The following is a 64,922-nucleotide window of genomic DNA, read 5'->3' as shown; positions in this document are numbered from 1 at the left end:
TTTCCATTCAATATGATTAATATTGAATAGGATGAGTCACGCACTGGAATGTGGCCATTTTCTGTTGAAACGCCAGCACATCAGCACCCCTGCTCGTGTCCATCTTCTCAGAGGTGCATGGTATATACACCGTATAAATCATGTACACAAGCTGTCACTCTGATGACATCATCTCGCCGCCCTTCCCAGAAACCGGCCGTGCAACAAATGGAAAAAGCGAATGGAAAAGACCAAGCCTGGACATTTGTTTCACAATACAAACAGTTTTAATGATTGTTACAAAACCAAACGCACTCGAGATCTTCTAAAAGTCACTTTACTCGGAGCACTTGTTAGTGTTTAAAAAGTGTCAGAGTCACATGGCTTCATGCCAGGTGGAATATTTTGCGAGACAGCGGAAAAATGAGCGCTGATGTTGAATTTGGTGAAGACGTGCTGTTGGATTCATGAGCAGAAAGACGATCGTTTGTATCCCAGCCGGCACGAGACATTGATATGACGTTTATTATACGTACATGTCCTTTAAAACACACTTTGAAACAACGTTGGGAATTAGTTGTGTTTGCAAATCGGGACAACGTTGATGTCCAATGTTGGATTCACATTGTTGGCTGGGAAATGACCACATTTCAATGATAAATCAACGTCACAACATCGAATGAACATTGTCAAAACGCATGTTGTTTCAAAGTTGTATTTGTGTTGTAGAATATTGGTTGGAATTTCAATGGTCAAATCAACGTCAGAATCCAATATTGATGTAATGTTGTCAAAAAGCATGTTGTTTCAACGTTGAATTTGTGTTGTAGAATATTGGTTGGAAAATGACTACATTTCAATTGCCAAATCAACGTCAGAACCCAACATTGATGTAACGTCGTCAAAAAGCATGTTTTTTCAACGTTGTATTTGTGTTGTAGAATATTGGTTGAAAAATTACTAAATTTCAATGGTCAAATCAACGTCAGAATCCAATATTGATGTAATGTTGTCAAAAAGGATGTTGTTTCAAAGTTGAATTTGTGTTGTAGAATATTGGTTGGAAAATGACTAAATTTCAATGGTCAAATCAACGTCAGAACCCAACATTGATTAAACGTCATCAAAAAGCATGTTGTTTCAACGTCGTATTTGTGTTGTAGAATATTGGTTAAAATTTCAATGGTCAAATCAACGTCAGATTCCAACATTGATGTAATGTTGTCAAAAAGCATGTTGTTTCAACGTTGAATTTGTGTTGTAGAATATTGGTTGGAAAAGGACTAAATTTCAATTGCCAAATCAACGTCAGAACCCAACATTGATTAAACGTCATCAAAAAGCATGTTGTTTCAACGTTGTATTTGTGTTGTAGAATATTGGTTGAAAAATGTCTAAATTTCAATGGTCAAATCAACGTCAGAATCCAACATTGATTAAACGTCCTCAAAAAGTATGTTGTTTCAACGTTGAATTTGTGTTGTAGAATATTGTTTGGAAAATGACTACATTTCAATGATCAAATCAACGTCAGAACCCAACATTGATGTAACGTCATCAAAAAGCATGTTGTTTCAACTTTGTATTTGTGTTGTAGAATATTGGTTGAAAAATGTCTAAATTTCAATGGTCAAATCAACGTCAGAATCCAATATTGATGTAATGTTGTCAAAAAGGATGTTGTTTAAACGTTGTATTTGTGTTGTAGAATATTGGTTGAAAAATGACTACATTTCAATGGTCAAATCAACGTCAGAATCCAACATTGATGTAATGTTGTCAAAAAGGATGTTGTTTCAAAGTTGTATTTGTGTTGTAGAATATTGGTTGAAATTTCAATGGTCAAATCAACATCAGAATCCAACATTGATGTAATGTTGTCAAAAAGGATGTTGTTTCAACGTTGAATTTGTGTTGTAGAATATTGGTTGGAAAAGGACTAAATTTCAATTGCCAAATCAACGTCAGAACCCAACATTGATGTATCGTCGTCAAAAAGCATGTTGTTTCAACGTTGTATTTGTGTTGTAGAATATTGGTTGAAAAATGTCTAAATTTCAATGGTCAAATCAACATCAGAACCCAACATTGATTATACGCCGTCAAAAAGCATGTTGTATTTGTGTTGTAGAATATTGGTTGGGAAATGACTACATTTCAATGGTCAAATCAACATCAGAATCCAATATTGATGTAATGTTGTCAAAAAGGATGTTGTTTCAACGTTGTATTTGTGTTGTAGAATATTGGTTGGGAAATGACTACATTTCAATTGCCAAATCAACGTCACAACCCAACATTGATTAAAAATCCTCAAAAAGCATGTTGTTTCAACGTTGTATTTGTGTTGTAGAATATTGGTTGGAAAATGACTAAATTTCAATGGTCAAATCAACGTCAGAATCCAATATTGATGTAATGTTGTCAAAAAGGATGTTGTTTCAACGTTGAATTTGTGTTGTAGAATATTGGTTGGAAAATGACTAAATTTCAATGATCAAATCAATGTCAGAACCCAACATTGATGTAACGTCGTCAAAAAGCATGTTGTTTCAACGTTGTATTTGTGTTGTAGAATATTGGTTGAAAAATGACTAAATTTCAATGGTCAAATCAACGTCAGAATCCAATATTGATGTAATGTTGTCAAAAAGGATGTTGTTTCAACGTTGAATTTGTGTTGTAGAATATTGGTTGGAAAATGACTAAATTTCAATGATCAAATCAATGTCAGAACCCAACATTGATGTAACGTCGTCAAAAAGCATGTTCTTTCAACGTCGTATTTGTGTTGTAGAATATTGGTTGGAAAATGACTAAATTTCAATGATCAAATCAATGTCAGAACCCAACATTGATGTAACGTCGTCAAAAAGCATGTTCTTTCAACGTCGTATTTGTGTTGTAGAATATTGGTTGGGAAATGACTACATTTCAATGGTCAAATCAACGTCAGAATCCAATATTGATGTAATGTTGTCAAAAAGCATGTTGTTTCAACATCGTATTTGTGTTGTAGAATATTGGTTGGGAAATGACCAAATCTCAATGGTCAAATCAACGTCAGAACCCAACATTGATTAAACGTCATCAAAAAGTATGTTGTTTCAATGTTGAATTTGTGTTGTAGAATATTGTTTGGAAAATGACTACATTTCAATGATCAAATCAACGTCAGAACCCAACATTGATGTAACGTCGTCAAAAAGCATGTTGTTTCAACGTTGTATTTGTGTTGTAGAATATTGGTTGAAAAATGACTAAATTTCAATGGTCAAATCAACGTCAGAATCCAATATTGATGTAATGTTGTCAAAAAGGATGTTGTTTCAACGTTGTATTTGTGTTGTAGAATATTGGTTGAAATTTCAATGGTCAAATCAACGTCAGAACCCAACATTGATGTAACGTCGTCAAAAAGCATGTTGTTTCAATGTTGTATTTGTGTTGTAGAATATTGGTTGGGAAATGACTACATTTCAATGGTCAAATCAACGTCAGAATCCAACATTGATGTAATGTTGTCAAAAAGGATGTTGTTTCAACGTTGAATTTGTGTTGTAGAATATTGGTTAGAAAATGACTAAATTTCAATGGTCAAATCAACGTCAGAATCCAATATTGATGTAATGTTGTCAAAAAGCATGTTGTTTCAACGTTGTATTTGTGTTGTAGAATATTGGTTGAAATTTCAATGGCCAAATCAACCTCACAACCCAACATTGATGTAAAGTCGTCAAAAAGCATGTTCTTTCAACGTTGTATTTGTGTTGTAGAATATTGGTTGGGAAAATTACCAAATTTCAATGGTGAAATCAACGTCAGAATCCAATATTGATGTAACGTTGTCAAAAAGGATGTTGTTTCAACGTCGTATTTGTGTTGTAGAATATTGGTTAACATTTCAATGGTCAAATCAACGTCAGAATCCAACATTGATGTAATGTTGTAAAAAAGGATGTTGTTTAAACGTTGAATTTGTGTTGTAGAATATTGGTTGGAAAATGACTACATTTCAATTGCCAAATCAACGTCACAACCCAACATTGATTAAAAATCCTCAAAAAGCATGTTGTTTCAACGTTGTATTTGTGTTGTAGAATATTGGTTGAAAAATTACAAAATTTCAATGGTCAAATCAACGTCAGAATCCAATATTGATGTAATGTTGTCAAAAAGCATGTTGTTTCAACGTTGTATTTGTGTTGTAGAATATTGGTTGAAATTTCAATGGCCAAATCAACGTCACAACCCAACATTGATGTAACGTCGTCAAAAAGCATGTTGTTTCAACGTTGTATTTGTGTTGTAGAATATTGGTTGAAAAATTACTAAATTTCAATGGTCAAATCAACGTCAGAATCCAATATTGATGTAATGTTGTCAAAAAGCATGTTGTTTCAACGTTGTATTTGTGTTGTAGAATATTGGTTGAAATTTCAATGGCCAAATCAACGTCACAACCCAACATTGATGTAACGTCGTCAAAAAGCATGTTGTTTCAACGTTGTATTTGTGTTGTAGAATATTGGTTGAAAAATTACTAAATTTCAATGGTCAAATCAACGTCAGACTCCAATATTGATGTAATGTTGTCAAAAAGCATGTTGTTTCAACGTTGTATTTGTGTTGTAGAATATTGGTTGGAAAATGACAAAATTTCAATGATCAAATCAACATTAGAACCCAACATTGATTAAACGTCCTCAAAAAGCATGTTGTTTCAACGTTGTATTTGTGTTGTAGAATATTGCTTGGGAAATGACCAAATTTCAATGGTCACATCAGCGTCACAACCTGACATTAAATAAACGTTGTCAAAAAGCATGTTGTTTCAACGTTGTATTTGTGTTATAGAATATTGGTTGGAAAATGACTAAATTTCAATGGTCAAATCAACGTCAGAATCCAATATTGATGTAATGTTGTCAAAAAGTATGTTGTTTCAACGTTGTATTTGTGTTCAATCAATCAATCAATCAATGTTTATTTATATAGCCCTAAATCACAAGTGTCTCAAAGGGCTGCACAAGCCACAACGACATCCTCGGTACAAAGGTGTTGTGTTGTAGAATATTGGTTGAAATTTTAATGGCCAAATCAACGTCACAACCCAACATTGATGTAACGTCGTCAAAAAGCATGTTCTTTCAACGTCGTATTTGTGTTGTAGAATATTGGTTGAGAAATGACTACATTTCAATGGTCAAATTAACGTCAGAATCCAATATTGATGTAATGTTGTCAAAAAGGATGTTGTTTCAACGTTGAATTTGTGTTGTAGAATATTGGTTAGAAAATGACTAAATTTCAATTGCCAAATCAACGTCAGAACCCAACATTGATGTAATGTCGTCAAAAAAGATGTTGTTTCAATGTTGTATTTGTGTTGTAGAATATTGGTTGAAAAATGACCAAATCTCAATGGTCAAATCAACGTCAGAATCCAACATTGATTAAACGTCCTCAAAAAGTATGTTGTTTCAACGTCGTATTTGTGTTGTAGAATATTGGTGAACATTTCAATGGTCAAATCAACGTCAGAATCCAACATTGATGTAATGTTGTCAAAAAGCAGGTTGTTTCAACGTTGAATTTGTGTTGTAGAATATTGGTTGGAAAATGACTACATTTCAATTGCCAAATCAACGTCACAACCCAACATTGATTAAAAATCCTCAAAAAGCATGTTATTTCAACGTTGTATTTGTGTTGTAGAATATTGGTTGAAAAATTACTAAATTTCAATGGTCAAATCAACGTCAGAACCCAACATTGATGTAACGTCGTCAAAAAGCATGTTTTTCAACGTTGTATTTGTGTTGTAGAATATTGGTTGAAAAATGACTAAATTCCAATGGTCAAATCAACGTCAGAATCCAATATTGATGTAAAGTTGACAAAAAGCATGTTGTTTCAACGTTGTATTTGTGTTGTAGAATATTGGTTGGGAAATGACCAAATCTCAATGGTCACATCAACGTCACAACCTGACATTAAATAAACATTGTCAAAAAGCATGTTGTTTCAACGTTGAATTTGTGTTGTAAATATTGGTTGGAAAAGGACTAAATTTCAATTGCCAAATCAACGTCAGAACCCAACATTGATGTTTCGTCGTCAAAAAGCATGTTGTTTCAACGTTGTATTTGTGTTGTAGAATATTGGTTGAAAAATGTCTAAATTTCAATGGTCAAATCAACATCAGAACCCAACATTGATTATACGACGTCAAAAAGCATGTTGTATTTGTGTTATAGAATAATGGTTGGGAAATGACCAAATTTCAATGGTCAAATCAACGTCAGAATCCAACATTGATTAAACGTCGTCATGTTTTTTTCTATGTCTTGTGCCTGCTGGGATGCTTTTACCTCCTCACAAACACATGAACAGTCCAAATTATACCTATTCATTTTAAACGGAGTCAACAAAACAATGAATATTATACAGGAATGTGGGGTTTGAGTCCAATCCGTACTTGATGCTCAAACAAAAGGATTGCTGGGTACCACAATCCTTTGCGGCAAGGTACGTTATTCTTGGTTTTCTCTGCGATAATTAACAAGCTCCACCTGTGCCATCTGGGCTGATCACTCACCTTTCAGCCCACTCACCTTATTATTTATTAAGCTTCCTTTTGCTCAAAAGGGACAAGACTTAATGTCCTGTTTCATAACGTCAGAATTCTTGTAGCCAGCACAGGGGATCAACTACTTAATATACTTTTTCATTGATATTTTGTCTCTCTCTGTTAAAGGGGACCTGCGCGGTTTTTTTGCCCATCATTCACAATCCCTATGTGAGACAAAAAAAAAAAAAAAACACGTAGTTTTCTCATTTCATGCATTCTAATTTGTCAAATATGGCAAGTACGAGGTGGCTAACAATGCAGCTAAGTCCCTCTAAAAAAAACACCAACAACACCCCATCGTGACCTGAATATTAACAAGTATTTGCGATATTGTTATTATAAGCGCTATTGTCGAGGAACTACTTTTAACGGCGACAGAGAGCTAACTAGCTTTTGCTGCTATATTGACATATTGAGCTGCTGCATCGCCTCCGGGTTGGTGAAAGTTAATTCCAGATTATAAATCATGCCTCTCGTCTGGATAGTAGAAGGTTGTGGACGTAAACCCACAAATTGGTCAACTTAGACCCGGAGATGGCGAGAAAGACACGAAAAGACGCACCTTTTTTTAACCCTTCGTGAGGATTATGATTTTCAGTTCACGTAAGGGGGAAGATATAAACATCCCATCAGTCTTTATCCCAAGGAGAGCAGACATTGTACAGTAAGTGACTGTTTTATTATGTCCGTTTTTTAGTACTTAGCAAGTTCATTTACTTGCTGGATCTATTTATCACTCCGTTTTTAAAACTTGTAGATCATCCTCCTTATATTCGGGTTCAAAAATAGAAGTTTCCGGATCATCATTTGTCCCAACATGGTCTTTGTTGTCTTCCATGAAGTCTGCCATGATTAGTCGTGTTGTTGTTGAAGAGAAAAGCGAACGTTGTGATGTGTCTGTGAAATTAGTACGTAAATATTTCATTTTATTATAAATGTTACTATCAATCAATCAATCAATGTTTATTTATACAGCCCTAAATCACAAGTGTCTCAAAGGGCTGCACAAGCCACAACGACATCCTCGGTACAAAGCCCACATAAGGGCAAGGAAAAACTCACCCCAGTGGGACGTCGATGACTATGTATACTTACAAGGTGTGTATAAGAGGTTGATGGATGTTTTTGGATGTTTTTTTTAGAGCGCTTTATAGGCCAAAGAGAGCGAATTCATTACCTGCATTGTTGGCTGACTTTTGCTAGCATTTATTTACGAGTTAGAATGCATAAAAAAAGGATAAACGTTTAAAAAAAAAAGTGCAGTTCCCCTCTGCTAAACTATAACTACCATACAAATATGGACTTTTCATGTGTCTGTAAGAGGCTAAATTACATTTAATTATGACTTCTCCCCACTATACAGCTACAACTCAAAATGTAAAAAAACAAAAAAAATCACGTCATTTATTAGAATTTACTGACGTCTTCAGGAATATAAAAGGCACTTTTTTAAACGGTTCACACAGTGAAATGCTCTTCTCAAAACAGTGCTTCCTTAAACCCCTCAGCTGGCATCTCAGTGCCAATCATAATGCACAATTTGGTGTTTAAACAGGCTCTACGTTTAGCCATCTTTGGTTCGAATGTACAACACAGCAACGAGGATGACAGAAAACGGCCACTTTCAGGCAGAAAAAGTGACATCGTCACGTACGTAGGGATGACTTTGCCCAACATTACACTTTTAAACAGAAATAGTTACGTAAGTGAGTCAGTTAGATCCTCATTTCAAAGCATGGCAGTGTGGTAAACCGGGACCTAAAGACATAACACAGCTGATGTGTGGTCGGAGAGAAAAGCCAAGCCAAAATAATATGTATGTGATGAGGTTAGAGCATATGTGGGTTATAGTTACGGTGTCCTAGACATAAGGCACGATAACACGGCGACGCGCTTTCTATCGGACACTCGTTGACAACTTACGAAGAGTTTTGAGAACGATCACACTTTTGTCTGCAGGCCAGCCGTCCATCCGTGTGTCTGCTCACTTCCCGCCATCTACCACTGCTCCCAGCTGAACTCGTCGCCGCCTCCGAACACCACGAAGAAGCCGAGGATTGTGAAGAAGATGACGGCGTTTCCGGTCATCACCAGACCACAGGCGCCCCACTGGATCTGAAAGTGAAAAAACAGCAAGGTTCAAGTGGTCACACGTCGTAAGTCGGGATGCATATCAATATTGAATTCCTGATTACTGTGTTTTATGGACTATAGATTTTATGGACCTACTCAGTGGCTTAGTGGCTAGAGTGTCCGCCCTGATATATATATATATATATATATATATATATGTATATATATATATATATATATGTATGTGTGGGAAAAAAATCACAAGACTATTTCATCTCTACAGGCCTGTTTCATGAGGGGGGGTACCCTCAATCATCAGGAGATTTTAATGGGAGCATTCGCATACCATGGTTTATATAGGGCACAGAGTGGGTGGGTACAGGCTGGCCTAGGGGCGTGGTGATTGGCTCATGTGTTACCTAGGAGGTGTTTCCGTCTATGGCGGCATGTTGTTACAATTTCGCTGCGCTTGTTGAGGGATGACAGGTCTGGACGGTAAATAATAAACAGTTTCTCTTTCAAGCATAGGTTGCATCTTTTATTACCACTATTGTAAGGTGTGCTGGATGCAAGAATTTGCCATGTTATTGAACATTCAACATTATTGTCTTTGAGGTCCCAAATGTGTTTGCTGAGTTCTGTGGTATTTCGCAGGTTTCTGTTCCTGAAAGAAGCCTTGTGATTGTTCCATCTGGTTTTGAATTCTCCCTCGGTTAATCCTACATATGTGTCGGATGTGTTAATGTCCTTGCGTATTACCTTAGATTGGTAGACAACTGATGTTTGTAAGCACCCCCCGTTGAGAGGGCAATCAGGTTTCTTTCGACAGTTACATCCTTTGTTGGTTTTGGAGTCACTCTGTCTGGGGGTCGACGGCTCATTTGCAATTGTTTTGTTGTGGTTTGAGATGATTTGTCGTATATTGTTCATGCAGCTGTAGCTCAATTTAATGTTGTTCTTGTTGAATACTTTTCTTAGGGTGTTGTCTTTGGGAAAGTGTTTGTCAATCAGATTGAGGAATTTGTGTCCAATGTTCGTTGAGACGTTTTTGCTGTATGGGGGGTTGTACCAGATGATGTCGTTTCGTTTTCTGTTCTTTTTTGGCTGGTTTCCTGGCGTGGGTTCATAGGTGAGGGTGAAATTGTATCCGCTTTCATCAAGGGCTTTTTGGTACGGGGGGGTTGCTTGGTCAAATTCAGCTTTGCTAGATGACAGCATCGATAGCCTTTTATTGATTCCGGTAGGTATTCTTTTCGTGGTGGTGGGTGGGTGGTTGCTGTCATGGTGCACGTATTGGAGTGTTGTGTTGGGTTTCGTGAATGGTTGGTGGCTGTTATTTCTCAGGTTGAAAGTGACCCACTCTGTGCCCTATACAAACCATGGTATGCGAATGCTCCCATTAAAATCTCCTGATGATTGAGGGTACCCCCCCCTCATGAAACAGGCCTGTAGAGATGAAATAGTCTTGTGATTTTTTTCCCACACATACATATATTGCGCTCTGCTACGGTATCGAGCACTATTTTTTGGATAACCTTATTAAGACATATATATATATATATATATATATATATATATATATATATATATATATATATATATATATATATATATACTGTATATATATATATGTAACTGTTGCTACTAATAATTATTATAATTTGTTTTATTTCTCTAAAAACAGAATAATAAGTTAAGTTCATAAAAGGGAATTCAAATAAAAATGCATAAAAGTTCATAAGAAGGCTATATTTAAGTTGCTATGGTTAAAAATGTAATTGCATGCCTTTTTGTTAAGTTTGTGGGCATACTTTTATTTTGAAGTGTCTCGTTTGGTCTGTCGTCTGATGTAAGGAAGCTACTTCCGGGTATGAGTAAACATTTTGATGCCATGTGAAGGCAGAAAGAGAGAGACTGACTGTTCCAAAGACTAAAAAGTGTCAGAAGGACTCTAAGCGTTTGGGCTATTAGAGCCTGAATATCACAATTTCCTCCTAAAAGAAGCATGCAGGCCAACGAGGTACTTGTTTGTCACTTCTGCTTGTATTTACTTCGGTAAAATGTTCGATCCACATGCTGTGCATGTTGTTATTTTTACGTTTATAACGTGCTTTATTTTATTTCAGTTTTCACGGTGAATTTGAAGGGAAAGGAAGCCTTCAAATAAATCAGTTCAAGAAAGCCATTGTGTCTGTGCTATTTGGAGGGAGTTACAATATATATATATATATATATATATATATATATGTATATATATATATATATATATACATATATATATACACATATGTGTGTGTGAGAAGACAGAACAGCACTTGTACTTCCTGTTGAAAGCACTAAACAGTTGGGCTGGACAATTATGGCAAAAATAATAATCGCAATCATTTTGATTGATATTGTAGTCTCGATTAATTACATGATTATTCATCAATTTGAAAACATGACTATTTATTGTACCACCAAAACCTTACTTTAAATATAGTTAACAAAAAACCTGGATATAAATTAGCATACTTGCCAACCCTCCCGGATTTTCCGGGAGACTCCTGAAATTCAGCGCCTCTCCCGAAAACCTCCCGGGACAAATTTTCTCCCGAAAATCTCCCGAAATTCAAGCGGACTCAGGTCCTCATGGGTTTATTGTTAGGCAGTTTCATTAACATCCTCCCAGCGCGGCAACAACACACAACAACAGCAGTCACGTTTTTGTATACCGTAAAGCAGTTCGTCTGCTGTAAACAACAATGTTGTGCCACTCTTAAACAGGACAATACTGCCATCTAGTGCATTTGATGAAAGCACTTTTGTGCGTGCCACACAGCAATGCATCATCAGAGAGGGTGTTCAGCATGGTTAGAAAGATAGTGACAGAGAATAGAACAAGGATGGACAATTCAACCCTTAACTCAACAATGAGTAGATGAGTGTTATGTGTGTGTATATGTGTAAATAAATGAACACTGAAATTCAAGTATTTATTTTATATATATATATATATATATATACACACAGGTAAAAGCCAGTAAATTAGAATATTTTGAAAAACTTGATTTATTTCAGTAATTGCATTCAAAAGGTGTAACTTGTACATTATATTTATTCATTGCACACAGACTGATGCATTCAAATGTTTATTTCATTTAATTTTGATGATTTGAAGTGGCAACAAATGAAAATCCAAAATTCCGTGTGTCACAAAATTAGAATATTACTTAAGGCTAATACAAAAAAGGGATTTTTAGAAATGTTGGCCAACTGAAAAGTATGAAAATGAAAAATATGAGCATGTACAATACTCAATACTTGGTTGGAGCTCCTTTTGCCTCAATTACTGCGTTAATGCGGCGTGGCATGGAGTCGATGAGTTTCTGGCACTGCTCAGGTGTTATGAGAGCCCAGGTTGCTCTGATAGTGGCCTTCAACTCTTCTGCGTTTTTGGGTCTGGCATTCTGCATCTTCCTTTTCACAATACCCCACAGATTTTCTATGGGGCTAAGGTCAGGGGAGTTGGCGGGCCAATTTAGAACAGAAATACCATGGTCCGTAAACCAGGCACGGGTAGATTTTGCGCTGTGTGCAGGCGCCAAGTCCTGTTGGAACTTGAAATCTCCATCTCCATAGAGCAGGTCAGCAGCAGGAAGCATGAAGTGCTCTAAAACTTGCTGGTAGACGGCTGCGTTGACCCTGGATCTCAGGAAACAGAGTGGACCGACACCAGCAGATGACATGGCACCCCAAACCATCACCCAACCATGCAAATTTTGCATTTCCTTTGGAAATCGAGGTCCCAGAGTCTGGAGGAAGACAGGAGAGGCACAGGATCCACGTTGCCTAAAGTCTAGTGTAAAGTTTCCACCATCAGTGATGGTTTGGGGTGCCATGTCATCTGCTGGTGTCGGTCCACTCTGATTCCTGAGATCCAGGGTCAACGCAGCCGTCTACCAGCAAGTTTTAGAACACTTCATGCTTCCTGCTGCTGACCTGCTCAATGGAGATGGAGATTTCAAGTTCCAACAGGACGTGGCGCCTGCACACAGCGCAAAAATCTACCCGTGCCTGGTTTACGGACCATGGTATTTCTGTTCTAAATTGGCCCACAACTCCCCTGACCTTAGCCCCATAGAAAATCTGTGGGGTATTGTGAAAAGGAAGATGCAGAATGCCAGACCCAAAAACGCAGAAGAGTTGAAGGCCACTATCAGAGCAACCTGGGCTCTCATAACACCTGAGCAGTGCCAGAAACTCATCGACTCCATGCCACGCCGCATTAACGCAGTAATTGAGGCAAAAGGAGCTCCAACCAAGTATTAAGTATTGTACATGCTCATATTTTTAATTTTCATACTTTTCAGTTGGCCAACATTTCTAAAAATCCCTTTTTTGTATTAGCCTTAAGTAATATTCTAATTTTGTGACACACAGAATTTTGGATTTTCATTTGTTGCCACTTCAAATCATCAAAATTAAATGAAATAAACATTTGAATGCATCAGTCTGTGTGCAATGAATAAATATAATGTACAAGTTACACCTTTTGAATGCAATTACTGAAATAAATCAAGTTTTTCAAAATATTCTAATTTACTGGCTTTTACCTGTATATATGAAACACTTGACTTGATGAATTCTAGCTGTAAATATACTCCTCCCCTTTTAGCCACGCCCCCAGCCACGCCCCCGCCCCACCCCACCCCGTCCCCGCCCACCCCCACCTCCCGAAATCGGAGGTCTCAAGGTTGGCAAGTATGAATTAGTAACACATAAACCACAACAAGTAAAATAATAATAATAGCAACAACTATAAATGTAAATAACAATAGCAATACAAATACATTAAGTTCAGTTATTCCATTTTTATAGTTCAGTTTTTCCATTTTTATTGTTTTGAATTCATTTTTTTTTTACTTTTTACATGTATTTTAGCACCATTTTTGTGTGAAATAAAATGTTTGTTAATTAAATGTATCAAAAAGTGCTAAAAGTACATCATGCTTGTGCAAGGTACTTTTTTTTAACTTTTATTTTGTTAGCGCAGTCAGACCGGATGTGGCGCACCACGCTATTATTGTGAAGGGGGGGAGTGCGCTGTTGTTCTAAGCTTGACGAGTAAGGAGGCAACTTGAGGCGGTTTAACAATAAAAGAGAGCCTCTCAAGTTGCGACCACTGTTTATTTATACATTAATGTTACATTGATGATGTCGTTCACAACAACACATGCAGTTGAAATGTGTTGTGGATGTATGGATTGTTCTTGTTAGCTTCAGCTTCCTCGTTTAGTCGCTGTTTTAAGTGGTCTCGACATTTGATTGTTTAATTCCGGACGTTTCCGTGTGAACAGGACCTTGGGGACCTCACAAAATGGTTAGGAATTTTGGGTGAAATTTCAGGATGGAGTTCAAATGTATGATAAACTTTACAAGTAAACCTCATGTGACCTTTTCTGAGCTTTTAAATGTCCAACTGTTCAATGTCTCACTACTTTTTACACAGCTTACTGTTCTCCAAAAAGGAGCGGAACAGCAAAATGCCAACATACATTTTTTTTTAAAAGTCTGACTTTCGTTTGCAGCAACTTTTTTTTTTAAACCTACGTGAGTTTTATGATAGATTCCTCATCGAAACGTGAAAAAATAAACATCCCATCAGTCGGCATCCCAGTGAGAGTAGACATTGTACAGTAAGTGATTGTTTTATAATGTCCTTATATTCAGGTTAAAAAATAGAAGTGTCTGGATCATCATTTGTCCCAAAGTAGTCTTCTCCTTGCTTGCTCTCTTTGTCTTGTCTACACTTTTTTTTGAAGCCTCTTTCTTTGCGCTGTCCTCCAAATCTAAACATCAGACATGGAATTGATTAGCTGGACTCTCGACTCAATTGACAAAATCTTTTCGTCGAGGAAAAGAGGTTCGGGGGAGCCTGGCTGCCCTGATGGAACCATTGCTGCGGGGTACGTGAGAGATTCCTGGGGCAAATGGAGAATCATGTGCCTCTCAGTCCTTTCCATCGAGGACGTGGAAGACATCTACCTATTTGGAACCAATCAGCGGGGCACCAGCTGATTGGGCTGGGCATTGCTCTGGTGTATCGTCATATTCGTAAGACGATGGCGGCCACTCAAGGAGCCCAAAGGCTGTTCGTCGCAATGGAAAAATTGGGCCGGGCTGTGGGATCACAGTCTGGGGCGATTTCTGAACTGAATCGCAAGGTGGATCACATCATGGAGAAGCTTGTTGAAAGGGAAAAATTGGATATGAGAGCCAACACGGACGAATAGAACAGACAAGCCATTGTAATGTCTGCTCGCGGAAAAACAAAAATCCTAATCTACGATTTGACTCCCTCGAATGGCCTTGACGCTGCAACAACAGGAGCAGGCTGTTCTGAAAACATCCCCGAGGACTCTCCAAGATGGACGCTTTTGACCTCCCTCCCTCCTCAATGACACCCATACTTGCCAACCCTCCCGATTTTCCCGGGAGACTCCCGAATTTCAGTGCCCCTCCCGAAAATCTCCAGGGGAAATCATTCTCCCCAATTTAGCGTCCTCTACAACCTGTCGTCACGTCCGCTTTTCCTCCTTACAAACAGCGTGATGGCCCAGTCACATAATATATGCAGCTTCTACACACACACAAGTGAATGCACTCATACTTGATCAACACCCATACAGGTCACACTGAGGGTGGCCGTATAAACAACTTTAACACTGTTAGAAATATGCGCCACACTGTGAACCCACACCAAACAAGAATGACAAACACATTTCGGGAGAACATCCGCACAGTAACACAACATAAACACAACAGAACAAATACCCAGAACCCCTTGCAGCACTAACTCTTCTGAGACGCTACAATATACACCCCCGCTACCACCAAACCCCCTCCCCCCACCCATCTCCCGAATTCGGAGGTCTCAAGGTCGGCAAGTATGACGACACCTGGAAGTCGAACTTTGCTAGCATTGCATGCCTATGGACACAACACCACTGCACCCAAAGACAATGGGCATATACACAAACACATACCCCACCCCCACCCAACGCCTTCACCACCCCTTGATTCCCCTTCGGGACGGCTGAGTAGCGCTTTATAGCAGCAGTCGACCTCCAGGGTCCCAACCCCCCACCCCCTGTTGCGAGTTGTGATTATATGTAACTTGTTTATGTGTGCTATGGCAAATAAGGTTTTTTCCCTTGGACTCAATCTGGAGCCCCTGCCGAGGGTCCAGCCTTTGACTGATATTTTTTTACTCTTCCCCCCTTTCCCAATATCACCTTTTTCCCCACCTTTTTTAAGGAGCGCTGTAAGTGGCTGATTTGTTGGCGGTCCTGTTCTTGTCTCCCTGTAACGTATGTCTGCTCTTAGTGGAACTTATATGTCTTGTACATGTTAAAGAATGGACAATAATAAAGCATCCTGAATCCTTAATTGTCTCTCATGAAGTCTGCCATGATTAGTAGTGGTGTTGTTGTTGAAGGGAAAAACAAACATTGTGATGCATCTGTTAAAATGAATGTGCCGCCGTATGCTTAAAATGAGCAAAATATGTAAATAGTACATATTATTATGAATATTACTATATTACATTTATACTTACAGCATGTATATAAAACATTGATGGAGGTTTTTTTAAAGCGCTTTATGGGCGGAATAGAGTGACTCTCAATGGTGCCATTGTTAGCTGACTTTTGCTAGTGTTTATTTATGATTTAGAATGCATAAAAAAATAAAAACATATGAGTGCTTGTCTCACACAAAGATTGTGACTGATAAGACAAAATTCCCCTTTAAAGAAGGTCAATCGTGAAATCTCACTCAAAGGACAAACATCCATTACTTTTCGCCAGTAGAGTATATGAATGAATGAATGAAACTATCTCAGCATGAACAAAGTGAACTCACTGTGGTATTGCGGGCGAGGACAACGGGGAGCCCAAAGGATGACACAACGATCCCAGTTGTTAAGAAATAGGCCAGTTCTCTGCATGCGTTGCTTGAGGAGTCCATATCGTCACTGAGACGCCGCGATATGAAGGTTGGGATCGGGCTCAGGATGTAAAAAATCAGGACAAACAGCGGCCAGTAAACTCTAAAAAAAAGAGAAAACAGGTTATTTGAGTGAATTCAAATTCATATTCAAAACAAACTCTAACCAACATTGTTTTTTTGTTTTAAATGTCCTGTTTATCCACTCAGTTCATATCATTCATATTATTGATGGAGAGAATCAGATTTACTTTACAAAAGAGATGTGTGGGATATTTCTCTTGTTGCCTTATTTGTATTTCACTTTCTTAAATATATTTATATTATTGTTTGGCACAGCAGCAGGAGGGGATAGAAATGAGAAATAAAAGAGGACAGTTTTGTGTGGACAAGATAGAGGCAACAACAAAAAGAACAACAACATAACTACATCAGCAAATACGATACAGACAAATATGATACCAAAAAATTATGACGACGAACCGATTAGTGAGGTAGATAGTAATAACACAGGAGTGACAATGACCGTTATTGCACAACTAATGGAACAATAACAACAATAGAAATCATATTAAAAATGAAAAATATTAATAATGACCTATATTAGCAAAATTACAATCGCTTTAAATGCAACAATACATACATGTAATGAATACTTGAAACGAAGTGGAAGCGGATGGGACTATATTAACCCTTTACATTGTTATAGTAAAAAATAAACTAAGCTTTAACTCAGGGGTGTCAAACTCGTTTCCATTGAGGGCCACATCGCAGTTATGGTTGCCCTCAGAGGGCCACTTTTAACAATGAGTAAGATGTGAATATACATGTATATATATATATATATATATATATATATATATACACATACATACATACATACATATATATATTGTCGGAGGCAGATATTTACATATATCCGAATTTAAGTTGTACTTCTTCCATTTCTTTGTCATATTTGAAAACAGCTCGTGGTTTCCATTTCTTCTCTTGATGCTCTGTCAGCAAGCAAACTGTGTGTGTTAACCTTGAGTTCTTTGGAATGTATTATGGCTAGGGAGACGTTGTGCTTGTGTTATGGCTAGGGAGGGGGAAGGAAAGAGAGGTTTTTGGCGTTGGGAAGACAGACCATTTTTGGGGGGCGCAATAGAATGTTCTAGGGTTAGACTGGTCTCAATCAAAATGTATATTGGCAAAGCTTTGAGAATATACAACAAAATACCTATTCTGTCTCTGGTGGTTTTTCAACTCAGCTTTAAGTGTCGGAAAGAACTTGGGAGCGAATTGTGACTTGAATTCCCTGGGAGGAACAACTGGTCCAAAACGCAACAAATTATATATATACCGGTATATATATATTTATTAACAATATATTTTTTTACATAAGCTGCAAAAAAAATATTTTAATTATACTCTAAAAACTGGCAGAATTTTACAATAAAAGCAGTGTTTTTTTCTTTTTACAGCATATACATTTTTTTTAAATAAATGCAATGGAATGGAGAAACAATACCACTGTTTTTAGCTGTAAAATTCAAGCAACAGAGCTGGCAGGTGTTGTTTTTTTTACCGTAAAATCTTGTTGTTTTAATGTTTTTTTTGTTTTGTTTCTTTCATCTTTTAGTGTCTTACTGTATATGGAAAAAAACGGTACCAAAGTTGATTTTACGGGGGAAAAAAAACTCAGTGACGGAATTTAACCGTAAAATCTATTGCCAATTTTACGGTGTACAATGTGATTGATAATTTGTTTTGAAATCATAAGTCAAGCAGATATTTAATTACAGTATTGGTCTTTATTTTAACAAAAAATAGTTTTGGAATACATGACACTATAATATTTTGATTTTGACAATATTGAATTTTAAAAGATACACAATTGCATGCAGTACATGATTTTTAATGCCAAATATATTTAGTAAGAAAAGATTAAGTTATTATTATTTCCAGGCTTTCGCGGGCCACATAAAATAATGTGGCAGGCCAGATTTGGCCCCCGAGCCTTGAATTTAACACCTGTGCTTTAATTGATGTTTTGTGAGTGCTGATGATGCTGTCATTTTGCTAAGATTTTACGTCACATGACTGCACGCCTAATCAATAACTACTAGCGATGGGTCCGGCAACACCGATGCATCGGCGCATGCGTCGAGCTCATAGAACAAAACCCTGTGTCGGTGCGCGTACCGCTTTTAGAAAGTCACGTGACCGATCATGAGCTGTTTTGGTCACGTGACCGATACGCAAACTGTGTCGCCTCCTCTGTGCCCTGTGAGCGGCTCTTTTCTACAGCCGGAGAAATAATAACTAAGAAGAGAAATCGTCTAAAATGTAATACGTCGGAAAAACTTTTTTTTTTATATATAAAAATGTGTAAAAAAATAAAATTAAAAAAATTCCCAGTCCACAATCATCCACAACACGTTCTCTTAGATTTCCATGTTATGATACATGTTCACTTTATTTATTGACTGTATCTAAAAAAGATACAAATATATTTTTATTTAAATGAAGATATGAAATAATCCTAAATGAAATACAATGACTTGGTTTATATTATTGTATATACTAGGGCAGGGGTCACCAACGCGGTGCCCGCGGTCACCAGGTAGCCCGTAAGGACCAGATCAGTCGCCCGCTGGCCTGTTCTAAAAATAGCTCAAAGAGCAGCACTTACCAGTGAGCTGCCTCTATTTTTTAAATTGTATTTATTTACTAGCAAGCTGGTCTCGCTTTGCTCGACATTTTTAATTCTAAAAGAGACAAAACTCAAATAGAATTTGAAAATCCAAGAAAATATTTTAAAGACTTGGTCTTCACTTGGAATAAGCGGTAGAAAATGGATGGATGGATGGGTCTTCACTTGTTTAAATAAATTCATTTATTTTTTACTTTGCTTCTTATTACTTTTAGAAATACAATTTTAGAGAAAAAATACAACCTTAAAAATGATATTAGGATTTTTAAACAAATATACCTTTTTACCTTTTAAATTTCTTCCTCTTCTTTCCTGACAATTTAAATCAATGTTCAAGTAATTTTTAAAAATTTTTATTGTAAAGAATAATAAATATTTTAGCTTCTGTTTTTTCGACGAAGAATATTTGTGAAATATTTCTTCAAACTTACTATGATTAAAATTCAAAAAAATTATTTTGGCAAATCTAGAAAATCTGTAGAATCAAATTTTAAATCTTATTTCAAAGTATTTTGAATTTATTTTAAAATTTTTGTTCTGGAAAATCTAGAAGAAATACTGATTTGTCTTCGTTAGAAATATAGCTTGGTCAAATTTGTTATATTTTCTAACAAAGTGCAGATTGGATTTTAACCAATTTAAAACATGTCATCAAAATTCTAAAATGTATCTTAATCAGGTGAAATTACTAATAATGTTCCATAAATTATTTTTTTAATTTTTTCAAAAAGATTCAAATTAGCTAGTTTTTCTCTTCTTTTTGTCGGTTGAATTTTGAATTTTAAAGAGTCGAAATTGAAGATAAACTATGTTTCAAAATTTTATTTTAATTTTTTTCGTGTTTTCTCCTCTTTTAAACCGTTCAATTAAGTGTTTTTTTCATCATTTATTCTCGACAAAAAACCTTCCGTAAAAGAAAAAAAAAATGTACGACGGAATGACAGCCAGAAATACCCATTTTTTTATATATATAAATGTATTTATTTAGCTATTCTTGTTTAAATCACACTTACGTGTAACTTACAAATGACAATATATTTATTTATTTAAGTGTGTATCAAACTGGTAGCCCTTCGCATTAATCAGTACCCAAGAAGTAGTTTTTGGTTTCAAAAAGGTTGGTGACCCCTGTACTAGGGCATCAAATCAGTGTCAGTTGAGTCGGTCCATAGGTTGCCTGTAGGGATTTTTAATGTCCAGCAGATGTCAGTATTTAGTGACACAGTATCGACACAGTATCAATACAGTTTTGCAATGTGTCCAAACGCTTCATGACGCCTCATCAACCCATCACTAATATCTACTGTATGTTTAACATTGTGACATTATGCGGCATGACCTCCATTATCCAAATTACAATCGCTTTAAATACAACAATACATACATGTAATCAGAGGTGGGTAGTAACGCGCTACATTTACTCCGTTACATCTACTTGAGTAACTTTTGGGATAAATTGTACTTCTAAGAGTAGTTTTAATGCAACATACTTTTACTTTTACTTGAGTATATTTATAGAGAAGAAACGCTATTTTTACTCCACTACTTTTATCTACATTCAGCTCGCTACTGATTTTTATCGATCTGTTAATGTACGCTTTGTTTGTTTTGGTTTGTCAGACAGACCTTCAAAGTAGGATCTATCGCATGCCTGCGTTTCACCAATCAAATGCAGTCACAGGTGACGTTTGACTCCGTTTCACCAATCAAATGCAGTCACTGGTGACGTTTGACTCCGTTTCACCAATCAAATGCAGTCACTGGTGACGTTTGACTCCGTTTCACCAATCAAATACAGTCACAGGTGACGTTTGACTCCGTTTCACCAATCAAATGCAGTCACAGGTGACGTTTGACTCCGTTTCACCAGTCAAATGCAGTCACTGGTGACGTTTGACTCCGTTTCACCAATCAAATGCAGTCACAGGTGACGTTTGACTCCGTTTCACCAATCAAATGCAGTCACTGGTGACGTTTGACTCCGTTTCACCAATCAAATGCAGTCACAGGTGACGTTTGACTCCGTTTCACCAATCAAATGCAGTCACTGGTGACGTTTGACTCCGTTTCACCAGTCAAATGCAGTCACTGGTGACGTTTGACTCCGTTTCACCAATCAAATGCAGTCACTGGTGACGTTTGACTCCGTTTCACCAATCAAATGCAGTCACTGGTGACGTTTGACTCCGTTTCACCAATCAAATGCAGTCACTGGTGACGTTTGACTCCGTTTCACCAATCAAATGCAGTCACTGGTGACGTTTGACTCCGTTTCACCAATCAAATGCAGTCACTGGTGACGTTTGACTCCGTTTCACCAATCAAATGCAGTCACTGGTGACGTTTGACTCAGTTTCACCAATCAAATGCAGTCACTGGTGACGTTTGACTCCGTTTCACCAATCAAATGCAGTCACTGGTGACGTTTGACTCCGTTTCACCAATCAAATGCAGTCACAGGTGACGTTTGACTCAGTTTCACCAATCAAATGCAGTCACTGGTGACGTTTGACTTCGTTTCACCAATCAAATGCTGTCACTGGTGACGTTTGACTTCGTTTCACCAATCAAAGGCAGTCACAGGTGACGTTTGACTCCGTTTCACCAATCAAATGCAGTCACTGGTGACGTTTGACTCCGTTTCACCAATCAAATGCAGTCACTGGTGACGTTTGACTCCGTTTCACCAATCAAATGCAGTCACTGGTGACGTTTGACTTCGTTTCACCAATCAAATGCAGTCACTGGTGACGTTTGACTCCGTTTCACCAATCAAATGCAGTCACAGGTGACGTTTGACTCCGTTTCACCAGTCAAATGCAGTCACTGGTGACGTTTGACTCCGTTTCACCAATCAAATGCAGTCACTGGTGACGTTTGACTCCGTTTCACCAATCAAATGCAGTCACAGGTGACGTTTGACTCAGTTTCACCAATCAAATGCAGTCACAGGTGACGTTTGACTCAGTTTCACCAATCAAATGCAGTCACTGGTGACGTTTGACTTCGTTTCACCAATCAAATGCAGTCACAGGTGACGTTTGACTCCGTTTCACCAGTCAAATGCAGTCACTGGTGACGTTTGACTCCGTTTCACCAATCAAATGCAGTCACTGGTGACGTTTGACTCCGTTTCACCAATCAAATGCAGTCACTGGTGACGTTTGACTCCGTTTCACCAATCAAATGCAGTCACTGGTGACGTTTGACTCCGTTTCACCAATCAAATGCAGTCACTGGTGACGTTTGACTCCGTTTCACCAATCAAATGCAGTCACAGGTGACGTTTGACTCAGTTTCACCAATCAAATGCAGTCACTGGTGACGTTTGACTCCGTTTCACCAATCAAATGCAGTCACTGGTGACGTTTGACTCCGTTTCACCAATCAAATGCAGTCACTGGTGACGTTTGACTCCGTTTCACCAATCAAATGCAGTCACTGGTGACGTTTGACTCAGTTTCACCAATCAAATGCAGTCACTGGTGACGTTTGACTCCGTTTCACCAATCAAATGCAGTCACAGGTGACGTTTGACTCAGTTTCACCAATCAAATGCAGTCACTGGTGACGTTTGACTTCGTTTCACCAATCAAATGCAGTCACAGGTGACGTTTGACTCCGTTTCACCAGTCAAATGCAGTCACTGGTGACGTTTGACTTCGTTTCACCAATCAAATGCTGTCACTGGTGACGTTTGACTCCGTTTCACCAATCAAATGCAGTCACTGGTGACGTTTGACTCCGTTTCACCAATCAAATGCAGTCACTGGTGACGTTTGACTCCGTTTCACCAATCAAATGCAGTCACTGGTGACGTTTGACTCCGTTTCACCAATCAAATGCAGTCACTGGTGACGTTTGACTCCGTTTCACCAATCAAATGCAGTCACAGGTGACGTTTGACTCCGTTTCACCAATCAAATGCAGTCACAGGTGACGTTTGACTACGTTTCACCAATCAAATGCAGTCACTGGTGACGTTTGACTCCGTTTCACCAATCAAATGCAGTCACTGGTGACGTTTGACTCCGTTTCACCAATCAAATGCAGTCACTGGTGACGTTTGACTCCGTTTCACCAGTCAAATGCAGTCACAGGTGACGTTTGACTCCGCTTCACCAGTCAAATGCAGTCACTGGTGACGTTTGACTCCGTTTCACCAATCAAATGCAGTCACTGGTGACGTTTGACTCCGTTTCACCAATCAAATGCAGTCACTGGTGACGTTTGACTCCGTTTCACCAATCAAATGCAGTCACTGGTGACGTTTGACTCCGTTTCACCAATCAAATGCAGTCACTGGTGACATTTGACTCCGTTTCACCAATCAAATGCAGTCACAGGTGACGTTTGACTCCGTTTCACCAATCAAATGCAGTCACAGGTGACGTTTGACTACGTTTCACCAATCAAATGCAGTCACTGGTGACGTTTGACTCCGTTTCACCAATCAAATGCAGTCACTGGTGACGTTTGACTCCGTTTCACCAATCAAATGCAGTCACTGGTGACGTTTGACTCCGTTTCACCAGTCAAATGCAGTCACAGGTGACGTTTGACTCCGTTTCACCAGTCAAATGCAGTCACTGGTGACGTTTGACTCCGTTTCACCAATCAAATGCAGTCACAGGTGACGTTTGACTCTGTTTCACCAGTCAAATGCAGTCACTGGTGACGTTTGACTCCGTTTCACCAATCAAATGCAGTCACTGGTGACGTTTGACTCCGTTTCACCAATCAAATGCAGTCACTGGTGACGTTTGACTCCGTTTCACCAATCAAATGCAGTCACTGGTGACGTTTGACTCAGTTTCACCAATCAAATGCAGTCACTGGTGACGTTTGACTCCGTTTCACCAATCAAATGCAGTCACTGGTGACGTTTGACTCCGTTTCACCAATCAAATGCAGTCACTGGTGACGTTTGACTCCGTTTCACCAATCAAATGCAGTCACTGGTGACGTTTGACTCAGTTTCACCAATCAAACAGAGCCAGGCGGTCACATGGTTAACTGCACATAAAGTTTCAGCGGCAAACAACAACAAGCTTAAACTTACATGAACTCAACATCAAATTTGAGGAAGCACATGGCGGTAAGTAACGTTAGTAGATATTTTGGCTGACACCGTAGGCTGATGTTAGCTTCCCTGCTATGAATCACTGTCAAATGTACATCGTGTGGGGACATTTATTAACGCATTGCAGCCTCATAGACAGACAGAGACACAAACACACGCACAGTCGCACCCACACACACACACACATGCATAGAAACACCAATCAGAAGTGCACAGTGTGTTCCCAGATGCAGCCCACACCTATCAGTTTATGGTTTGCGTAAAGGCTAACTTGTTATTTTCCTTTGTAATGTCTGTTTACTGAGCCTATGGTGCTGTTAAGTTATTGTGGCTCAATTTGCCTTCATTTTGTTTATGTTAATGTAATATTATTTAATATATATCATTGTTTTAGTTGCTTAAGAGATATTCCTGGCTCTGAATTTGCTCATTGCTATTTTTATGTTTTTGTGCATTATTTGTTGCCGTCATCATTAAACGAACAAGTTACTCATCAGTTACTCAGTACTTGAGTAGTTTTTTCACAACATACTTTTTACTTTTACTCAAGAAAAAATATGGGTGACTACTCCTTACTATTACTTGAGTAATAAATCTCTAAAGTAACAGTACTCTTACTTGAGTACAATTTCTGGCTACTCTACCCACCTCTGCATGTAATGAACACTTGAAACATCGTGAAAGAGGATGGGAATATATTAACCCTTTACATTGTTATAGTAATAATAAGTTAAGCTTCAACTGATGTTTTGCGAGTGCTGATGATGCTGTCATTTTGCTGAGATTATTCGTCACGTGACTGCACACCTACTCAATAACTACTGTATGTTTAACAAAGTGACGTTATGTAGCATGAATAATATTAATAATGACCTCTATTATCAAAATTACAATGGCTTTAAATGTAACAATACATACATGTAACGAACACTTGAAACATAGTGAAAGAGGATGGGACTATATTAACCCTTTACATTGTTATAGTTCAAATAAATTAGGCTTCAACTGATGTTTTGCGAGTGCCGATGATGCTGTCATGTTGTTGTTTTGCTGATATTATTCATCACATGACTGCACACCTAATCAATAACTACTGTATGTTTAACAAAATGACGTTACGCGGCATGAATAATATTAATTATGACCTCCATTATCAAAATTACAATGGCTTTAAATGCAACAATACATACATGTTTGAGTTTATTTGGAACATGCAAGCATACAACATGATAAATCACAATTTCCAGTTTCTCTTTTCAACATGTTCGAAAAGGAGTAGGAAGAAGCAGAGTTTATTCAATCCTACCCCTTTTCTTTTACATAACAGTTGCTAAAACTTTTGTTCACTTCCTGTTCTCAATTTATTCACAATATACTCCATAAGTAACCACAGAAAAAAAATAAAAAAATAATACTCGGTGAAGTAAGTTACATTTGGTGAGGTGAGTAAGATTATTTTGAAAATGAATGGATGGATGAAATAAATTCAGAATGTCTATCATGGTTCTTCTTCTTTGTACTTTGCAAACACTTTAAGTTTCTTGTAATGAACACTTGAAACACAGTGAAAGAGGATGGGACTATATTAACCCTTTACATTGTTATAGTTCAAATAAATGAGGCTTTATGATGATGTCATTTTGTTGTTTTGCTGAGATTATTCGTCACATGACTGCACGCCTAATCAATAACTACTGTATGTTTAACAAAGTGACATTATGCGACATTTGACGTCATATCTAAACAGACTAGGATCTGGGAATAATTTCGGAATAAGTGCAAAGTTTCTTTAAACAATAATAATTGGTTCAGAAAACCTACCCATATTGTTCCAGTGCACAACCCAGGAGCAGAAACGTCAGCCCGATGGCGCCACTAAAAGACAATCCGACCAGAGCTGGAAAAAGCGAGAAAATAAAAAGATGTTTTAATAAGAAAAAACAGTTTTTGAACAACGTGTTTTTTTTCCTAAATGATGCTAAGCTAATGGCTTTGCTAGCGAATACGCTAACGTTCACAACACGATGCTAACCATGTTTGTGAGGAAGCAACGGGACAAAGACGTGAATAGTCAACTCTCACGTTCACTGCTTGAATGAAATAGTGAATTAAAATACCTTTAATGCCAGCCATTGTGGTCCAGTTGTCTGATTTTGGGTTTTTTTTGTCTTTGTTTACGTGCTTCGCTTCCTTGTGGACTGACTTCCTGCTTCCTTCTCTGTTGTCACGTGACTTTTAAGAAATATATATTTCCCCCCCCCAAACAATATATTTTTTAAATCCAAAACAGTAAGAAAATTTGATAATACTAGTACTTATATAAACACAATAAAATAAAATAAATAAAAATAGAAAAACAATCGCTTCTTTGTGGACTGACTTTCTGCTTCTGCTTCACTCTTGTCACGTGACTCTCCCCCCTTTATGGAAAAATAAAACATTTATAAATCCAAACAATATATTTTTTAAATACAAGACAGTAAGAAAATTACACAATGTGCTGTTTGATAATACTAGTATTTATATAAACACAAGACAAGAAAAAAACAATAATTAAATAAAAATAGAAACAATCGCTTCCTTCGCTTCCTTGTGGACTGACTTCCTGCTTCCTTATCCGGGGTTTCGCTTCTCTGTTGTCACGTGACTTTTAAAAAAATATATTTCCCCCCCCCCCAAACAATATATTTTTTAAATCCAAAACAGTAAGAAAATTACACAATGTGCTATTTGATAATACTAGTACTTATATAAACACAAGAAAATAAAAATAAATAAAAATAGAAAAACAATCGCTTCTTTGTGGACTGACTTTCTGCTTCTGCTTCACTCTTGTCACGTGACTCTTCCCCCCCCTTTATTGGAAAATAAAACATACAAACATTTATAAATCCAAACAATATATTTTTTAAATACAAGACAGTAAGAAAATTACACGATGTGCTGTTTGATAATACTGGTATTTATATAAACACAAGACAAGAATAAAACAATAATTAAATAAAAATAGAAACATTCGCTTCCTTCGCTTCCTTGTGGACTGACTTCCTGCTTCCTTATCCTACACGTGACTCGTTAAAAAAAAAAAAAAGTTTCCCCCAAAAATATATTTTTTAAATCCAAGATAGTAAAAACATGTGCTTTTTGATAATACTTGTACTTACATAAACACAAGACAATAAAAAAAAATTAAAAAAGAAAAAAGAAAAGAAACAATCGCTTCCTTGTGGACTGACTTCCTGCTTCCTTATCCGGGGTTTCGCGTCACTCTTGTCACGTGACTCTTTCCCCCCCTTTATTGGAAAATAAAACATACGAACATTTATAAATCCAAACAATATATTTTTTAAATACAAGACAGTAAGAAAATTACACAATGTGCTGTTTGATAATACTAGTATTTATATAAACACAAGACAAGAAAAAAACAATAATTAAATAAAAATATAAACAATCGCTTCCTTCGCTTCCTTGTGGACTGACTTCCTGCTTCCTTCTCTGTTGTCACGTGACTTTAAAAAAATATATATTTCCCCCCCCAAACAATATATTTTTTAAATCCAAAACAGTAAGAAAATTACACAATGTGCTATTTGATAATACTAGTACTTATATAAACACAAGAAAATAAAAATAAATAAAAATAGAAAAACAATCGCTTCTTTGTGGACTGACTTTCTGCTTCTGCTTCACTCTTGTCACGTGACTCCCCCCCCCCCTTTATTGGAAAATAAAACATACGAACATTTATAAATCCAAACAATATATTTTTTAAATACAAGAGAGTAAGAAAATTACACGATGTGCTGTTTGATAATACTAGTATTTATATAAACACAAGACAAGAAAAAAACAATAAATAAATAAAAATAGAAACAATCGCTTCCTTCGCTTCCTTGTGGACTGACTTCGCTTCACTCTTGTCACGTGACTTGTTAAAAAAAAATTTTTTTCCCCCCCAAACAATGTATTTTTTAAATCCAAGATAGTAAAAACATGTGCTTTTTGATAATACTAGTACTTATATAAACACAAGACAATAAAAAAAAATTTAAAAAGAAAAAAAGAAAAGAAACAATCGCTTCCTTGTGGACTGACTTCCTGCTTCCTTATCCGGGGTTTCGCGTCACTCTTGTCACGTGACTCTTCACCCCCCCCCTTTATTGAAAAATAAACATCCATCCATCCATCCATTTTCTACCGCTTATTCCCTTTTGGGGTCGCGGGGGGCGCTGTAGCCTATCTCAGCTACAATCGGGCGGAAGGCGGGGTACACCCTGGACAAGTCGCCATCTCATCGCAGGGCCAACACACATACAAACATTTATAAATCCAAACAATATATTTTTTAAATACAAGACAGTAAGAAAATTACACGATGTGCTGTTTGATAATACTATTATTTATATAAACACAAGACAAGAAAAAAACAATAATTAAATACAAATATAAACAATCGCTTCCTTCGCTTCCTTGTGGACTGACTTCCTGCTTCCTTATCCGGGGTCGCGTCACTCTTATCACGTGACTCGTTTAAAAAAAAAAAAATGTTTTTCCCCCCAAACAATATATTTTTTAAATCCAAGATAGTAAAAACATGTGCTATTTGATGATACTAGTACTTATATAAACACAAGACAATAAAAAAAAAGAAAAAAAAGAAACAATCGCTTCCTTGTGGACTGACTTCCTGCTTCCTTATCCGGGGTTTCGCGTCACTCTTGTCACGTGACTCTTTTTCCCCCCCTTTATTGAAAAATAAAACATACACACATTTATAAATCCAAACAATATATTTTTTAAATCCAAGACAGTAAGAAAACTACACATAATGGCAAATAATTGGAATGTTTAATTTTCAATTTTTTTTTATTTTTTATTGAATAACATACATACATTTATAATGCACACAGGTGTACAAACTATTGTCATTAGTGGCAACGCTTGGAGCTACATCTGCAGGTTGTTGCGTTTTGGACCAGTTGTTCCTCCCAGGGAATTCAAGTCACAAGTCGCTCCCAAGCTCTTTACGACTCAGTGGCCTAGTGTCCGCCCTGAGATCGGTAGGTTGTGGGTTCAAACCCCGGCCGAGTCATACCAAAGACTATAAAAATGGGACCCATTACCTCCCTGCTTGGCACTCAGCATCAAGGGTTGGAATTGGGGGTTAAATCACCAAAAATTATTCCCGGGCGCGGCCACCGCTGCTGCCCACTGCTCCCCTCACCTCCCAGGGGGTGATCAAGGGTGATGGGTCAAATGCAGAGAATAATTTCGCCACACCTAGTGTGTGTGTGACAATCATTGGTACTTTAACTTTTAACTTTAACTTTAAAGCTGAGTTGAAAAACCACCAGAGACAGAATAAGTATTTTGTAATATATTTGCAAAGCTTTGCAGATATACATTGAGACCAGTCCAGCATAGAACATTCAATTGCGCCGCTAAGATGGTCTGTTCCCCCCGACCAAACCCTCTCCCCCCTTAAGTCCCTGGCAGTCATGTCTCTCTAGCCAAAACAAATGCCCATTATCGCTCTTTCTAACATTCCAAAGCTTCAAGGTTAACACACACAGTTTACTTGCAGACAAACAGAAAGAGAACAAATGGAAAAACACAAGCTGTTTTCAAATATGACTATGAAATAAAAGAAGTAACACTTAAATTCGGATATATGTAAATATCTGCCTCCGACCAGGTGTAGAGAGGAGCTTCTCCTGTTTAAAGCTTTGATAGGCTGCAGCACCCCCCCGCCACCTCGAAAAGGGACAAGCGGTAGAAAATGGATGGATGGATGGAAGTCCTACACCCGCAACACCATGGGCCAAGGCCGCTTGAGCAGCCTAGCTCTGCTGGCCATTGAGAGGACACTTGTCAAATCCCTGGAAAAGACGCCTTTTTGGTATGACAGGGTCACAGATCACTTTCTTAACCCTTGTGTAATGTTCATATTGTTGTTACTCAGCCTGCGTGTGTGGGTTTGATCAGGCCCGGCCCTAACCAATCTGGCGCCCTAGGCAAGATTTTAGGTGGCGCCCCCCCACATCGGCAGTGAAGTGTATATACTCACAAGAAACCGAATAGCTTTGTCTTTGACCTTTTTTTTACTTAAAGAAAGCAAATTAACAATCAGAATAGTTAACAAGATAAAAAAAATATGAATAAATAAATGAATGCAAAAAATAAAAAATGAATATATGAAATACAATATTTTTTACATACATATTGCTTAATTTACATTAATGATGTGCACTTTAACAACTAGGCTTACAACTATACCTAATATATAAAGGGGTGGAAAAGTGACTATTACCTGCAGGGCAAACATTAGCTAACCAGAAGGCAATAACAATGTAAACAAAAAACACCTGCTTAAAAGATCTAATACAAATGTCCCTGAGGAATGTAAGGTGGGAGTACTGTAATTACCTAACGTTACATTATTATTTTCCATAACAATTTAGCCCCCTCCACAATATTAACCCGACGTTAAAACAGAACTAGCTATTTATTGATTAGCAATTGCCGAATCATGTAACATTAGCTTAATGCTAAAAAGCCAGGTTACTATCACATTCTGTAACAGACAAATAATTTCATGTAGGCTAACGTTACCTACCTGCTACCTCTTGTCTTTTTCTCGTTTCTCCTCCTCTTCTTTTCTCTTATTTCTTCCCTGGGCACCTGACAGTTTTGGCCGTTTTGACATCTTGTGTTGATTTTTTGATGTGGTGACGTCCAAAAAGAGTCATGATACGGGAAGGGAGGGGGCGGGGGGGGGGGGGCGTAATGTTGTAACAAATAATATTTCTATTATATAGGCTTTACTTTGCATTTTAATTAACGTGGGATTATTTTTTGTATTTAGAAATAATAGTACCAACTTTTTTTTTCTTTTTCTCCAACATTTGTGGCACTGGCGTGGCGCCCCCTGATGGACGGCGCCCTTAGCATTTGCCTATACGGCCTATGCCACGGGCCGGCCCTGGGTTTGATGGACCTGTTGCATTTTGTGGCTTTTATTGCCTCACAATCATAAAATATTTACCTTATCCCCATAAACATCTGTTCAGTATTTTAACATACAAGTGTTTGATTGTGAGGCATTAAAAGCCACAAAATGCAACGGGTGCATCAGACCCACAAACGCTGACTGAGTAACAACAATATGAACGTTGCACGGAAAATTTCTCTGCCAGTTTCTGCATCCCACATTGATTCTTCTTTTGTGTTTCGGCAGGTTGCAACATTGTTTGTCAACACTGTCTGCTCTCATTTTCTCGCACATTTGACCCTCTGATGTTCTGTGTACCTACACTCTGTCCTCCTCCTGTCTAGGCCTGCTATGTGTGTGTGTGTGTGTGTGTGGTACACAGAACATCAATTTCTACACTTCTATTAGCCCCGGTCCAGTGGACCCGGACATCTTATATGTAATAGAAATGTGTAGGGGGGGTGTATGGTGTGTGGTCAATACCGGTAAATATGTATTCTGATATATGTTCTTCACAGAAAATGAGCCAAAGTCAGTGTGTCTCAGTTTGAAAAATTAATTAATTGTATCATTTTTCTTTTAATAAAAAATGAAAACGGGTCCCACAGACCCATACTTGCCAACCCTCCCGAATTTTCCGGGAGACTCCCGAAATTCAGCGCCTCTCCCGAAAATCTCCCGGACAAATATTCTCCCGAAATTCTCCCGATTTCCAGCCGGAGCTGGAGGGGGCGTGGCCTCCAGCTCCGGCGGACCTGAGTGAGGACAGCCTTTTCTTTATGACAACAGGGGTGACAAGAACTAAATCATCCAGACTAGAGATACATTGTATTATTATGTTTATCTTACCTAAAAATAAATATATTTATTAATAAAAAAAAAAAATTACTATATTTTGCTGAAAACATCAAAATTAATTGTATTTTTATTTATTTTTTCTGACTCCTTATTACATCCAGCCATAGAATTATACATTAAAATAAACATATTTGAAATCATTCATTTTAAATGATCATAATAATTCATTTAAAATGACCATATTTAATTATTAAAATAATTGCTTGTTTATCAACAACTTTAGCATTTTATTCATTACATTTTGAAGCTCTCAGAAGCCAAGTTATGTTATATTCCTTAAGATTTATTTATGCAAGTTTGAAGTATCAATTATCTAAACACAGTTTTGTTTGCATACTTTCAGGATGTAGATACATATTGTTGCGTTTTGGACCAGTTGTTCCTCCCAGGGAATTCAAGTCACAATTCGCTCCCAAGTTCTTTCCGACACTTAAAGCTGAGTTGAAAAACCACCAGAGACAGAATAGGTATTTTGTTGTATATTCTCAAAGCTTTGCCAATATACATTGATTGAGACCAGTCTAACCCTAGAACATTCTATTGCGCCTCCCAAAATGGTCTGTCTTCCCGATCCCACCACCCTCTCTCTCGTCCCATCTCTGTAGACAAAACAAATGCTAGTCAAAACACATTCCAAAGAACTCAAGGTTAACACACACAGTATACTTGCTGACAGAGCATCTAGAGAAGAAATGGAAAACACGAGCTGTTTTCAAATATGACTAAGAAATGGAATTAGTACAACTTAAATTCGGATATATGTAAATATCTGCCTCTGACAATATACATATATATATATATATATATATATTAGAGATGCGCGGATAGGCAATTTATTTCATCCGCAACCGCGTCAGAAAGTCGTCAACCATCCGCCATCCACCCGATGTAACGTTTGATCAGAACTGCACCCGCCCGCCATCCGCCCGATCTAATATAGATGATGCAAGGCATTAGTGAGCCTGCCAACTACTCCGGTTTTCCCGTAATTCGTACGGTTTTCATCAACCTATTCCGGGTTTTTCATTAATTAAAAAAAAAAAAAAGGGTGAAAACTACGCGAATTGCACCTTGTGCAGACAAGATTTTTCGATCGGACACGGAGGAATTAGCGATGTAAAAGACCACGTTGGGACAAAAAAACACAAGTCTAATGCCGTTGCTAGCGATACAAGTGGAAAACTTTCAACGTTTTTCGTCGCCCAAACAGATTCTTTGGATGTGATAAATGCCGAAGTTTTATTTACGGAGGCAATAATTGAGCATGGACTTCCAATCGCACTGGCTGATCACATGGGACAGTTAAATGTTTGTAATGCAACCTTTAAAAATCATTACGCGGTGATCGCGGTCCCAAAAATAAACTTTTCTTGCATGATAATGTCCAGAAAAACTCGCTTTATATTACTATAGAGTCCTTTTAACGAATGAGTTTGATGGTTTATCACAAACCTTAAATGAAAGAAGTCCTTTGTTCTCCTGCACCATGCATGCACTTTGGCCTTGCTTCGTGTTTGGTGCGCAATCTTGTCGGCTGTATTTCACAGCACGTCTTTGACAACTTGAAGTGGCATAAAACATTTAAAACAAGTCCAAGTTGAAGAAATCTTGTTAAATGTTGACAGCATAACTACCAAAATACAGAAGTATGTCCTTAATATTTTTGCAGTGCTATTTCTGTTGAAAAGTTCAAATGATTACATTAGAGATGTGATGTGCCACTTTTCAAGTGTCTGATGGCTTCAATTAATTTTCATTAATTTGTCATATTTTGAATTCTTTTGAAAGGCTTACAAAAAAACTACATTTGAATTGTAATTCCATGCTATTGACAGGACTATTAATTTTAATGAAGTTAGCTTACCATGTTTACAGTATGATAATTGTGATAGAAATGTGAATTTTAGGCACAGAATATTTTTTACAATTGAACAAGGCAGTAGATTATACAAGCTTGGACAGAAAGTTAATAATGACACCAATTTCTTTTTTAATGGAATTGTTTAGTACTGTTTTACCATTTGTTTACTGTAAAAAGTGTTTATACTTTCAATTAACAAATTGAAGTCTTGTGAAAGGTTGACAGGATAACTGGCATTAACTGTCAAAATAATTTCAAACTATTCAAGTTAGCTTACAGAATAAACATGTCAATCAACCCATATGATTTTTGCTGTAATATTTTTGTTTTGAAAAGTCACTGTGACTGATAGAAAAGTGATGGTTTTAGCAACATTTTAACCTGTCTGAATGCTAATAATCATTTTGCGTCGGGGGGCGAAGCCTGAACCCTCCACCAGGACTTTGTCCTGGACCTACCGGGGCCTGCGGCCCTTGTACCCTGGCTACTAGGTTTTTCTGATTTCAAAAGTTGGCAGGTATGGTGAGGTTATAAAGCTTTTGCCTGTTAAAGAAAGGAGACTGATCCAATGCAGCACATACATTCGGGTGCCACGCTGTCACAACCCAGACGCACACCAGTGCGCAATCATATGGGAGCCGCGCTGAGTGCGCCTCCAAGCGCGTCTCGCTGCCGGCGACGGCCGGGTATGGGCCCAACGCTCCAGCGCCATCCATTTTCAGGGCTAGTTGATTCGGCAGGTGGGTTGTTTCACACTCCTTAGCGGGTTCCGACTTCCATGGCCACCGTCCTGCTGTCTATATCAACCAGGGTGAGCCCCACCCCTTTCGTGAGCGCACTGCGCGCGGAGTGACCCCTGTTACGCGCCCCCGGCAACAGGGGTGGCGGGCAGGTAAGCTGCGCGGGCGGAGCGCGCGGAGTGACCCCTGTTACGAGCCCCCGGCCACGGGGGTGGCGGGCAGGTAAGCTGCTTACCTGCTGCGCGTGACGCCGGCCGCGGCGAAGGCGGACGAGGCGGGGTGTCGGTGCGGTGGGCGCGGTGGTGGCCCTGGACGTGCGTCGGGCCCTTCTCGCACACACGGGTTAAAAAAGAACGGAGGGTAGAATTTACGTATAAGTAAACCAACACATTTTATGATGTAGGTCGAAATTGAGCTTCCCTTCCTTGAGAGACCAGCATCCACCACTGATATATATATATATATATATATATATATATATATATATATATATATATATATATATATATATACATAATATATAGTGATTAGAGCACATACTCGTTGGTCACAGAAAAACATTAATGAAGTTTGGTTCTTTTATGAATTTCTTATGGGTCTACTGAAAATGTGAGCAAATGTGAGGGTCAAAAGTATACATACAGCAATGGTAATATTTGCTTATATGTCCCTTGGCAAGTTTCACTGCAATAAGGCGCCATCCACAAACTTCTGCTTGAATTTTCGACCACTCCTCTTGACAAAATTGGTGCAATTCAGCTAAATGTGTTGATTTTCTGACATGGACTTGTTTCTTCAGCATTGTCCACACGTTTAAATCAAGACAAGGCCATTCTAAAACCTTAATTCTAGCCTGATTTAGCCATTCCTTGACCACTTTTGACGTGTGTTTGGGGTCATTGTCCTGTTGGAACACCCAACTGCGCCCAAGACCAAACCTCCGGGCTGATGATTTTAGCTCGTCCTGAAGAATTTGGAGGTAATCCTCCTTTTTTCCATTGTCCCATTTACTCTCTGTAAAGCACCAGTTCCATTGGTAGCAAAACAGGCCCAGAGCATAATACTACCACCACCATGCTTGACGGTAGGTATGGTGTTCCTGGGATTAAAGGCCTCACCTTTTCTCCTCCAAACATATTGCTGGGTATTGTGGTCAAACAGCTACATTTTTGTTTCATCTGACATCACATGGACGAAGACAAAACCTTCTGGAGGAAAGTTCTGTGGTCAGATGAAACAAAAATTGAGCTGTTTGGCCACAATACATAAATCCTTGCACTATAGTCTGTTTTCTTTTGTTTTTTTAATCCGATTAAACCAGTGACGTGCGGTGAGGTTGATGGCTGGTGAGGCACTGACTTCATCACAGTCAGATTTACAAACATATGAACCCTAAAGAGTATCTTATTCACCATTTGATTGGCAGCAGTTAACGGGTTATGTTTAAAAGCTCATACCAGCATTCTTCCCTGCTTGGCACTCAGCATCAAGGCTTGGAATTGGGGGTTAAATCACCAAAAATGCAGTCTGCAGGTGTACCTAATGTTGTGGCCCTGCAGTCATTCACAACTCCTCCAACACGAACGTTATTGTTTTTGCACTTTTTGGCTTCTTATGAAATAACTTTTTTAAATAGATTCAATCTTGCACGTGGAAAGTTTAAGTGTGGGCTTTAGTTGATATAACACTCCCGTCAGGGGGTGCAAATTCTACGGCGGGGGTGCAGGAGGCGAGCCTCAGCCAGTGCGTCTTTTGCAGCCGTTTTATGATCGCTCAGCACAAGAAATACGTTACACACATACAGTTGTTGACAAAATACACTGTACTAAGGCTGAAACGACGCGTCGACGTAGTCGACGTCATCGGTTACGTAAATACGTCGACGCCATTTTTGTGGGTCGATGCGTCGCATATTTACGTCACACTACTGTCATGGCGGATCGCAAAGCAGACGGTGCGAGCGAGGGGGAAAAAGCACGCCAAAAGTCATCAAAAGTGTGGGAGTATTTAAATAAACGGCCTAATAATGTTGTTGTATGCACACTGTGTCGAGCGGAAATGGCCTATCATAGCAGCACAACGGCTATGAACGAACATTTGAAAAAAAACCCGACAGCGTTCTTGCCATCACCATCAACTAGTCAATCGTCCGCGTGAGTATACGTTGTCATCATTACACAAAAACATGAATGTGTCATTTGTATCTGCGTTGTAAATTCATAAACTAAAGCACCGTTTCGCTCTGAGAGGTGCGTTTGGCGTGCAGTGTTTACAAAGACGCACTCCTCTTTAACGCTGTGGAGAGGCGGGGCCGGCGAGCGAGCGGCGAGGTGGGGCGCGCCGGGAGCGACGCCGCAATCGTGCCCAGGTGCGCGATCCGCGCACCTGGGCACGATCATCCAATCTCCTCTCGCTGAAGAAAAGGGGAGCAGCAGAGAGAAAGGGAAGAGTGAAGCTGACGTGGAGCGAGAGAGGAGGAGAGACAGAGACAGGGGACAACGAGCGAGCGAGGAAGAGGAGCTGAAAAGCGAGGAAAGAAAGAGAAAAGAGTTGGAAGAGAAAATACTTTGTGTAAAATTAAAAGATTGTAAACCTGGCAAAGCCGTCTGGCGTTCAGTCTGTCGGTCCTGAAAGAACCCCACGGCACAAGACGTGTCACAAACGCTAACGTTAATTAGTTGTGCAAATACCTTTTACAACATTAACGGTTACATATACTATGTACAAACCAACAATTAACTTTCACTTTAATCATATTATCATTGTTGTGTTATTAAGAAAAATAAGCAATACTTTTACTTTTGTTGAAATGTTTACACTGTTACAGAATATTTTGTTTTGCACTTTTTTGTATTGGATGTTTATTTTTATTTTTGCACATTTTAGCAAATAAGCAATACTTTTACTTTTGTTGAAATGTTTACATTGTTACAGATTATTTTCGTTTTGCACTTTTTTGTATTGGATGTTTATCTTTATTTTTGCACATTTTAAAGCAAAATAAGCAATACTTTTACTTTTTAAATGCTTATACTATTGCAGAATATTAAGATTTGCACTGGATGTTTACTTTTATATTTGTACATTAAAAAGCAAATAAGCTACTTTTAATTTTGTTAAATGTTAAAAGTTTTAAATGTTTACATTGTTACAGAATATTTTGTCATGTTGTTGTCAATGTTGACTGAGTGGCCATACTTTTTTTTTTTGGTAAATAAAAGCCATGCCTTTTGAAAAAACTGGCCTACATTTATTTTTTCATCTTCATTTTAAATAAAAAAAAATAATCGGTAAAAGGAAAAATAATCTATAGATTAATCGAAAAAAATAATCTATAGATTAACCGATTAATCGAAAAAATAATCTATAGATTAATCGATAGAAAAATAATCGTTAGCTGCAGCCTTACACTGTACATTATATACCTCAGCTAACTAAACTATGGAAATGTATTATATAATTCATATAGCAATACTGTCTCACTGCACAGCAGGCCAGCAGTTAGCCGAGTCATTGCGCAATCCATGTTGAGGCACTGAGTGACGTGCCTCAACTGGCTGCTGTTCACCGCCCCGTCTCTTCTCAGTATTTGAACGGCAAATGTGAAAATTCAGCGATTTTGAATAAAAATAATCTAAAACTGGTGAAGTTAAATGGAAAATAACTTTATAATATAATCACTGGATACATTTAACAATTTAATATATATTTTTTTCTTTCTACATTTTTTTTCTTTCCAGTGACTGCACGTCACTGGATTAAACACATATTGAATTTGGATTAATCCTGACTAATCACAGGTTATTAATTGCTTGCATTATTTGAATTAATTTACTGGTAAAAAAAAAAGGCCCAATATTTTGACACCAAAGCAATTTTATTGTCAGAATGTAATACACAAACATTTTCTTCATGCTTTTTCATGCTTTGCTTGAATGCACATCATTTATTTGCTCCAAACTCGCAAACACTTTTATCCAAAGCCCATCTGGTTGTATTTAGAAGTGAAATTAGTCAGCAAGCACACCAGTAATCGCTGACTGTACAAAAAACTGCGCCGCCTTTTAGGTGACCATCGGCATTTAAAGGGGAACTGCACTTTAAAAAAAAAAAATGTTGCTGTGGAGGTTGCCCTCTAGAGGGTTCTTCGGTCCACCAATCATCATCGGGAGAGCCGGATCAGGGTTACAACACTGGTTTATTTTTTCAGCAACTGTCTTTTTGTGTCTGCCTCTCTCTCGCTCTCACTCCAGCTCCAACAACCTCTCCTCCCAGGCTGCTGCTTAAACAGAGCGACAGGTGATCAGATAATAAGGCCCACCTGGGCCATCTACGCACCTGTCGCTGACTTCGAGGCCGGTCCTGGCACACCCCGCTTCGCTGCAGGCCCGCAGGCCACGCCCCCCCCTCCACAGTTGTCTATTATCATACTTGCCAACCCTCCCCGAATTTTCCGGGAGACTCCCGAAATTCAGCGCCTCTCCCGAAAACCTCCCGGGACAAATATTCTCCCGAAAATATCCCGATTTTCAGCCAGCGCTGGAGGCCACGCCCCCTCCAGCTCCATGCGGACCTGAGTGAGGACAGCCTTTTTTCACAACAGGGTGACAAGAACTAAATCATCCATACTAGAGACAAATTGTATTATTATGTTTATCTTACCTAAAAATAAATATATTTATTAATGAAAAAAACCGAAAAAAAACTAAATACATTTTTACTATATTTTGCTAAAAACATCAAAATTAATTGTATTTTTATTTGTATTTTTTCTGACTCCTTATTACATCCAGCCATAGAATTAAAATAAACATATTTGAAATCATTCATTTTAAATTATCATAATAATTCATTTAAAATGACCATATTTAATTATTAAAATAATTGCTTGTTTATCAACAACTTTGGCATTTTATTCATTACATTTTGAAGCTCTCAGAAGCCAAGTTATGTTATATTCCTTAGTATTTATTTATGCAAGTTTGAAGTATCAATTATCTAAACACAGTTTTGTTTGCATATTTTCAGGATATATATATATATATATATATATATATATATATATATATATATATACATATATATGTATGTGTGGGGGGAAAAAATCACAAGACTACTTCATCTCTACAGGCCTGTTTCATGAGGGGGTTCCCTCAATCATCAGGAGATTTTAATGGGAGCATTCACATACCATGGTTTATATAGGGCACAGAGTGGGTGGGTACAGGCTGGCGTAGGGGCGTGGTGATTGGCTCATGTGTTACCTAGGAGGTGTTTCCGTCTGTGGCGGCATGCTGATACAATTTCGCTGCGTTTGTTGAGGGATGACAGGTCTGGACGGTATATAATAAACAGTTTCTCTTTCAAGCATAGGTTGCATCTTTTATTACCACTATTGTAAGGTGTGCTGGATGCAAGAATTTGCCATGTTATTGAATATTCAACATTATTGTCTTTGAGGTCCCAAATGTGTTTGCTGAGTTCTGTGGTATTCCGCAGGTTTTGGTTCCTGAAAGAAGCCTTGTGATTGTTCCATCTGGTTTTAAACTCTCCCTCGGTTAATCCTACATATGTGTCGGATGTGTTAATGTCCTTGCGTGTTACCTTAGATTGGTAGACAACTGATGTTTGTAAGCACCGCCCGTTGAGAGGGCAATCAGGTTTCTTGCGGCAGTTGCAGCCTTTGTTGGTTTTGGGGTCGCTCTGTCCGGGGGCCGACGGCTCATTTGCAATTGTTTTGTTGTGGTTTGAGATAATTTGTCGTATATTGTTCATACAGCTGTAGCTCAATTTAATGTTGTTCTTGTTGAATACTTTTCTTAGGGTGTTGCCTTTGGGAAAGTGTTTGTCAATCAGAGTGAGGAATTTGTGGCCAATGTTAGTTGAGACGTTTTTGCTGTATGGGGGGTTGTACCAGATGATGTTGTTTCGTTTTCTGTTCTTTTTTGGTTGGTTTCCTGGCGTGGGTTCATAGGTGAGGGTGAAATTGTATCCGCTTTCATCAAGGGCTTTTTGGTACGGCGGGGGTTGCTTGGTCAAATTCAGCTTTGCTAGATGACAGCATCGAGAGCCTTTTATTAATTCCGGTAGGTATTCTTTTCGTGGTGGTGGTGGGTGGGTGGTTGCTGTCATGGTGCAACCACCCACCCACCACCACGAAAAGAAACAGGCCTGTAGAGATGAAGTAGTCTTGTGATTTTTTTTCCCCACACATACATATATTGCGCTCTACTACGGTATCGAGCACTATTTTTTGGTTAACCTTATTAAGACATATATATATATATATATATATATATATATATATATATATATATACATATATGTATGAAATACTTGACTTGGTGAATTCTAGCTGTCAATATACTCCTCCCCTCTTAACCACGCCCCCCACCCCGACCACGCCCCCCTCTGTCCTGTTTCCCCCCCCACCTCCCGAAATCGGAGGTCTCAAGGTTGGCAAGTATGTCTATTATTCACAATCCTTGTGTATAAGATGTATTTTGATTTAATGCATTGCAACTCGTAAATACGTAAATAAAATTCATCTTAAAATGCAATCAAGGGGAGGTCCTCTATTCCGCCCTCTAAATAACCATCTAAAAAGCGCCAACAACACCCCATTTACATTTGGTGACTTGAACATTAAGCAAGTGTTAATGATATTGTTATTATAAGCGCTAACGCAGACAAACTATTCATAGCGGCGGTCCCTATGTTTACATCATCGAGTGTTCTGCTTTTTCCTCGCTTCCCTGCTCCTTGGAAGTTTATTGTCGATCAAAAACAATGCCTCTCACCTGGATAGTAGAAGGATGAGGACATAATCCAACAAGTTGGTCAACTTTGGCATACAATTTAGACCTAGCAATGGTAAGAAAAACCCAAAAAAGGCATTTTTTATTTGCTAGGATTTATTCTTCATATATCAACATGCTAACTAACAGTCAGCATTCCAGTGAGCGCAGACATTGTACAGTAAGTGATTGTTTTATTATGTTGGCTCTCGTGAAGTCTGCAGTGAGTAATAATCAGTGATGTTGCTGGAAGGAAAAAGCGAAGGCCGCGATGCCCTTTTTGAAATTAATGCGCAACATTCGTACACAATAATGTGTCTGTTCGTACATTACTGTTAGAATAATTATGTATGTTGGAATAATTGTTTGTAAGTTATCACAAAAGAAACGTTGTATTATGAATGCTGTCTTTCGAGGCCTAACAAGAGGAACAAGGCTCGTGAAACGCCACTGTGATTTCAACACGGACAGATGGCAGGATCTGCTCAACTTCCAGAGGAACTCTCTTTGAAGTGTTAAACGAACTCTCTCTGAAGTATCTCACAAACTCTCTTCCAACTATTTGGTAACCGAGGTCAACGCTATTTACGACCCGCTGCCCTCTTGAAGTTGCTGTGATCAGGAGACGGGAGGGGTTATCCATTGTCCTCCAACACCTGCCCCAGCTGGATCCAGGAAGAGCCCAAGCCCGAGAAATCCTCTTCTCGGTCTTCAAAGCGACCGAAAACAATGACTGTTTTACATACTTCCCATTCCTGCTGTGACATGTGTTGGTGCGTGAACATTGAACATCTGAATAAATGAGGAGACGAAAACCTTCTTCGTCAGAGCGTGGTGCAGGACTGTACAGAGAGTGCAGTGGCCATGTCTCTCCTCAATATTGAGTCCAAATTGAAATCTGTCTGTTTGATTCCTTGCCTTTTGTACTGTTTAATAGATGTCCTCAGTGTTTGAACGTGACAATGTATATATTATCACACAACTTTTATGCTTAAGGGCCGTTGCTATAATTATTGTCAATTGTGCTGAAGTGGTATTTTTCTTTGTCTGTGCAAAGCTGGCAATCCAAAAAGATTGCAAGCCAGTCTGGTATCAGTGTCTGTGTCCAGGAACGGCCCGCTGACTGCCAAGGCCGAACACCGGCGTGACGCAGACAAAGCAGAGACAAGGCGATATCACCGGCGTCAACACATTTGCATTTTTGTATAATCATATACAGGTAAAAGCCAGTAAATTAGAATATTTTGAAAAACTTGATTTATTTCAGTAATTGCATTCAAAAGGTGTAACTTGTACATTATATTTATTCATTGCACACAGACTGATGCATTCAAATGTTTATTTCATTTAATTTTGATGATTTGAAGTGGCAACAAATGAAAATCCAAAATTCCGTGTGTCACAAAATTAGAATATTGTGTAAGGGTTAAATTTTGAAGACACCTGGTGCCACAAACTAATCAGCTGATTAACTCAAAACACCTGCAAAGGGCTTTAAATGGTCTCTCAGTTCAGTTCTGAAGCCTACACAAACATGGGGAAGACTTCAGATTTGACAGCTGTCCAAAAGGCAACCATCGACACATTGCACAAGGAGGGAAAGACACAAAAGGTTATTGCTGAAGAGGCTGGCTGTTCTCAGAGCTCTGTGTCCAAACACATTAATGGAGAGGCAAAGGGAAGGAAAAACTGTGGTCAGAAAAAGTGTACAAGCGATAGGGATCACCGCGCCCTGGTCAAGATTGTGAAAAAAAACCCATTCAAAAATGTGGGGGAGATTCAGAAGGAGTGGACAGCTGCTGGAGTCAGTGCTTCAAGATCCACCACCAAGAGACGCTTGAAAGACATGGGTTTCAACTGCCGCATACCTCGTGTCAGGCCACTGTTGACCAAGAAACAGCGCGCAAAGCGTCTCACCTGGGCTAAGGAAAAAAAGAGCTGGACTGCTGCTGAGTGGTCCAAAGTCATGTTTTCTGACGAAAGCAAATTTTGCATTTCCTTTGGAAATCGAGGTCCCAGAGTCTGGAGGAAGACAGGAGAGGCACAGGATCCACGTTGCCTGAAGTCTAGTGTAAAGTTTCCACCATCAGTGATGGTTTGGGGTGCCATGTCATCTGCTGGTGTCGGTCCACTCTGTTTCCTGAGATCCAGGGTCAACGCAGCCGTCTACATGGGGCGGCATGGCGTAGTGGGTAGAGCAACCGTGCCAGAAACCTGAGGGTTGCAGGTTCGCTCCCCGCCTCTTACCATCCAAAAAAAAAATCGCTGCCGTTGTGTCCTTGGGCGGGACACTTCACCCTTTGCCCCCGGTGCTACTCACACCGGTGAATTGAATGATGAATGAAAGGTGGTGGTCGGAGGGGCCGTTGGCGCAAATTGCAGCCACGCTTCCGTCAGTCTACCCCAGGGCAGCTGTGGCTATGAAAGTAGCTTACCACCACCAGGTGTGAATGATTGATGGGTTCTACATGTAAAGCGACTTTGGGTACTTAGAAAAGCGCTATATAAATCCCAGTTATTATTATTATTATTACCAGCAAGTTTTAGAGCACTTCATGCTTCCTGCTGCTGACCTGCTCTATGGAGATGGAGATTTCAAGTTCCAACAGGACTTGGCGCCTGCACACAGCGCAAAATCTACCCGTGCCTGGTTTACGGACCATGGTATTTCTGTTCTAAATTGGCCCGCCAACTCCCCTGACCTTAGCCCCATAGAAAATCTGTGGGGTATTGTGAAAAGGAAGATGCAGAATGCCAGACCCAAAAACGCAGAAGAGTTGAAGGCCACTATCAGAGCAACCTGGGCTCTCATAACACCTGAGCAGTGCCAGAAACTCATCGACTCCATGCCACGCCGCATTAACGCAGTAATTGAGGCAAAAGGAGCTCCAACCAAGTATTGAGTATTGTACATGCTCATATTTTTCATTTTCATACTTTTCAGTTGGCCAACATTTCTAAAAATCCCTTTTTTGTATTAGCCTTAAGTAATATTCTAATTTTGTGACACACGGAATTTTGGATTTTCATTTGTTGCCACTTCAAATCATCAAAATTAAATGAAATAAACATTTGAATGCATCAGTCTGTGTGCAATGAATAAATATAATGTACAAGTTACACCTTTTGAATGCAATTACTGAAATAAATCAAGTTTTTCAAAATATTCTAATTTACTGGCTTTTACCTGTATATAAAACATTTGTGTTCTTGTCTTACATAATGATTGTGAATGATCGGCAAAATTCCCCCCAAAATTGCAGTTCCTCTTCAAGGTAAAAGAGCATGTGCAAAATAAAAATAAAAAAATAAATAAATTGTTTGATAAATCTACATACAGTATATACATAGTTGATGCGATCATTTTTGTGATTAATCACAAGTTAATTTGTTCTTTTCTACGGCCCTACTTATTCTTTCACGGTTGTCAACTTGTATACACAATTAATGTGACCATCTTATATGTAGAAATCAGTGAATGATAATATTTGTGTGAAATATATTTAAGGAAAATATATTTAGAAAATCAAATCAAATATCCCAGATTACCCAGAATTCCCGGTTTTCCCAGGTCATTTTTGTCATTGAAAATGATTGGGTCATTTTTCCAACTTGCACAATTTCCACATTTCTCAACCGATTTGAATCGTTCCACCATCCACACATTCCACTCACCTTGGACAATCAAACTACCATGTTACAAGTCCTAAAAATTTCCAGGAATTAACAAAATTCCCTGTTTCCCAGATCCCTATGTTGACCTCTTCCTGGAAAGTTTTCACAGACCTCATTTTTCAACCGTTTTTTGACCATTCCACCTTCAGAACATTCTTCCTAAATGTGACAACAAATGCTCATATATTTCTTTGCGTACAAATTCCCGGTTTTCCCGAAATTCCAGGAATTCCAAAATACATTTTTAAATTCTCAAAATTTTGCACCATTTTTTAACCCGATTCCGACCTTTCAACTATCAACCCACACTACTCTTCACATATATCGAACACAAACATGTTTTCCCTTTTGCCAAGAGTCCCTTTTTTCCCAGAATTTCTGGTAATTTTCTCCCCATTGAAAATGAACGGGAAATAAACAATCGACTGCATATCCCACATTTCTCATCCGATTTGAACCGTTCTAACATCCACACACTCCACTCACCTTGGACAAACAAACCATTTTCCAAGTTTGAAAAAATTCCAGGAATTCCCAGTTTTCCAAAGCCCTTTGTTAACCTCTTCCTGGAAAGTTTTCACAGACCACATTTTTTAACCGTTTTTTGACCATTCCACCTTCAAAACATTCTTCCTAAATGTGACAACAAATGCTCATATTTTTCTTTGCGTACAAATTCCCGGTTTTCCCGAAAATCCAGGAATCTTGTAGTACCCATTTAAATTCAAACTGTTACTACGTCAACATTTTTCAACCGTTTCGAAAAATTCCAACACCGACCCATTCATATCATCTAAGACAACTGTTGTATTACTTATTTTCTCGTTTTTCCAAAAAATCCTAGGAAATTCCTATTCAAATGAATGGACGTTTTCATCCAATGACCTAAATTCAAAAAATGTTGCGCTATTTTTTACCCGATTCCGACCTTTCAACCATCAACCCACACTGTTCTTCACATATATCGAACACAAACACGTTTTTCCTTTACCAAAAATCCCGGTTTTCCTAGAATTTCTGGTAATTTTCTCCCAATTGACAACGAATAGGAAATAAACAATCGACTGCATATCCCACATTTCTCATCCGATTTGAACTGTTCCACCATCCACACACTCCACTCACCTTGGGAAATCAAACTACTATTTTACAAGTTCTAAAAATTCCCAGGAATGAACAAAATTCCCTGTTTCCCAGATACCTATGTTGACCTCTTCCTGGAAAGTTTTCACAGACCACATTTTTCAACCGTTTTTTGACCATTCCACTTTCAGAACATTCTTCCTAAATGTGACAACAAATGCTCATATATTTCTTTGCGTACAAATTCCCGGTTTTCCCGAAATTCCAGGAATTCCGAAATAAAATTTTAAATTCTCAAAATTTTGCACCATTTTTTAACCCGATTCCGACCTTTCAACTATCAACCCACACTACTCTTCACATATATCGAACACAAACATGTTTTCCCTTTTGCCAAAAAATCCCTTTTTTCCCAGAATTTCTGGTAAATTTCTCCCCATTGAAAATGAACGGGAAATAAACAATCGACTGCATATCCCACATTTCTCATCCGATTTGAACCGGTCCAACATCCACACACTCCACTCACCTTGGACAAACAAACCATTTTCCAAGTTTGAAAAAATTCCAGGAATTCCCAGTTTTCCAAAGCCCTTTGTTAACCTCTTCCTGGAAAGTTTTCACAGACCACATTTTTTAACCGTTTTTTGACCATTCCACCTTCAAAACATTCTTCCTAAATGTGACAACAAATGCTCATATTTTTCTTTGCGTACAAATTCCCGGTTTTACCGAAATTACAGGAATTCCGAAATACATTTTTAAATTCTCAAAATTTTGCAAGATTTTTTAACCCGATTCCGACCTTTCAACTATCAACCCACACTACTCTTCACATATATCGAACACAAACATGTTTTCCCTTTTGCCAAAAATCCCTTTTTTCCCAGAATTTCTGGTAATTTTCTCCACATTGAAAATGAACGGGAAATAAACAATCGACTGCATATCCCACATTTCTCATCCGATTTGAACCGTTCTAACATCCACACACCCCACTCACCTTGGACAAACAAACCATTTTCCAAGTTTGAAAAAATTCCAGGAATTCCCAGTTTCCCAAAGCCCTTTGTTAACCTCTTCCTGGAAAGTTTTCACAGTCCACATTTTTCAACCGTTTTTTGACCATTCCACCTTCAAAACATTCTTCCTAAATGTGACAACAAATGCTCATATTTTTCTTTGCGTACAAATTCCCGGTTTTCCCGAAATTCCAAGAATTCCGAAATACCCATTTAAATTCAAATTGTTACTACGTCAACATTTTTCAAATGTTTAGAAAAATTCCAACACCGACCTATTCATATCATCTACGACAACTATTGTATTACTTATTTTCTCGTTTTTCCCAAAATTCCTAGGAAATTCCTATTCAAATGAATGGACGTATTCATCAATGACCTAAATTCTCTAAATTTGACGCTATTTTTTCCCCGATTCCGACCTTTCAACCATCAAGCCACACTGTTCTTCACATATATCGAACACAAAACACGTTTTTCCTTTCCCAAAAATCCCGGTTTTCCCAGAATTTCTGGTAATTTTCTCCCAATTGACAACGAATAGGAAATAAACAATCGACTGCATATCCCACATTTGTCATCCGATTTGAACCGTTCTAACATCCACACACTCCACTCACCTTGGACAAACAAACCATTTTCCAAGTTTGAAAAAATTCCAGGAATTCTCAGTTTCCCAAAGCCCTTTGTTAACCTCTTCCTGGAAAGTTTTCACAGACCACATTTTTCAACCGTTTTTTGACCATTCCACCTTCAGAACATTCTTCCTAAATGTGACAACAAATGCTCATATATTTATCTGCGTACAAATTCCCGGTTTTCCCGAAATTCCAGGAATTCCGAAATACATTTTTAAATTTTCAAAATTTTGCACCATTTTTTAACCCGATTCCGACCTTTCAACTATCAACCCACACTACTCTTCACATATATCAAACACAAATATGTTTTCCCTTTTGCCAAAAATCCCTTTTTTCCCAGAATTTCTGGTAATTTTCTCCCCATTGAAAATGAACGGGAAATAAACAATCGACTGCATATCCCACATTTCTCATCCGATTTGAACCGTTCTAACATCCACACACCCCACTCACCTTGGACAAACAAACCATTTTCCAAGTTTGAAAAAATTCCAGGAATTCCCAGTTTCCCAAAGCCCTTTGTTAACCTCTTCCTGGAAAGTTTTCACAGACCACATTTTTCAACCGTTTTTTGACCATTCCACCTTCAGAACATTCTTCCTAAATGTGACAACAAATGCTCATATATTTATCTGCGTACAAATTCCCGGTTTTCCCGAAATTCCAGGAATTCCGAAATACATTTTTAAATTTTCAAAATTTTGCACCATTTTTTAACCCGATTCCGACCTTTCAACTATCAACCCACACTACTCTTCACATATATCGAACACAAACATGTTTTCCCTTTTGCCAAAAATCATTTTTCCCCCAGAATTTCTGGTAATTTTCTCCACATTGAAAATGAACGGGAAATAAACAATCGACTGCATATCCCACATTTCTCATCCGATTTGAACCGTTCTAACATCCACACACTCCACTCACCTTGGACAAACAAACCATTTTCCAAATTTGAAAAAATTCCAGGAATTCCCAGTTTCCCAAAGCCCTTTGTTAACCTCTTCCTGGAAAGTTTTCACAGACCACATTTTTCAACCGTTTTTTGACCATTCCACCTTCAAAACATTCTTCCTAAATGTGACAACAAATGCTCATATATTTATCTGCGTACAAATTCCCGGTTTTCCCGAAATTCCAGGAATTCCGAAATACATTTTTAAATTTTCAAAATTTTGCACCATTTTTTAACCCGATTCCGACCTTTCAACTATCAACCCACACTACTCTTCACATATATCGAACATGTTTTCCCATTTGCCAAAAATCCCTTATTTCACAGAATTTCTGGTAATTTTCTCCCAATTGACAATGAATAGAAAATAAAAAATCGACTGCATATCCCACATTTCTCATCCGATTTGAACCGTTCTAACACTCACCTTGGACAAACAAACCATTTTCCAAGTTTGAAAAAATTCCAGGAATTCCCAGTTTCCCAAAGCCCTATGTTAACCTCTTCCTGGAAAGTTTTCACAGTCCACATTTTTCAACCGTTTTTTGACCATTCCACCTACAAAACATTCTTCCTAAATGTGACAACAAATGCTCATATTTTTCTTTGCGTACAAATTCCCGATTTTCCCGAAATTCCAGGAATTTGTGTGCACACATTCAAACTACGTCAACATTTTTCAACCATTTCGAAAAATTCTCAAAAATCCCGGTTTTCCCAGAATTTCTGGTAATTTTCTCCCAATTGACAACGAATAGGAAATAAACAATCGACTGCATATCCCACATTTCTCATCCGATTTGAACCGTTCTAACATCCACACACTCCACTCACCTTGGACAAACAAACCATTTTCCAAGTTTGAAAAAATTCCAGGAATTCCCAGTTTCCCAAAGCCCTTTGTTAACCTCTTCCTGGAAAGTTTTCACAGACCACATTTTTCAACCCTTTTTTTGACCATTCCACCTACAAAACATTCTTCCTAAATGTGACAACAAATGCTCATATTTTTCTTTGCGTACAAATTCCCGGTTTTCCCGAAATTCCAAGAATTCCGAAATACCCATTTAAATTCAAACTGTTACTACCTCAACATTTTTCAACCGTTTCGAATAATTTCAACACAGACCCATTCATATCATCTAGGACAACTATTGTATTACTTATTTTCTCGTTTTTCCCAAAATTCCTAGGAAATTCCTATTCAAATGAATGGACGTATTCATCAATGACCTAAATTCTCTAAATTTTACGCTATTTTTTCCCCGATTCCGACCTTTCAACCATCAACCCACACTGTTCTTCACATATATCGAACACAAAACACCTTTTTCCTTTCCCAAAAATCCCGGTTTTCCCAGAATTTCTGGTAATTTTCTCCCAATTGACAACGAATAGGAAATAAACAATCGACTGCATATCCCACATTTCTCATCCGATTTGAACTGTTTCACCACCCACACACTCCACTCACCTTGGGCAATCAAACTACAATTTTACAAGTTCTAAAAATTCCCAGGAATGAACAAAATTCCCTGTTTCCCAGAACCCTATGTTGACCTCTTCCTGGAAAGTTTTCAGTCCTCATTTTTCAACCGTTTTTTGACCATTCCACCTTCAGAACATTCTTCCTAAATGTGACAACAAATGCTCATATATTTCTTTGCGTACAAATTCCCGGTTTTCCCGAAATTCCAGGAATTCCGAAATACATTTTTAAATTCTCAAAATTTTGCACCATTTTTTAACCCGATTCCGACCTTTCAACTATCAACCCACACTACTCTTCACATATATCTAACACAAACATGTTTTCCCTTTTGCCAAAAATCCCTTTTTTCCCAGAATTTCTGGTAATTTTCTCCCCATTGAAAATGAACGGGAAATAAACAATCGACTGCATATCCCACATTTCTCATCCGATTTGAACCGTTCTAACATCCACACACTCCACTCACCTTGGACAAACAAACCATTTTCCAAGTTTGAAAAAATTCCAGGAATTCCCAGTTTCCCAAAGCCCTTTGTTAACCTCTTCCTGGAAAGTTTTCACAGACCACATTTTTCAACCGTTTTTTGACCATTCCACCTTCAAAACATTCTTCCTATATGTGACAACAAATGCTCATATATTTCTTTGCGTACAAATTCCCGGTTTTCCCGAAATTCCAGGAATTCCGAAATACATTTTTAAATTCTCAAAATTTTGCACCATTTTTTAACCCGATTCCGACCTTTCAACTATCAACCCACACTACTCTTCACATATATCGAACACAAACATGTTTTCCCTTTTGCCAAAAATCCCTTTTTTCCCCAGAATTTCTGGTAATTTTCTCCCCATTGAAAATGAACGGGAAATAAACAATCGACTGCATATCCCACATTTCTCATCCGATTTGAACCGTTCTAACATCCACACACTCCACTCACCTTGGACAAACAAACCATTTTCCAAGTTTGAAAAAATTCCAGGAATTCCCAGTTTCCCAAAGCCCTTTGTTAACCTCTTCCTGGAAAGTTTTCACAGACCACATTTTTCAACCGTTTTTTGACCATTCCACCTTCAGAACATTCTTCCTAAATGTGACAAAAAATGCTCATATATTTCTTTGCGTACAAATTCCCGGTTTTCCCGAAATTCCGAAATACCTATTTGAATTAAAATTGTTACTACGTCAACATTTTTCAACCATTTCGAAAAATTCCAACACCGACCTATTCATATCATCTAGGACAACTATTGTATTACTTATTTTCTCGTTTTTCCCAAAATTCCTAGGAAATTCCTATTCAAATGAATGGACGTATTCATCAATGACCTAAATTCTCTAAATTTTACGCTATTTTTTCCCCGATTCCGACCTTTCAACCATCAACCCACACTGTTCTTCACATATATCGAACACAAACCACGGTTTTTCTTTCCCAAAAATCCCGGTTTTCCCAGAATTTCTGGTAATTTTCTCCCAATTGACAACGAATAGGAAATATACAATCGACTCCATATCCCACATTTCTCGTCCGATTTGAACCAGTCCAACACCCACACACTCCACTCACCTTGGACAAACAAACCATTTTTCAAGTTCGAAAAAATTCTAGGAATTCCCAGTTTCCCAAAGCCCTATGTTAACCTCTTCCTGGAAAGTTTTCACAGTCCACATTTTTCAACCGCTTTTGACCATTCCACCTTCAATACATTCTTCTTAAATATGACAACAAATGCTCTTTTTTTTTTGCGTACAAATTTCCGGTTTTCCCGAAAATCCAGGAATCTTGTAATACCCATTTAAATTCAAACGACGACAACATTTTTCAACCGTTTCGAAAAATTCCAACACCAACCCATTCATATCATCTAGGACAATTGTTGTGTTACCTATATTTTTGAAAATTCCAGTTTTTCCAGAAATTCCCACATTTCAAGGAAATTCCCATTCAAATGAATGGATGTATTAGTTATACAATGCCTTAATTTCTAAAAAATTTGCACCATTTTTTTTTTGCCCGATTCCGACCTTTCAACCATCAACCCACACTTGAACCCAAACATGTTTTCCCTTTTGCCAAAAATCCTTTTTTCCCCAGAATTTCTCCCCCTTGAAAATGAATGGGAAATAAATAATCGACTGCATATCCCACATTTCTCATCCGATTTGAACCGGTCTAACATCCACACACTCCACTCACCTTGGACAAACAAACCATTTTCCAAGTTCGAAAAAATTCCAGGAATTCCCAGAATTCACAGTTTCCCAAAGCCCTATGTTGACCTCTTCCTGGAAAGTTTTCACAGTCCACATTTTTCAACATTCCACATTCAAAACATTCTTCCTAAATGTGACAACAAATGCTCATATTTTTCTTGGCGTACAAATTCCCGGTTTTCCCGAAATTCCAAGAATTCCGAAATACCCATTTAAATTCAAATTGTTACTACGTCAACATTTTTCAAATGTTTAGAAAAATTCCAACACCAACCCATTCATATCATCTAGGACAACTATTGTATTACTTATTTTCTCGTTTTTCCCAAAATTCCTAGGAAATTCCTATTCAAATGAATGGACGTATTCATCAATGACCTAAATTCTCTAAATTTGACGCTATTTTTTCCCCGATTCCGACCTTTCAACCATCAAGCTGTTCTTCACATATATCGAACACAAACATGTTTATCCTTTCCCAAAAATCCCGGTTTTCCCAGAATTTCTGGTAATTTTCTCCCAATTGACAACGAATAGGAAATAAACAATCGACTGCATATCCCACATTTCTCGTCCGATTTGAACCGGTACAACATCCACACACTCCACTCACCTTGGACAAACAAACCATTTTCCAAGTTTGAAAAAATTCCAGGAATTCCCAGAATTCACAGTTTCCCAAGGCCCTATGTTGACCTCTTCCTGGAAAGTTTTCACAGCCCACATTTTTCAACCGTTTTTTGACCATTCCACCTTCAGAACATTCTTCCTAAATGTGACAACAAATGCTCATGTTTTTCTTTGCGTACAAATTCCCGGTTTTCCCGAAATTCCAGGAATTTTGAAATACATATTTTAATTCTCAAAATGTTGCACCATTTTTTAACCCGATTCCGACCTTTCAACTATCAACCCACACTACTCTTCACATATATCGAACATGTTTTCCCATTTGCCAAAAATCCCTTATTTCACAGAATTTCTGGTAATTTTCTCCCAATTGACAATGAATAGAAAATAAACAATCGACTGCATATCCCACATTTCTCATCCAATTTGAACCGTTCTAACACTCACCTTGGACAAACAAACCATTTTCCAAGTTCGAAAAAAATTCCAGGAATTCCCAGTTTCCCAAAGCCCTATGTTGACCTCTTCCTGGAAAGTTTTCACAGACCACATTTTTCAACCGTTTTTTGACCATTCCCCCTTCAAAACATTCTTCCTAAATGTGACAACAAATACTCATATTTTTCTTTGCGTACAAATTACCGATTTTCCCAAAATTCCAGGAATCTGTGTGCACATATTCAAACTACGTCAACATTTTTCAACCATTTCGAAAAATTCGAACACCGACCCATTCATATCATCTAGGACAACTGTTGTATTACTTTTATTCTCGTTTTTCCAGAAATTCCCAGGAAATTCCTATTCAAATGAATGGACGTATTCATCAATGACCTAAATTCTCTCAATTTTAAGCTATTTTTTCCCCGATTCCGACCTTTCAACCATCAAGCCACACTGTTCTTCACATATATCGAACACAAACACGTTTATCCTTTCCCAAAAATCCCGGTTTTCCCAGAATTTCTGGTAATTTTCTCCCAATTGACAACGAATAGGAAATAAACAATCGACTGCATATCCCACATTTGTCATCCGATTTGAACCGTTCTAACATCCACACACTCCACTCACCTTGGACAAACAAACCATTTTCCAAGTTTGAAAAAATTCCAGGAATTCCCAGTTTTCCAAAGCCCTTTGTTAACCTCTTCCTGGAAAGTTTTCACAGACCACATTTTTTAACCGTTTTTTGACCATTCCACCTTCAAAACATTCTTCCTAAATGTGACAACAAATGCTCATATTTTTCTTGGCGTACAAATTCCCGGTTTTCCCGAAATTCCAGGAATTCCGAAATACCTATTTGAATTAAAATTGTTACTACGTCAACATTTTTCAACCGTTTCGAAAAATTCCAACACCGACCTATTCATATCATCTAGGACAACTATTGTATTACTTATTTTCTCGTTTTTCCCAAAATTCCTAGGAAATTCCTATTCAAATGAATGGACGTATTCATCAATGACCTAAATTCTCTAAATTTTACGCAATTTTTCCCCCGATTCCGACCTTTCAACCATCAAGCCACACAGTTCTTCACATATATCGAACACAAAACACGTTTTTCCTTTCCCAAAAATCCCGGTTTTCCCAGAATTTCTGGTAATTTTCTCCCAATTGACAACGAATAGGAAATAAACAATCGACTGCATATCCCACATTTCTCGTCCGATTTGAACCGGTCCAACATCCACACACTCCACTCACCTTGGACAAACAAACCATTTTCCAAGTTTGAAAAAATTCCAGGAATTCCCAGAATTCACAGTTTCCCAAGGCCCTATGTTGACCTCTTCCTGGAAAGTTTTCACAGCCCACATTTTTCAACCGTTTTTTGACCATTCCACCTTCAGAACATTCTTCCTAAATGTGACAACAAATGCTCATATATTTCTTTGCGTACAAATTCCCGGTTTTCCCGAAATTCCGAAATACATATTTTAATTCTCAAAATGTTGCACCATTTTTTAACCCGATTCCGACCTTTCAACTATCAACCCACACTACTCTTCACATATATCGAACATGTTTTCCCATTTGCCAAAAATCCCTTATTTCACAGAATTTCTGGTAATTTTCTCCCAATTGACAATGAATAGAAAATAAACAATCGACTGCATATCCCACATTTCTCATCCGATTTGAACCGTTCTAACACTCACCTTGGACAAACAAACCATTTTCCAAGTTTGAAAAAATTCCAGGAATTCCCAGTTTCCCAAAGCCCTATGTTAACCTCTTCCTGGAAAGTTTTCACAGACCACATTTTTCAACCGTTTTTTGACCATTCCCCCTTCAAAACATTCTTCCTAAATGTGACAACAAATGCTCATATTTTTCTTGGCGTACAAATTCCCGGTTTTCCCGAAATTCCAAGAATTCCGAAATACCCTTTCAAATTCAAATTGTTACTACGTCAACATTTTTCAACCGTTTCGAAAAATTTCAACATCAACCCATTCATATAATCTAGGATTACTATTGTACTCCTTATTTTCTCGTTTTTCCAAAAATTCCTAGGAAATTCCTATTCAAATGAATGGACGTATTCATCAATGACCTAAATTCTCTCAATTTTACGCTAATTTTTTCCCCGATTCCGACCTTTCAACCATCAACCCACACTGTTCTTCACATATATCGAACACAAACCACGTTTTTCCTTTCCCAAAAATCCCGGTTTTCCCAGATTTTCTGGTAATTTTCTCCCAATTGACAACGAATAGGAAATATACAATCGACTGCATATCCCACATTTCTCGTCCGATTTGAACCGGTCCAACATCCACACACTCCACTCACCTTGGACAAACAAACCATTTCCCAAATTTGAAAAAATTCCAGGAATTCCCAGTTTCCCAAAGCCCTTTATTAACCTCTTCCTGGAAAGTTTTCCCAGTCCACATTTTTCAACCGTTTTTGACCATTCCCCCTTCAAAACATTCTTCCTAAATGTGACAACAAATGCTCATATTTTTCTTTGCGTACAAATTCCCGGTTTTCCCGAAATTCCAGGAATTCCGAAATACCTATTTGAATTAAAATTGTTACTACGTCAACATTTTTCAACCGTTTCGAAAAATTCCAACACCGACCCATTCATATCATCTAGGATTACTATTGTATTACTTATTTTCTCGTTTTTCCCAAAATTCCTAGGAAATTCCTATTCAAATGAATGGACGTATTCATCAATGACCTAAATTCTCTAAATTTGACGCTATTTTTTCCCCGATTCCGACCTTTCAACCATCAACCCACACTGTTCTTCACATATATCGAACACAAAACACGTTTTTCCTTTCCCAAAAATCCCGGTTTTCCCAGAATTTCTGGTAATTTTCTCCCAATTGACAACGAATAGGAAATAAACAATCGACTGCATATCCCACATTTCTCGTCCGATTTGAACCGTTCTAACATCCACACACTCCACTCACCTTGGACAAACAAACCATTTTCCAAGTTTGAAAAAATTCCAGGAATTCCCAGTTTCCCAAAGCCCTTCGTTTTTCCAAAAATTCCTAGGAAATTCCTATTCAAATGAATGGACGTACTCATCCAATGACCTAAATTCTCAAAATGTTGCGCTATTTTTTTTACCTAATTCCGACCTTTCAACCATCAAGCCACACTGTTCTTCACATATATCAAACACAAAACACGTTTTTCCTTTCCCAAAAATCCCGGTTTTCCCAGAATTTCTGGTAATTTTCTCCCAATTGACAACGAATAGGAAATAAACAATCGACTGCATATCCCACATTTCTCATCCGATTTGAACCGTTCTAACATCCACACACTCCACTCACCTTGGACAAACAAACCATTTTCCAAGTTTGAAAAAATTCCAGGAATTCCCAGTTTCCCAAAGCCCTTCGTTTTTCCAAAAATTCCTAGGAAATTCCTATTCAAATGAATGGACGTACTCATCCAATGACCTAAATTCTCAAAATGTTGCGCTATTTTTTTTACCTAATTCCGACCTTTCAACCATCAAGCCACACTGTTCTTCACATATATCGAACACAAAACACGTTTTTCCTTTCCCAAAAATCCCGGTTTTCCCAGAATTTCTGGTAATTTTCTCCCAATTGACAACGAATAGGAAATAAACAATCGACTGCATATCCCACATTTCTCATCCGATTTGAACCGGTCCAACATCCACACACTCCACTCACCTTGGACAAACAAACCATTTTCCAAGTTTGAAAAAATTCCAGGATATCCCAGAATTCACAGTTTCCCAAGGCCCTATGTTGACCTCTTCCTGGAAGGTTTTCACAGCCCACATTTTTCAACCGTTTTTTGACCATTCCACCTTCAGAACATTCTTCCTAAATGTGACAACAAATGCTCATGTTTTTCTTTGCGTACAAATTCCCGGTTTTCCCGAAATTCCAGGAATTTTGAAATACATATTTTAATTCTCAAAATGTTGCACCATTTTTTAACCCGATTCCGACCTTTCAACTATCAACCCACACTACTCTTCACATATATCGAACATGTTTTCCCATTTGCCAAAAATCCCTTATTTCACAGAATTTCTGGTAATTTTCTCCCAATTGACAATGAATAGAAAATAAACAATCGACTGCATATCCCACATTTCTCATCCGACTTGAACCGTTCTAACACTCACCTTGGACAAACAAACCATTTTCCAAGTTTGAAAAAATTCCAGGAATTCCCAGTTTCCCAAAGCCCTTTGTTAACCTCTTCCTGGAAAGTTTTCACAGTCCACATTTTTCAACCGTTTTTTGACCATTCCCCCTTCAAAACATTCTTCCTAAATGTGACAACAAATGCTCATATTTTTCTTTGCGTACAAATTCCCGATTTTCCCGAAATTCCAGGAATTTGTGTGCACATATTCAAACTACGTCAACATTTTTCAACCATTTCGAAAAAGTCGAACACCGACCCATTCATATCATCTAGGACAACTATTGTATTACTTATTTTCTCGTTTTTCCCAAAATTCCTAGGAAATTCCTATTCAAATGAATGGACGTACTCATCCAATGTCCTAAATTCTCAAAATGTTGCGCTATTTTTTTACCCGATTCCGACCTTTCAACCATCAAGCCACACAGTTCTTCACATATATCGAACACAAAACACGTTTTTCCTTTCCCAAAAATCCCGGTTTTCCCAGAATTTCTGGTAATTTTCTCCCAATTGACAACGAATAGGAAATAAACAATCGACTGCATATCCCACATTTCTCGTCCGATTTCAACCGGTCCAACATCCACACACTCCACTAACCTTGGACAAACAAATCATTTTCCAAGTTCGAAAAAATTCTAGGAATTCCCAGTTTCCCAAAGCCCTATGTTAACCTCTTCCTGGAAAGTTTTCACAGTCCACATTTTTCAACCGCTTTTGACCATTCCACCTTCAATACATTCTTCTTAAATATGACAACAAATGCTCTTTTTTTTTTGCGTACAAATTTCCGGTTTTCAAGAAAATCCAGGAATCTTGTAATACCCATTTAAATTCAAACGACGACAACATTTTTCAACCGTTTCGAAAAATTCCAACACCAACCCATTCATATCATCTAGGACAATTGTTGTGTTACCTATATTTTTGAAAATTCCAGTTTTTCCAGAAATTCCCAAATTTCAAGGAAATTCCCATTCAAATGAATGGATGTATTAGTTATACAATGCCTTAAATTCTAAAAAATTTGCACTATTTTTTTTGCCCGATTCCGACCTTTCAACCATCAACCCACACTTGAACCCAAACATGTTTTCCCTTTTGCCAAAAATCCCTTTTTTCCCAGAATTTCTGGTAATTTTCTCCCCATTGAAAATGAACGGGAAATAAACAATCGACTGCATATCCCACATTTCTCATCCGATTTGAACCGTTCTAACATCCACACACCCCACTCACCTTGGACAAACAAACCATTTTCCAAGTTTGAAAAAATTCCAGGAATTCCCAGTTTCCCAAAGCCCTTTGTTAACCTCTTCCTGGAAAGTTTTCACAGACCACATTTTTCAACCGTTTTTTGACCATTCCACCTTCAAAACATTCTTCCTAAATGTGACAACAAATGCTCATATATTTCTTTGCGTACAAATTCCCGGTTTTCCCGAAATTCCAGGAATTCCGAAATACATTTTTAAATTCTCAAAATTTTGCACCATTTTTTAACCCGATTCCGACCATTCAACTATCAACCCACACTACTCTTCACATATATCGAACACAAACATGTTTTCCCTTTTGCCAAAAATCCCTTTTTTCCCAGAATTTCTGGTAATTTTCTCCCCATTGAAAATGAACGGGAAATAAACAATCGACTGCATATCCCACATTTCTCATCCGATTTGAACCGTTCTAACATCCACACACCCCACTCACCTTGGACAAACAAACCATTTTCCAAGTTTGAAAAAATTCCAGGAATTCCCAGTTTCCCAAAGCCCTTTGTTAACCTCTTCCTGGAAAGTTTTCACAGTCCACATTTTTCAACCGTTTTTTGACCATTCCCCCTTCAAAACATTCTTCCTAAATGTGACAACAAATGCTCATATTTTTCTTTGCGTACAAATTCCCGGTTTTCCCGAAATTCCAGGAATCTGTGTGCACATATTCAAACTACGTCAACATTTTTCAACCATTTCGAAAAATTCGAACACCGACCCATTCATATCATGTAGGACAACTGTTGTATTACTTTTATTCTCGTTTTTCCAGAAATTCCCAGGAAATTCCTATTCAAATGAATGGACGTATTCATCAATGACCTAAATTCTCTAAATTTGACGCTATGTTTTCCCCGATTCCGACCTTTCAACCATCAACCCACACTGTTCTTCACATATATCGAACACAAACATGTTTTTCCTTTCCCAAAAATCCCGGTTTTCCCAGAATTTCTCCCAATTGACAACGAATAGGAAAATAAACAATCGACTGCATATCCCACATTTCTCATCCGATTTGAACTGTTCCACCACCCACACACTCCACTCACCTTAGGAAATCAAACTACCATTTTACAAGTTCAAAAAAATTCCCAGGAATGAACAAAATTCCCTGTTTCCCAGAACCCTATGTTGAACTCTTCCTGGAAAGTTTTCACAGTTCACATTTTTCAACCGTTTTTTGACCATTCCACCTTCAAAACATTCTTCCTAAATGTGACAACAAATGCTTTTATTTTTCTTTTCGTACAAATTCCCGGTTTTCCCGAAATTCCAGGAATTCAGAAATACATATTTAAATCCTCAAAATTTTGCACCATTTTTTTTTTACCCGATTCCGACCTTTCAACCATGAACCCACACTACTCTTCACATATATTTTGACCATTCCACCTTCAAAACATTCTTCCTAAATATGACAACAAATGCTTTTCTTTTTCTTTTCGTACAAATTCCCAGTTTTTCCGAAATTCCAGGAATTCAGAAATACATATTTAAATTCTCAAAATTTTGCACCATTTTTTTTAACCCAATTCCGACCTTTCAACCATGAACCCACACTACTCTTCACATATATCGAACACAAACATGTTTTCCCTTTTGCCAAAAATCCCTCTTTCTCCAGAATTTCTGGTAATTTTCTCCCCCTTGAAAATGAATGGGAAATAAATAATCGACTGCATATCCCACATTTCTCGTCCGATTTGAACCGGTCTAACATCCACACACTCCACTCACCTTGGACAAACAAACCATTTTCCAAGTTTGAAAAAATTCCAGGAATTCCCAGTTTTCCAAAGCCCTTTGTTAACCTCTTCCTGGGAAGTTTTCACAGACCACATTTTTCAACCGTTTTTTGACCATTCCACCTTCAGAACATTCTTCCTAAATGTGACAACAAATGCTCATATATTTCTTTGCGTACAAATTCCCGGTTTTCCCGAAATTCCAGGAATTCCAAAATACATTTTTAAATTCTCAAAATGTTGCACAATTTTTTAACCCGATTCCGACCTTTCAACTATCAACCCACACTACTCTTCACATATATCGAACACAAACATGTTTTCCCTTTTGCCAAAAATCCCTTTTTTCCCCAGAATTTCTGGTAATTTTCTCCCCATTGAAAATGAACGGGAAATAAACAATCGACTGCATATCCCACATTTCTCATCCGATTTGAACCGGTCCAACATCCACACACTCCACTCATCTTAGACAAACAAACCATTTTCCAAGTTTGAAAAAATTCCAGGAATTCCCAGTTTCCCAAAGCCCTTTGTTAACCTCTTCCTGGAAAGTTTTCACAGACCACATTTTTTAACCGTTTTTTGACCATTCCACCTTCAAAACATTCTTCCTAAATGTGACAACAAATGCTCATATTTTTCTTTGCGTACAAATTCCCGGTTTTCCCGAAATTCCAGGAATTCCGAAATACCTATTTGAATTCAAATTGTTACTACGTCAACATTTTTCAACCGTTTCGAAAAATTTCAACACCAACCCATTCATATAATCTAGGATTACTATTGTACTACTTATTTTCTCGTTTTTCCAAAAATTCCTAGGAAATTCCTATTCAAATGAATGGACGTATTCATCAATGACCTAAATTCTCTAAATTTGACGCTATTTTTTCTCCGATTCCGACCTTTCAACCATCAACCCACACTGTTCTTCACATATATCGAACACAAACACGTTTTTCCTTTCCCAAAAATCCCGGTTTTCCCAGAATTTCTGGTAATTTTCTCCCAATTGACAACGAATAGGAAATAAACAATCAACTGCATATCCCACATTTCTCATCCGATTTGAACTGTTCCACCACCCACACACTCCACTAACCTTGGGCAATCAAACTACAATTTTACAAGTTCTAAAAATTCCCAGGAATGAACAAAATTCCCTGTTTCCCAGAACCCTATGTTGACCTCTTCCTGGAAAGTTTTCACAGTCCTCATTTTTCAACCGTTTTTTGACCATTCCACCTTCAAAACATTCTTCCTAAATGTGACAACAAATGCTCATATATTTCTTTGCGTGCAAATTCCCGGTTTTCCCGAAATTCCAGGAATTCCGAAATACATTTTTAAATTCTCAAAATTTTGCACCATTTTTAAACCCGATTCCGACCTTTCAACTATCAACCCACACTACTCTTCACATATATCTAACACAAACATGTTTTCCCTTTTGCCAAAAATCCCTTTTTTCCCAGAATTTCTGGTAATTTTCTCCCCATTGAAAATGAACGGGAAATAAACAATCGACTGCATATCCCACATTTCTCATCCGATTTGAACCGTTCTAACATCCACACACCCCACTCACCTTGGACAAACAAACCATTTTCCAAGTTTGAAAAAATTCCAGGAATTCCCAGTTTCCCAAAGCCCTTTGTTAACCTCTTCCTGGAAAGTTTTCACAGACCACATTTTTTAACCGTTTTTTGACCATTCCACCTTCAAAACATTCTTCCTAAATGTGACAACAAATGCTCATATTTTTCTTTGCGTACAAATTCCCGGTTTTCCCGAAATTCCAGGAATTCCGAAATACATTTTTAAATTCTCAAAATTTTGCACCATTTTTTAACCCGATTCCGACCTTTCAACTATCAACCCACACTACTCTTCACATATATCTAACACAAACATGTTTTCCCTTTTGCCAAAAATCCCTTTTTTCCCAGAATTTCTGGTAATTTTCTCCCCATTGAAAATGAACGGGAAATAAACAATCGACTGCATATCCCACATTTCTCATCCGATTTGAACCGTTCTAACATCCACACACTCCACTCACCTTGGACAAACAAACCATTTTCCAAGTTTGAAAAAATTCCAGGAATTCCCAGTTTCCCAAAGCCCTTTGTTAACCTCTTCCTGGAAAGTTTTCACAGACCACATTTTTCAACCGTTTTTTGACCATTCCACCTTCAAAACATTCTTCCTAAATGTGACAACAAATGCTCATATATTTCTTTGCGTACAAATTCCCGGTTTTCCCGAAATTCCAGGAATTCCGAAATACATTTTTAAATTCTCAAAATTTTGCACCATTTTTTAACTCGATTCCGACCTTTCAACTATCAACCCACACTACTCTTCACCTATATCGAACACAAACATGTTTTCCCTTTTGCCAAAAATCCCTTTTTTCCCAGAATTTCTGGTAATTTTCTCCCCATTGAAAATGAACGGGAAATAAACAATCGACTGCATATCCCACATTTCTCATCCGATTTGAACCGTTCTAACATCCACACACTCCACTCACCTTGGACAAACAAACCATTTTCCAAGTTTGAAAAAATTCCAGGAATTCCCAGTTTTCCAAAGCCCTTTGTTAACCTCTTCCTGGAAAGTTTTCACAGACCACATTTTTTAACCGTTTTTTGACCATTCCACCTTCAAAACATTCTTCCTAAATGTGACAACAAATGCTCATATTTTTCTTTGCGTACAAATTCCCGGTTTTCCCGAAAATCCAGGAATCTTGTAGTACCCATTTAAATTCAAACTGTTACTACGTCAACATTTTTCAACCGTTTCGAAAAATTCCAACACCGACCCATTCATATCATCTAAGACAACTGTTGTATTACTTATTTTCTCGTTTTTCCAAAAAATCCTAGGAAATTCCTATTCAAATGAATGGACGTTTTCATCCAATGACCTAAATTCAAAAAATGTTGCGCTATTTTTTACCCGATTCCGACCTTTCAACCATCAACCCACACTGTTCTTCACATATATCGAACACAAACACGTTTTTCCTTTACCAAAAATCCCGGTTTTCCTAGAATTTCTGGTAATTTTCTCCCAATTGACAACGAATAGGAAATAAACAATCGACTGCATATTCCACATTTCTCATCCGATTTGAACTGTTCCACCACCCACACACTCCACTCACCTTAGGAAATCAAACTACTATTTTACAAGTTCGAAAAAATTCCCAGGAATGAACAAAATTCCCTGTTTCCCAGAACCCTATGTTGACCTCTTCCTGGAAAGTTTTCACAGTCCACATTTTTCAACCGTTTTTTGACCATTCCACCTTCAAAACATTCTTCCTAAATGTGACAACAAATGCTTTTATTTTTCTTTTCGTACAAATTCCCGGTTTTCCCGAAATTCCAGGAATTCAGAAATACATATTTAAATTCTCAAAATTTTGCACCATTTTTTTTTTACCCGATTCCGACCTTTCAACCATGAACCCACACTACTCTTCACATATATCGAACACAAACATGTTTCCCCTTTTGCCAAAAATCCCTTTTTTCCCAGAATTTCTGGTAATTTTTTCCCCGTTGAAAATGAATGGGAAATAAACAATCGACTGCATATCCCACATTTCTCATCCTTTTTGAATCGTTCTAACATCCACACACTCCACTCACCTTGGACAAACAAACCATTTTCCAAGTTTGAAAAAATTCCAGGAATTCCCAGTTTTCCAAAGCCCTTTGTTAACCTCTTCCTGGAAAGTTTTCACAGACCACATTTTTTAACCGTTTTTTGACC

At 37.9% G+C, this 64,922-nt stretch overlaps 1 protein-coding gene across 1 annotated transcript; it reads right to left on the bottom strand.

Annotated features, from left to right (window-relative positions):
* Nucleotides 1-8,003: 8,003 nt before the first annotated feature.
* Nucleotides 8,004-26,678, bottom strand: LOC133607867 (leptin receptor gene-related protein). Its single transcript, XM_061962890.1, has 4 exons — nucleotides 26,574-26,678; nucleotides 26,278-26,353; nucleotides 16,592-16,778; nucleotides 8,004-8,728 (listed from the first exon to the last, which is right to left on the bottom strand). The coding sequence occupies exons 1-4, from the start codon at nucleotides 26,587-26,589 to the stop codon at nucleotides 8,612-8,614; spliced, it is 396 nt and encodes a 131-aa protein (XP_061818874.1). The 5' UTR covers nucleotides 26,590-26,678; the 3' UTR covers nucleotides 8,004-8,611.
* Between the last annotated feature and the right edge of the window lie 38,244 nt (nucleotides 26,679-64,922).

This window comes from Nerophis lumbriciformis, linkage group LG09 (assembly GCF_033978685.3).
Source record: "Nerophis lumbriciformis linkage group LG09, RoL_Nlum_v2.1, whole genome shotgun sequence".
Taxonomy (NCBI): domain Eukaryota; kingdom Metazoa; phylum Chordata; class Actinopteri; order Syngnathiformes; family Syngnathidae; genus Nerophis; species Nerophis lumbriciformis.
Note: the sequence above shows the minus strand (reverse complement) of the source record. Positions and strands in the feature narration are given on the sequence as shown.

What these genes read in the sequence shown, in the direction of transcription:
- LOC133607867 (XM_061962890.1), bottom strand. An exon ending in TGTGCACTGGAACAATATGG is followed by an intron (nt 16,779 to 26,277) that starts GTAGGTTTTCTG and finishes TCTTTTTTTTAG; the next exon opens with AGTTTACTGGCCGCTGTTTG. An exon ending in TCCTCGCCCGCAATACCACA is followed by an intron (nt 8,729 to 16,591) that starts GTGAGTTCACTT and finishes TTTCACTTTCAG; the next exon opens with ATCCAGTGGGGCGCCTGTGG.